This window comes from Cnephaeus nilssonii (assembly GCF_951640355.1).
Source record: "Cnephaeus nilssonii genome assembly, chromosome: 9".
Lineage (NCBI taxonomy): Eukaryota > Metazoa > Chordata > Mammalia > Chiroptera > Vespertilionidae > Cnephaeus > Cnephaeus nilssonii.
Genome location: NC_137080.1, coordinates 95,917,368 through 95,984,752, shown reverse-complemented (window position 1 = coordinate 95,984,752; position 67,385 = coordinate 95,917,368). Strand labels below are relative to the sequence as shown.

General features: G+C 57.2%; 4 protein-coding genes across 10 annotated transcripts; all 4 read right to left on the bottom strand.

Moving 5' to 3' along the window:
• Positions 1 to 12,900: 12,900 nt before the first annotated feature.
• On the bottom strand, positions 12,901 to 18,170 carry NEU1 (neuraminidase 1). The gene is made up of 6 exons (XM_079781550.1): positions 17,943 to 18,170; positions 17,362 to 17,554; positions 15,601 to 15,863; positions 14,911 to 15,093; positions 14,591 to 14,813; positions 12,901 to 14,504 (listed from the first exon to the last, which is right to left on the bottom strand). Exons 1-6 carry the CDS (start codon positions 18,102 to 18,104, stop codon positions 14,278 to 14,280), a joined length of 1,251 nt encoding a protein of 416 aa, XP_079637676.1. The 5' UTR covers positions 18,105 to 18,170; the 3' UTR covers positions 12,901 to 14,277.
• A 318-nt stretch (positions 18,171 to 18,488) lies between these two features.
• On the bottom strand, positions 18,489 to 30,807 carry SLC44A4 (solute carrier family 44 member 4). Of its 2 annotated transcripts, none has more exons than XM_079781450.1 (21): positions 30,709 to 30,807; positions 29,042 to 29,090; positions 28,714 to 28,787; positions 28,513 to 28,591; positions 27,793 to 27,892; positions 27,590 to 27,715; positions 27,315 to 27,375; positions 24,058 to 24,145; positions 23,899 to 23,982; positions 23,429 to 23,664; positions 23,251 to 23,350; positions 22,606 to 22,698; positions 22,239 to 22,341; positions 20,239 to 20,492; positions 20,064 to 20,158; positions 19,852 to 19,955; positions 19,676 to 19,749; positions 19,451 to 19,521; positions 19,270 to 19,364; positions 19,118 to 19,202; positions 18,489 to 18,727 (listed from the first exon to the last, which is right to left on the bottom strand). In XM_079781450.1, the coding sequence occupies exons 1-21, from the start codon at positions 30,728 to 30,730 to the stop codon at positions 18,606 to 18,608; spliced, it is 2,115 nt and encodes a 704-aa protein (XP_079637576.1). In that variant the 5' UTR covers positions 30,731 to 30,807; the 3' UTR covers positions 18,489 to 18,605. The 2 variants fall into 2 exon arrangements, with proteins under 2 accessions (XP_079637576.1, XP_079637575.1); XM_079781449.1 differs by having other exon boundaries at positions 18,490 to 18,727; positions 30,697 to 30,806.
• Positions 30,808 to 31,183: 376 nt separating this feature from the next.
• EHMT2 (euchromatic histone lysine methyltransferase 2) lies at positions 31,184 to 56,663 on the bottom strand (the record flags this gene model as incomplete). Of its 5 annotated transcripts, XM_079781342.1 has the most annotated exons (28): positions 31,184 to 31,668; positions 32,094 to 32,269; positions 32,388 to 32,466; positions 33,480 to 33,566; positions 33,653 to 33,768; positions 34,067 to 34,144; positions 34,355 to 34,499; positions 35,624 to 35,791; positions 35,866 to 36,020; positions 36,117 to 36,221; positions 37,356 to 37,457; positions 37,548 to 37,670; positions 37,761 to 37,867; positions 38,136 to 38,218; positions 38,318 to 38,500; positions 38,576 to 38,811; positions 38,884 to 39,027; positions 44,651 to 44,799; positions 45,025 to 45,126; positions 45,272 to 45,386; positions 45,466 to 45,585; positions 54,016 to 54,171; positions 54,309 to 54,349; positions 54,434 to 54,518; positions 55,230 to 55,480; positions 55,575 to 55,793; positions 55,887 to 55,953; positions 56,600 to 56,663. In XM_079781342.1, the coding sequence occupies 28 exons, from the start codon at positions 56,636 to 56,638 to the stop codon at positions 31,488 to 31,490; spliced, it is 3,612 nt and encodes a 1,203-aa protein (XP_079637468.1). In that variant the 3' UTR covers positions 31,184 to 31,487. The 5 variants fall into 5 exon arrangements, with proteins under 5 accessions (XP_079637468.1, XP_079637469.1, XP_079637466.1 ...); XM_079781343.1 differs by lacking the exon at positions 45,025 to 45,126; XM_079781340.1 differs by lacking the exon at positions 56,600 to 56,663 and having other exon boundaries at positions 55,887 to 56,529.
• Positions 56,664 to 57,699: 1,036 nt separating this feature from the next.
• ZBTB12 (zinc finger and BTB domain containing 12) lies at positions 57,700 to 61,254 on the bottom strand. Of its 2 annotated transcripts, none has more exons than XM_079781231.1 (2): positions 60,956 to 61,254; positions 57,700 to 60,457 (listed from the first exon to the last, which is right to left on the bottom strand). In XM_079781231.1, the coding sequence occupies exon 2, from the start codon at positions 60,434 to 60,436 to the stop codon at positions 59,057 to 59,059; it is 1,380 nt and encodes a 459-aa protein (XP_079637357.1). In that variant the 5' UTR covers positions 60,437 to 60,457; positions 60,956 to 61,254; the 3' UTR covers positions 57,700 to 59,056. The 2 variants fall into 2 exon arrangements, with proteins under 2 accessions (XP_079637357.1, XP_079637358.1); XM_079781232.1 differs by lacking the exon at positions 60,956 to 61,254 and adding an exon at positions 60,670 to 60,741.
• Positions 61,255 to 67,385: the final 6,131 nt, after the last annotated feature.

Below are 67,385 nucleotides of genomic sequence, written 5' to 3'. Positions count from 1 at the left end.
GGCAGCGCTAAGGAGCAGCGAGCCGAGTGGTAAGGAGCAGCGAGCCGAGTGGTAAGGAGCAGCGAGCAGGTGGGCGGTAAGGAGCCAGGGGTCCCGGACTGGGAGAGGGATTTCCAACTGTTGGCTTAGGTCCCTTCCCCTGGGGAACGGGCCTACGACAGCAGGCAGACATCCCCTGAGGGGTCCTGGACTGTGAGAGGGTGCAGGCAGGCTGAGGGACACGCCCCCCTCCCCTCCCCAGTGCACAAATTTCATGCATCGGACCTCTAGTAATAAATGAAAGAACTCACTCTGAAAATAAGCCCTATCATGTAAAGGTTGTAGGAAAATCCTTTGACCATCCTAGTTCTTTTTTTAAATCCTCACCTGAAGATATTTTTCCATCAAGAGAGTGGAAGACAGAGAGGAAGACAGAGAGTAATATTGATTTGAGAGAAACACATCAATTGGTTGCCTCCTGCACGTGCCCAGACATGAAAGCACACACAGTTGAGAAAAGCTCTGTGAATGTAAGGAATGTGGTAAAGCTTTCAGTTTTTCCAAGTTTCTTAGGAAGCATGGAAGAACACATACTGGGGAAAAACCTTATGAATGTAAGCAATGTGGGAAAACCTTCTGTTGTACCTCACATCTTCAAAGACATAAAAGAACTCATGATAGAAAGCAGCCTCATGAATAAGGAATGGGCTAAACCTTTTTGCCATCCCTTTTCTCTTAAATATCATGACATGCATACTGGAAAGAAACCCTATGAACGCAAGCCATGTGGGAAAGCCTTTATTCATCCCAGCTCCCTTCACATTCACAAAAACACTCATAGTGGAGAGAAACCATATCAATGCAAGGAATGTGGCGAAGCCTTCAAGTTCCAACTAGTTTTTTCAGACACGTGAAAACAAAATCTATCGATAAACTGTTAATGTAAAGAATCGCGAAGAGCCTTCGTCTATCTCTCAGCTGTGCCATCATGCATGATTATCCGTATTGGGGGTGGACCCTAGAAGTGTAAGAGGGTTAGAAAGCATCCATTTCTTCCCGTTTACTGTAAAGGATGGAAGAACCCACTGAAGAGAAGCCCCGCCATGTAAAGATGGTAGAGGAGCCTTTGGCCACCCTAGTTCTTCACAAAATCCTGAGGGACTCACACCCAAGGGTAAGCGTACGAACCTAAGGAATGTGGGAGAGCCTTTCTTGGACGTGAGCGCTGCACCTGCAGAAATAGTGCCTACATGTAGCGAAGGTGGGAAAGCCTTCAGCGTCCCTCTTCCTTGGAACGGGCATGAAAAAACTCCAGGTGGACAATTGTTTTGGATGTAAAAATGTAGGGAAACCTTCTTGTTGCCTCATATCCCTACAATACCATGTGAGGATGTACACTGTATAACTGACAATTAAAACAAACTTTAAAATCTTAACAAATACTTTCAAAGTAGCTTGAAAACTACACTTAAAAAATCCTATTAGTGTAACTTACTGGTACATGTAAGCCTGCTGCAAATTAAGTCATATACTCCCCAAAACTCACAGCATTAAAGAAGTTCTATAAACTTTTGTCGTATTTGTTCATTATCAGTACTCATTCTTTGTTTGTTAGTTTTTTAAAATCACTTTTTTGGAGTGAGGAAGGGCGAGAGAGAGGAGTACAAATATCCATGTGAGAGAGTCATGGATGGGTTGTCTTCCCATGTACCTGACCAGGGATCGAACCTGCTACCCAGGAATGTGCCCTGACAGGTATTGAATGAATAGACCCTGCACACACATGTATTCTTTTTTAATTTTTCAATTGCACTTGAAAGTCACTATTATTTTAATTAATAAGTATTTTCCATGTATTTGTATTTACACACAGTTCACTGTAGATTCCCATGAATTATTTGCATGTTTGGTTTTTGTGCTGCTTTTGGCTGGGAATTGTGCTATGCAGTTTACATTAAGAAGAGAGCATTCTCGTTTGTGTTTCTCAATCCTTGTCCTGCCAGCTAAGAATCTCCTCAAAACTGCCAGCCCCTGCTCTCCTTCCTCGATGTCGGCGGAAGCTTCACAGTTGTTCAGAATTCAGCAGTAAAGACCCAGCAAGGCTGTCTTTCCCGGCAGCCCGCGGCGTCCACCAGCCCACAAAGGCGCCGTCCTGGCTGAGCCTGCTTTCTGCAGGGTCCGCACTGCTCTCCAGCTTGCATTTGCATGAGCTCTCATTTGACTAGTAATCACCTTGTCCTGTTGGTGCTACTGACTGTGACTCAGTCCCGCCGTGCCAGCTGCGACGGCGCCGTGCCAAGGAGCCCCATGACAGTTGTTCTGTGCCACCCTGTGCCGGGAGGCTCTGAGCCAGTCCTTCCTGTGGGAATCGGCGCCTTCCTCATTCCAGGCAGACTCCGTGTCTGCTGTCACTCAGAGCTCAGCCTGATCGCTCAATGTTTTCGGTTATCTCTGGTTGTATGTGGTTAAAATTGTGTGCACCTTTTCTCTCTCATCAATGCTTCTGTACTTTTTAAAGAAATATTAACTGTTTGCCAAGCACTCTTATGCTAATAGCTTTTGCATTTTATTGTTTCCTAAGGATATATTGAAATATCCCATTGTAATTATGTATTTTCAGATCAACATGTAATCTTTTCCACTTAATCGTACAATCTGAGTCACAATTATCATGTGTGTGTAAATTCAGACATGTTTTCTCAGGGAAATTATATTGTTTATATTTATTTGGGGAAAAAATGGGAGAAGAGTATAAAGAATATCCATATACCCACCACCTAAATCCAACAATTGCCAAAAATGTCCATATTTGAAAATATGGCAGCCTTGGCTCAGTGGTTAGAGCGTCGACCTCGCACTGAAGGGTCTCAGGTTCTATGCCTGTTCAAAGGCACATACCTGGGTTACCTGTGCTGCAGGTTCGATCTCCGGCCTCAGTCGGGGTGCCTGCCAGAGGCAACCAATCAATGTGTCTCTCTCACATCTCTTTCTCTGTCTCTCTCTGTCTCTCTGTCTCTCTCTCTTTCTCTCTCTGCCTCCCCCCTCCCTTCCACTGTCTCTAAAAATCACTGGATCCAGAGACATAGAAGCATGGAACAGACTGTGGAATCTGAGGGAAGGTGGGGTGGGTGGGAAGAGATCAACCAAAGAACTTGTGTGCATCTATACATATAATCCGTGGGCACAGACAATAGGTGGTGAAGGCCTGGGGTGGGGATGGGGGTGGGCTAGAGGTGGTCAATGGGGGATAAGGGGGCACATGTAATACTTTCAACAATAAAGATTTAATTAAAAAAATAAAAATCGACCAGCTGGCATGGCTCGGTGGTTGAGTGTCCACTGAGCCAAACCAACTAGGGCATCTCTCTTTTTTAATTGAGAAAGTAGCATTAAAAATTTTGTTTTAGAGAGAGGAAGGGAGCGGAAGAGAGAGGAAGGGAGCGGAAGAGAGAGGAAGGGAGCGGAAGGGAGAGGAAGGGAGCAGAAGAGAGAGGAAGGGAGCGGAAGAGAGAGGAAGGGAGCGGAAGAGAGAGGAAGGGAGAGGAAGGGAGCACTGATGTGAAAGAGAAGCGTTGTCGGTTGCCTTATGTACTCACCCCACTGGGGATAGAACCTGCAGCCTGGGCCTGCGCCCTGACCAGGAATCAAACCCGAGACCTTTGGGTGTTTGGGACGGCGCTCCAACCAGCTGAGCCACACCTTCTCTCTCTCTCTCTTTTTTAAAAAAAATATATTTTATTGATTTTTTACAGAGAGGATGGGAAAGGGATACAGAGTCAGAAACGACCGGAATCGAACCTGGGACCTTTCAGTCCGCAGGTCGACGCTCTATCCACTAGCCAAACCGGTTTCGGCCACACCTTCTCTTGACACAGGCTGGGATACTTTGCTCTGGGCACCACCATCTTTGTGGCTCTGTGTTTGTCAAGTTAGTCAGCCTTCTCCATTTGTCTTTTCCTGCTATGTTATTTGCTGTGAAGTATGCAATAGCTACAAAGGTGTGTGTAATAACTGGGCGCAATGTGAAGAGTAAACTACATGTTCTCACCACTGAGCTAAAGACCTGGCACCACTAAACGCAGGGCCCGCAGATTGGAGGCCTCAGGAAATGTGACCTCTGGCCCCGTCCCTCAGGAGTGTGAACTTTTGTTCAGACACTTTTCTTCCTTTTCCTCCATCCAGAGCAAAGGCGCAGGCCATCTCAGCCCCTGGAGATGTGACCTTTTGCTATTTCATTTTCCAAGAGAGGGGGACTCCTGCGACCTGCAGTGTGCTGTGGTCAGCGAAGGACGCAGGAACAAATCTCACCACAAGTAACCTCACAGGTGATCCCACCAGGAATTCCTCACTGAGCAGGTCCTGGTGGGCGGCCACACCCAGGCCTGGAGCTTCTTTAGTAAAAGGCTGTCTTTGCCTTAAGCAAGCCTGCCCATCGTTTCTGTGCTTCTAGGTTAACACACCGTTGAAATGCATCTTTTCAGACCCTTCAAGAGAGCACAAAATTCTGTTAACTATTCTGTAATCCAGTCCCCATCCTGCTTTTAGCCCACCTTCACCTTCAGGTAATCTTCCTGATGCTTCCTCTTTAATTTCAAATGCATAAAGAAACTGCAGCCCTAGCCAGTTTGCTCAGTGGATAGAGCATCAGTCTGCACTGAAGGGTCCAGGTTTGATTCCTGTCAAGGGCACGTGCCTGGGTTGCAGGCTCCATCCCCAGTGTGGGGCGTGCAGGAGGCAGTTGATCAATGATTCTCTCTCATCATTAATGTTTCTATCTCTCCCTCTCCCTTCTTCTCTGAAATCAATAAAAATATATTTTTTAAAAAACCTGCAAAGGGGAGCATTTGGATCTTGCTTCCTGGCAATGCCATCAGTTTGGCTCAAATAAATTCTTCTAAGCCCAGCCAGTGTGGCTCAGCGGTTGAGAGTCGACCTATGAACCAGGAGGTCACGGTTCAATTCCCAGTCATGGCACATGCCCGGGTTGCAGGCTGGATCCCCAGTGTGGGGCGTGCAGGAGGCAGCCGGTCAATGGGTCTCTCTCACCATTGATGATTCTATCTCTCTCTCCCTCTCTGAAATCAATTAGAAAGGATTCACTATAGGTTTGGACATTCTTACATTGACATGACCCACCTGGACTTGTCTTTCCTTCTGTATTAAGCACCTACCATGTACCAGGTGTGGTGGAGACATTCAAGATGCCCAAGGAGCTTGGCCAGCGTCTACCTATAAACCAGGAGGTCATGATTCAATTCCCAGTCAGAGCACATGCCCGGGTTGCAGGCTCGATCCCCACTAGGGAGCATGCAGGAGGCAGCTGATCAATGATTCTCATCACTGATATTTCTATCTCTCTCTCTCTCAAATCAATAAAAACATTAATAAAAAAGATGCCTGCGTAATAGGTATGTTTGGTCCCTGCCAGCTATTATAGCTATTGTTTTATTTTATATTAGGGGCTCAGTGCACGAATTTGTGCACCTTGAAAGGAACTGTGGGCCGCGAGGCTGCGGTGGGCACAGGGGCGGGTCTCAGCCCATCCTCCGCGCCCCCACCCGGCACCTCCCGCCACGGCCCCTGGTCCCCTGTCTGCTGGCAGCCCCAGTCCTGCCGCTGCTCCCACGCGCTGATGGCACCAGCCCCGCTTGCACCCACTTATGGCAGGGAGCGATTGGGGCTGGCGACGACAGTGGGTGCAAGCGCCGGCGCTGGGCAGGACCGTGGCACATGGGAGCAAAGAATTTTCAGTAACCACCAGAGGCTCATCCCCAGGACAGCGGCTGGCGCCCTGTGCCCCGCTCACCATCCTGCCATGGCCAACACCTGCCATGTTCTGCGCGTGCTATGACGGGTTATTCGGTTGTTCCACTGTTCAGTCTATTTGTGTGTGTGTGTGTATATATATATAATTATTTTTTGTTAATCCTCACACGAGGATATATTTTTCCATGGATTTTTTAGAAAGAGTGAAAGAGAATGGGAAAGACAGAGAGAAACATCGATGTGAGAGAAACACATCAATTGGTTGCCTCCTGCATGAGCCCCAACCAGGGCCAGGTCAGGGAAGAGCCTGCAACCGAGGTACATGCCCTTGACTGGAATTGAACCCTTTCTGGTCCTCAGGATGACGCTCTATCCACTGAGCAAAACTGGCAAGGGCAGCTATTTTTTTTAAATTGAATTTATTGGGTTGATAGTTATTGGTTTGTTTAGACAGATTTCTTCTGTAAAAAGTTTTTAGTTTTTAAAAATTAATTTATTTTTTTGTTAATACTCACCTGAGGATGTTTTCCCATTGATTTTTAGAGAAAGTGGAAGGAAGGGGGAGAGACAGAGAGAGAGATACATCAATTGGTTGTCTCCCGCATGCCTGGGACCCACTGATCCAAACCAGCTAGGGCAAAAGTTTTTTATTTTATTTTTAATATGTTTTTATTGATTTCAGAGAGGAAGGAAGAGGGAAGAGAGATAGAAACATCAATGATGAGAGAGAATCATTGATCAGCTGCCTTCTGCATGCCCCATACTGGGGATCAAGCCTGCAACCCGGGCATGTGCCCTGACTGGGAATCGAACTGTGACCTCCTGGTTCATAGGTTGACCCTCAACCACTGAGCCACGCCAGCCAGGTGAAAGTTTTTTTAAAAAATATTTTATTGATTTTTTACAGAGAGGGAGAGGGATAGAGAGCTAGAAACATCGATGAGAGAGAAACATCGATCAGCTGCCTCCTGCACACCCCCTTTTGGGGATGTGCCTGCAACTGAGTTACATGCCTTTGACAGGAATTGAACCTGGGACCCTTCAGTCCGCAGGCCGACACTCTATCCACTGAGCCAAACCGGTTAGGGTGAAAGTTTTATTATTTTTTTAAATTCTGTTTTAAAATTTATTTTCATCATGTTTTCTTCATGGTCCAGATATTTTTAAATACAAAGAAAATTAACTTTTCGTGATATGTCAGGGACTGGCACTAAAACAAATTTCCGACTGCAAATGAGTTATAGAAATGAAATATCAAATGGAGATCGAGTTGTCAAAAAGAAAGCACTCGACACGGTAACGGCTCCCAGGGTTGTTTAGAGCGTGCACACACACACACACACACACACACACACACACACACACACGTCAGCTGGCGAACGCAGGGACCTCCCAGGGCAGATGCACAGGACGGGCAACCGTTTCTCTTCTGAGGTCTTTTCTTCGAATTTTGAAATCTTCTTCCGACATCGAGGCTGACTGTCTAAGAGAAAGGCTCCGCTGTTCTTCCCTTCTGCGCCCGCCCTCCTGCAGGCCCGGGGCCCTCCTGCAGGCCCGGGGGCCCTCCTGCAGGCCCGGGGCCCTCCTGCAGGCCCGGGGGCCCTCCTGCGGCCCGGGGCCCTCCTGCAGGCCCGGGGCCCTCCGAGGTGTCGCCTGTACGGTAACAGCGTGGCTTACTGCCAGGGCACAGTTAGGACAGGGTCACTCAGAGCTGGCAATTAAAGGGGGACGTTCAGCCCGCCAGCAGCTCAGTGGTTGAGCGTCGACCTATGAACCAGGAGGTCATGGGTCGATTCCCAGTCAGGCACATGCTGGGCTTTGCGGGCTCGATCCCCAGGGCGTGTGCAGGAGGCAGCCCAGGAATGATTCTCATCGCTGATGTTTCTCTCTCTCCTCCCCCTCTGAAATCAATAAAATACAAATAAAGGGGGACATGCAGCATTTGTATGCCTCTCCCGTACAAACCCTGCTCAGGGTAACCCCCAGCTGTGAAGAGGGGAAGCTGCCTCTTACTGAAGAATTCCAGCTAACAAATGAGAATGAAATCATAGAATTGGGAAATCAACATTTTTATTTTTTTAGCAGCTAAATGTTACAATTTATTCCATCTTCATGATTACAGATATTACAGGGCAGGGTGGGTAAACAACACAAATAAAGCAAATTCCTTTCTCCCCTAGCCAGATACAGTATTTTGGCATTTTCATGATATACAGGTTGACTTAATTCATTGACTTAGCTTGAAAGCTGGCCACAGCAGCAAATCTCTGCAATTTAGGATCTTCCTCCATAGCATACTCCAAGGATCTTAATGCCTGAACTACACTATGAACTCTGAAATGGTGTTCGCTCTCACATTCTTGAAGCTTTCACATCTTAATCTGAGATCTGACACCTCTTGTTAAGGCCGGGAACTGTTAAAAGCTTCCTCTTGGCTAACCCAGTCCACCATTGAGCAAGCTTAACAGTTAAGTTACTATAAAAAAGTAAAACTGCTCCCAATCATTGACTGAAACAGTCGTGCTGGGTCCCTTTTCAGAGCACTGGCTCCCCGCGGAGGAGCGGTCCTAACCAGCTGCTTCCTGAACAATGACCGCAAAACAGCGTCTCCAATGTCCTCGGAGGCGCAACTCAAGGGTCAGGCAACCATGATTATCCTGACAAGTTTGTCAGCCTTTAGATACAGGACATATAAAGCTGATCCCAGATGAAGTATCGCAACCATAATCCCAAGGAATCATTCCGTCCTGCAGGATGTCAGAGCAAGTGAGAAATCATCCCAACGTAAACAGTGGTGGTTCCAAGTGAGAGGAAAACATCTAGGAGGAAAGTAAGTCCTCATTAAAGTGATGGCTATCGTCACAGCCTTCACTGACAGAACCCAGAGGGCTCAAATTTCCTGATTTGAGGAGTCAATTTTCAAGGTGACTGTCAAGGTCAAGAACCTTCAGGCTTGTCTCTGCCATGGCCATGAACTCCAGTCCTCCAGTGGGATCTCCTTCTCCTTCATTGCTTTCTGAATGCACTGCTGGTAGCGCTTCAAGAGGTCCGTGCCCGGGTCCCGGCCCTGTCCCCCCAGGAACTTCTCGGCAAACCAGCTATTAAAATACTCGCGCCTCATGGGGTGCATCCCTTCTCCACGTGTTCATCTGGGAAATCAACATTTCACAGCCCTTCATGAAAGAACTGATTCAGGCAAAACTCATCTGTGGATGAAATTGTCAGCTGGCAGGGTGAGGGAGGATCCGCACAAGGCGGGCGGGCCGTGGCCAGGGGGCCCCAGCCTGCGCTCCTCTCCGCTCTGCTCACCGAGGCGGGCAGCACTTGCCTCCTCAGGGGGCGCCACATGAAACCACAGCACCTGCCAAGGAATCTTATCCCACAAACGGAATCTGAATCCAATCAAAACTTCAGGTGTGAAAGTGAAAATACAAGGGCTGGAGGAAGTTAAGTGGCACTCTGAGGAGGTAACCGACAAATGCAGAGTGGAGTGGTCCACGGGAGAATGCCTCCATGTCTGTGTAGACGGTAATAAACAAAAAAGAGGAAGAGGACTACTGTCCCTTAAACTTAGGAGACTCAACATGCCATGTGTACCCAGCCAGCATGGCTCAGTGGTTGAGTGTAGACCTATGAACCAGGATTCCCGGTCAGGGCACATGCCTGGGTTGCGGGCTCTATCCCGGTGCAGGAGGCAACCAATCAATGATTCTCTCTCATCACTGATGGTTCTATCTCTCTCACCTTCTCCCTCTCTGAAATCAATAAAAAATATATGTTAAAAAAATAAAAGGGATGCAGCCGGGCCGATGTAGCTCAGTGGTTGAGCATCAGCCTATGAACCAGGATTCCTGGTGAGGGCACATGCCCAGGTTGCAGGCTCAATCTCCAGTGGGGGAGTGCAGAAGGCAGCAGATCAATGATTCTCATCATTGATGTTTCTGGCTCCCTCTCCCTTCCTCTCTGAAATAAAAATATGTTTTTTATTTTTTTAAATTTAATAAATCTTCATTGTTCAGATTATTACAATTGTTTCTCCTTTTCTCCCTATAGCTCCCCTCCACCCGGTTCCCACCCCACCCTCTGCCCTTACCCCCCCACACTGTCCTCATCCATAGGTATATGCTTTTTGTCCAGTCTCTTCCCACACCCCACACCCCTTTTCCCCTGAGAATTGTCAGTCCACTCCCTTTCTATGCCCCTGATTCTATTATATTCACCAGTTTATTCTGTTCCTCAGATTTTTTTTAATTTAAATAAATCTTTATTGTTCAGATTATTACAATTGTTTCTCCTTTTTTCCCCCCAGATCTCCCCATCACCCGGTTCCCTCCCCCCATTGTCCTTATCCATAGGTGTATGATTTTTGTCCAGTCTCTTCCCATACCCCCCACACAGACACCCCTTTCCCCCTGAGAATTATCAATCCACTCCCATTCTATGCCTCTGATTCTATTATGTTCACCAGTTTATTCTGTTCCTCAGATTTTGAATTCACTTGATTTTTAGAATCACTTGTTGATAGGTATTTGTTGTTCATAATTTTTATCTTTACATTTTTCTTCTTTTTCCTCTTTTTAAAGAATACCTTTCAGCATTTCATATAATACTGGTTTGGTGGTGATGAACTCCTTTAGCTTTTACTTATCTGTGAAGCTCTTTATCTGCCCTTCAATTCTGAATGATAACTTTGCTGGGTAGAGTAGTCTTGGTTGTAGGTTCTTGCTATTCATCACTTTGAATATTTCTTGCCATTCCCGTCTGGCCTGCATAGTTTCTGTTGAGAAATCAGCTGACAGTCGTATGGGTGCTCCCTTGTAGGTAATTAACTGTTTTTTCTCTTGCTGCTTTTAAGATTCTCTCTTTGTCTTTTGCTCTTGGCATTTTAATTATGATGTGTCTTGGTGTGGTCCTCTTTGGATTCCTTTTGTTTGGGGTTCTGTGCGCTTCCTGGACTTGTAAATCTATTTCTTTCACCAGGTGGGGGAAGTTTTCTGTCATTATTTCTTCAAATAGGTTTTCAGTATCTTGCTCTCTCTCTTCTTCTGGCACCCCCATAATTCGGATGTTGGTATGCTTGAAGTTGTCCCAGAGACTTCTTACACTATCTTCAAATTTTTGGATTCTTTTTTCTTTTTGCTTTCCCGGTTGAGTGTTTTTTGCTTCTTTGTATTTCAAATCTTTGACTTGATTCTTGCATTCCTCTGGTCTGCTGTTGGGTCTCTGTATAATATTTTTTATTTCAGTCAGTGTATGTTTAATTTCTAGTTGGTCCTTTTTCATATCCTTGAAGGTCTTGTTAAGTTTATCAGCCTTTTCTAGGAAATTCTTGAAAAACCTTATAACCGTGGTTTTGAACTCTATATCCAGTACTTTGCTTTCCTCCATTTTTTCTTTTGTGATCTGTTTCTTTGTCTCCTCATTTTCGCTGCTTCCCTGAGTTGATAGGGTGGCTTTGTGTGCTAAGTGTCCTATATGGTCCAATGGGTCAGCCTCCCAGTTACCTGAGGTGGACACTCTTGGTGCACCCCTTTGTGGACTGTGTGTACAGCCTTGTTGTAGTTAAGTCTTGATTGTTGTTGGTGTCACTGGGAGGAATTGACCTCCAGGCCAATTGGCTGTGAGGACCCGCTGTGTCTATAATGGAAGAATTGCTGTGCTGGAGACACACTTATGGGGCAGGACTTGCTTCAGTGGGGCTTTGGTGCTCACTGAGTCTGCCTCTTGAATGTGTCACTTATGGTCGTGAGTAGTTGAAATCTGGTGTTGTTTCACACTGACCACTAGATACACTAGCTTCTGGATCTCCAATTGGGTGCAGGTCAGCTACTGTCTGAGGCCACCCAGCAGGAGCTACCGTGAGTACTACAGTTTTCTCCTCTTTGCTTGGGGCTTGGAGGTTTTGGAGCTGTCTGACCAGAGCTGCAGTTTGTTAGGTTAAGCTGCGATAGGGCAGGCCATTTATATGCAAAAGCCGCTGCGTGGAGCTTGAGTGGGTTTGTAGATTGTGCAGGGCGGGGTCTGAGGGAGTCACTAGGCTAGGGCGTGGCAAACAGCGATGGCTGCCAGTCAGCTGTCTCTGTGTCTCCGCGTTTCCAAGTCCCCGCGCCTCGCTCCCCAGTGCAGTAAACAATGATTGCTGGGCGCACCTCTGCAAGAAAGCCACCCTCACTTTCCGACCTGATGGCAGACAGTCCAGCTTCTCCCCGTAGGAGTTTGGGTCCCTGGCGTCTCCCCAGAAACTGGAGTTCAGTGTAATCGGGAGCTTGTCTCCCTTCAGGTTGAAAGAAGCAGCGTACCCAGACACCCGCCGCCAGCCCAATTCGCGCGCCTGCGTACCTCAGCTTTTCAGTGCTTGTGCGTGTCTCAATGCTCTTTTCTCTTTCCTTCTAGTTGTAGAACTTCCACTCAGCCAGCTTTCCTGTGGTTTTGGGTGATAAACATTTTGTCTTTTAGTTGTAGTTTTGAAATTGTTGTGTGAGGCAGCAGTTTAGGTATTTACCTATGTCGCCATCTTGGTTTCTCCCAAAAATGTTTTTTTAAAAAGAATGCGATACATGCCTAAGAATGAAGGGGTGAGCGTAATGAGGTCTGACATTTGCTTTAAGATACTTAGCAAAGGAAAGGAACAGAAAGGGATCAGAAGAAACAATGTGGCAATACCTTGGTAACTGTTGAAACGAGATGCTTGGTACATGGGGCTCATTAAGCTATGCACTTTTTTTTTTTAAATCCTCACCTGAGGATATTTTTCCATTGATTTTAGAGATAGTGGAAGAGAGAGGGAAAGACAGAAACATCAATGTGAGAGAAACACAGATTGGTTGCCTCTTGCACGTGCCTGAACAGGGCCCAGGTGTGGGAGGAGCCTGCAACCTGGGCATGTGCCCTTGCCCGGAATCGAACTCAGGACCCTTCAGTCCTCAGGCCGATGTTCTATCCACTGAGCCAAACCGGCTTGGGCTAAGCTATTCACTTTTGAGTTTGTGAAAATGTGTTCTAATAAAAAATTGAAGTATTACATTATTGAGCACAAATTCTGGATAAAATATAACAAAATTATACCATGTCTTCACACATTGCTATTTTCCCACCTCTTCCGTAAGGTAGGATAAATTAGCCTGACATTTGCTAGAGAAGCACTTGAAACAAACTTTATTTTTAAAATATATTTTTATTGATTTCAGAGAGGGAGAGCAATAGAAACATCAATGATGAGAATCACTGATGAGCTGCCTCCTGCACTCCCCTTACTGGAGGTCGAGCCTGCAACCCCACCATGTGTCCTGACTGGGAATCAAACTGTGACCTCCTGGTTCATAGGTCAATGTTCAACCACTGAGCCACGCTGGTCGGGAAAACACTTTTAACTGCAGATGAATGTGGCCCTCATCCCTTTATGTAAGAGTCATTCTTTCTTTTTTTTAAATTAATTTGAGAGGAAAGGAGAGAAACATAGATATGAGAAAAACATGGATCGGTTGCCTCCTGCACGCACCTGGACGAGGGATTGAACCCTCAACCTGGGTATGTGCCCTGACCAGGAATCAAACCCACCACCCTTCCGTGTCCGGGCCAACCAACTGAGCCACACCGGCTAGGGAGTGTGAGACGTTCTTTCCACGTGTCCGGGTGTTGTCCTTTCTTTCCATCGGGAGGAAAGCATGGCTTCCCACCACCTGCAGCCACCCGGGCTCTGTCCCCAGCATCTGCTAGGGAATGAAGATGCCGTTTCTCCCCATGTCCGTGTTTGCTCCGCCCGCTGGCCCGGGGCAGGCCTGCCCTCCGCACTGTGGGCCCGGCTCCCTGCCTCCCGGAGGACAGGGCCCTCGTCTTAGAAACACCAAACTTAGCGGGTTCAAGTCGCTCACGGGTGCCCTCCGACTGCGCGTTGCCCTGTGAGGGTCAATGTGCTCTCGGGCGAGAGGATGTGAAAGGGAAAGGAGTTGATTTTCCCAAGTCGCATGTTCTCAGGCAGCACCCCAGCGCCCTCCACAGGGCCCATTCCCAGCCACGGTGCCTGCGAGGGACAGACATGCAGACGGGCACGGACATCAGACTCCACACATTCGTTCTCCTTCGCTAAGACGGTGCGCTAAACATTTTGATGCACCAATAGTCGAGGTCGGTGGTGCGTCTCGTCCCTTCCCCTGAAAGCAAGCATCCTGCCCGCCAGGCGCTTCAGCAACCCTCTCAGTCACCGTCCTGAGAGGAAGCGCAGCCTCCTCAAGTCCCTGAGTTCACGTTTATTCAGCCCACAGGCCCAAGGAGGGACCGAGCCAGGCCCCGGGGCAGGAAGGGCAGGGCAGGGCCAGCCCAGCGCTACGGAAAGGAAGCACTTCCAGGTGGGGCAGGACTGCCTGTGTGCGAGATGCCTATCGGAGCGATTTCCCTGTCAAAGAAAACCTGATTTTGCAAAAGGCTAGAGTCTAAAGGAAGGTGGAACTGTCCTTTGGGCGCCCGGCGACCCTCCGCAGGCCATGGTCCTGAGGCCGCCGAGGCCAGGCCTTCTCGCCGCGGCAGGTGCGCAGCTCAGAGCGTCCCGTACACGCTGACTTTGGCCAGGGAGATGCTCTCTGTGCAGTAGTTGCGGCCTTTCTCATACAGGACGAAGAGCTGGGGGGCCTGGTCCGCCCCGCCCACACCGCCCTCCAGGGCTGCCAGCGATGAGTAGCCACTGGGCCCTGGCCAGAGCTGGACTGTCTCTTTCCTCCAGGAGGTGCCATTGCTGAAGCTCCAGCGCAGGGTCAAGTTCACTCCTGGGGAGAGCAGCAGAGTCAGGAAAGTAGGCTCTCTGCCCAGGCCTTCTCTAGACAACGGGCCCAGCCCCCACCCAGACACTCACGGGACTCCGGGTGGGCTGGGTTGGAGAAGAAGACAATGCCCGAGCTGGTGGCTACCGCTCCTGCGGCAACCACAGGGTCCACCAGCTCAGGGTCGAAGGTCACATCCCGGGGCCTCAGAGTATCACAGGCGTCGTAGCTGCGGAGGATGATTCGGCAGTGGCAGTGGTAGTTGTTCTGGTTCCGGGCGTTGATGACAACTGAGCCGTCCGGGAGCTCATAGGGCTGAGGAGAGAGAACAGGCTCAGGGAGACCCAGGGCGAGGGGCTGTGCCTGAGCCCAGGCTGGCGCCTGGGAGGGGGCGGAGCCACGGACTCCTGACCTGGCACTCGTCAGGGTTGAAGTCATTTTCCCGCTTGGGCTGGCCAAAGGGGATGCCGCTGACCCCACTGCCGTAGCGCCAGGAGGCGCCGTGGTCATCGCTGAGGAGGCAGAAGACCCCGTCCCGCTCCAGCGTCCCGTGGCCACACACGATGAGCCGCCCCTTCCGTGGCTCTCGCTGTTTCTGTGGGGAAGGGAGCTGCGTGTCACAGAGGGAGACCCGAGGGGGGCTCAGAGGCGGGAAGGGGAACCACCCGATCCTAAGTGTGGGGACACATGTGTCCCCCTTCAGTTCTGTCCTTGCTTGCTGGGGGTCCCCCGATGGATCTCATGCAGCCACCGCTGAATTACGCTCTTTTGCAGCATAAGCTCCTTTGGAACATCCCGGACCAGGGGCGGGCCCTGGGGGGTGGAGCTTGCTCTTTCCTTGGCGTGTCACTCACCACGCTGCGCCATGGCACAGACGTGTGTCTGCCCAAGGAAGGGGTGTTTTTTTCTAATTTGCAGCCTGTTGAGGACCACTGGGTGGGAAGTTCGTCTTCCCACTCCTCCCAGGATGTTCCTTTCTTCCAAGGGACCCCACCCAAGACAGAAACTGACTTCGCAGGCACTTCTCGGGGAAGGAGTCCATGTTGGGGCATCCCCCAGACTGTCCCCCAGACTCCCCCTCTACCCATCCCCGGACAGAGACCTGAATGCCAGAGCCCGGTCCAGGGGCAAACATCTCGGTGCCGATGTCCAGGGAGAGGTTCCGGGGTGGGCTCCAGGAGACCCCATCGTCCTTGCTCCACACCAACATGGTGGAGGCCACCTGGCAGCCGGCCTTGTGAGCACAGAGGCAGTAGAAAAGGAACACCACTCCCGTCTCCACATCGCTCACCACGGCCCCCAGGTTCAGCCCGTCAGGGGTCTCCCCGTCGTCCACGATGAATGCTGTAGGAGACCACGTGCTGCCTGAAGAAGAAAGAGACAATGGGACCACACGGAACTGAAGAGCTTCTGCACAGCAAGAAACCATTCCCAAGATGCAAAGGGCCCCCTGTGCGGAGGACACACCCACCGGCGAGACATCGGGTAAGGGCTGTTTTCCAAACGAGACTATGAGAACATGCTCACAGCCACTGATCATCGGGGAGATGTCAATCAAAACAACAATGCGGTACCACCTCACACCTGTCAGAATGGCTACCATCAACAAATCAACAAACGGCAAGTGCTGGCGAGGATGCGGAGAAAAGGGAACCCTCGTGCACTGCTGGTGGGAATGCAGACTGGTGCAGCCACCGTGGAGAACAGTATGGAGTTTCCTCAAAAAACTAAAAATGGAACTCCCATTTGACCCAGTGACCCCACTTCTAGGAATATGTCCTAAGAAACCCGAAACACCAATCAGAAAGGATCTATGCACCCCTATGTTCATAGTGGCACAATTTACAATAGCTAAGATCTGGGAACAGCCCACGTGCCCATCAGCAGATGAGTGGGTAAAAAGCTGTGGTACATTTATACCATGGAATACTATGCAGCTGTGAAAAAGAAGGATCTCTTACCCTGTGAGACAGCCTGGAGGGACCTGGGGAGTATCATGCTAAGTGAAAGAAGTCACTCAGAGAAAGACAAGTATCCCATGATCACACTCATGTGGAATCTAAGTAACAAAATAAACTGACGAACAAAATGGGCTCAGAGGGATGGAAGCATGGAACAGAGGGACAGATCTCAGAGGGAAGGGAGTGGGGGTGCGGGCAGAGAATAACCAAAGAACTTATATGCATGTATGCCAAATCCATGGATAGACAATAGTGTGGTGAAGACCTGGGAGGGTGGGAACTAGGTGGAGAGGGGCAATGGGGGGAAATGGGGGGCACCTGTAGTCCCCTCAACAGCACACATTTAACCATTAAGAAAATAAAACGAGAGCTGAAACCCAGGGAGCGCCGCGCAGGAGCCCGTCCCACCAGGCCCTGCAACGGCTCCTGCTCCAGCCGGACCGAGGCCTCACAGGGCCGGGCCCACAGACCCGCTCCCTGACCTCCTGGACCAGTGCTCTCCGCGCTCGCTCCCTCGGGCACACAGCCCTCCTGCCCTCAGACACTCCCGCCCGCCCCACGCTGCTCCGTTTGCCTCGCGTCGCCTTTAGCCTGCTTCTGTCCCCCCAGTAGAATGTAAGCCTGCCTGCCAGGCCGGGCTTTTGCTGATTTGTTCACAACTGTATTCACAGAACCTACCGCAGTGCCAGGCATACAGTCGGCGCTGGATACATGTTTGAAGGAATGTTCACCTCCGTGGCGATCCCCATTTCCAGATCACCTCCTCTCCCCAGCGCCCTCTCCCCGGGGCCTCGGCCGCCAGCCCCCCAAGCTGCCCCGTCCCCCGGGCCCTGGGCCGGGTCAGGCTGGACCGCGCCCCCGCCCCCCACCCAGCCCCGGCTCTGACCCAGGAAGATGTGTACCCTGGTCTGTGGACCTCCGCAGAGCGATGAACTTGGCCCCCTCGTCCGACGTGGACATCTTTCTGGCCTCGGCAAAGGCAAGGAGAGTGCCCCGCGGGGTGGCCGTGATGAGCGGGATGCGGAAGGTGTCCACAGCCCCGATCCGCCGCCCGCTCACCCACAGCAGCTGCTCCATGGTCACCAGCGGCTGGACCTGCGGGGGGGGGGGGGGGGGGCGCGGACACACGTGACTGGGGGTTAGGACGGCCGGGCAGCGGCTCAGAGTCGGGCTCCCCTGGGAGAGGCAGGTGTGGGGTCTCCAGTGGGCGCGGGTCCCAGAACAAGGACGGGGAACCCCGGGGAGAGGGTGGGGGGAAGCGGGGGCTCGGAGCGGGGAGGGGCTGCGAGGGGAGAAGAGGGGCCTCGAAAGGGGAAGGAGCGCGAATGCGGAGGACAAGGGCCCGAAGACGGCGGGGCTGTGAGCGGATGGAGGGGCGGGGCGGGCAGTCCGCGGAGAGGGGCTCAGCAGCCCGCGCGGGCGCCGCCGGGCGTGGGCCGCTTGCGGGGTCGGGGTCGGGGTGGGCGGTGCGAGGGCCGCTCACCAGCCTGAAGTCGTTCTCGTCCCCCGCCGCGGTCACTGCCGCGGACAACAGCAGCGGGAAGATCGCCGCAAATACCCGAACCCCACAGACTCCCCAGAACCCCGGCCTCCGCGGCCTCTCGGGGCCGCCCAGGAGCACCGAGCCGGGCCGCTCGGCTACCATTTCTCCCCGCGGCGGCCGCGCCCCTGGCCCCCAGGACTGAACCGGGCTGGAGTCAGTCAGCTGACCCTGGCCCTTTAAGCACTCCGGTGTCACCTCCCGCCCCGCCCCGCGCCCGCCGCTCGGCCGCGCTTCTGCGACTCTAATTGGCCCCAAACACTCGGACTCTTCACGTGACCCCTCAGCGCCTCTAAGCTAGCCCTCCTATTGGCCCGCTTTGAAGCGCCGCAGCTCGTGACCCGGGCGGGAATGAGGAAGGGCCGGGATGACTCCTCAGAGCCTTTTGATTGGTCGCAGCAGCCGGGGCGCGACCTGGGGGCGGGGCCTACTTTGAAGTGCGGGGCGGGGAGGAAAGGGTCCCATTGTCCAGGACGGAGTAAGGGCAGTACCAGACTTTTTGCGAAAACAAAATATGTATCCATCTTTAATAGCGTCTTTTACTACAAAATCAGGACCTGAGCGGGAGGGGAGGCTGGGAGGCTGCGCGCGCGGGGCGGCGCCGGCTCAGGGCTTCTTCCTCGTGCCGCCCGGGGGCGCGTCGTTCTTCTTGCCGAGAATCTGCAGGAGCGCCTTGGACATGAAGTAGGGCCGGGCCGGGGAGCCGTCGTTCCGCTCCAGGTCTTCCACTGCGCCGCAAGCGGGCCGTTAGCGGACGGGGCGGACGGCGGCCCGGCGGTGCGGGGCCGGGTTTGGAGCTCCAGGGGGGGTCGTGCAACTCCGTCCCCTCATTCACGTGGGATCATGATAGCACACCCCACCCCGTGGTCAGGTTCGCGGGGGCCGCACGCCCCCTGCGCGGCGCGGAGCCGCACGACCAGAGCCTGAGAGGTGCCCACAGCCGGGCGAGGGGATCCCGCTCCCCACAGCCCCGCGGGCAGCCCGCACTTCCCCGGCGTTTCCCGGGGACCACAGGAGGCCTCTCCCCTGGGGAGCTCCTTGGAGCAGCCCCCAGCTGGGCGCTCACTTCCCCTTCTCACCCAGCCTGTGCCCTGACGTTGGGTGCAGGTGCCACTCACGGAAGCAGAGGAAGAGCGTGTCCACACACATGCCAAAGACGCTGAAGAAGCCGCTGGCGATGACGTAGGCCCCCACGACGGAGATCTGCGGGACACAGCCTGTGAGGGCCTCTGGGGAGCCAGGGGGTGCGGCGGAGAGGGCAGTCACTCACCATGATGGGCAGCCAGTAATAGTTGAGGGGGCCGCTCTCAAAGTCTTTGCCCAGCCCCACGAGGCGACCGGTGAAGAAAAAGAAGGACAGGACCCCTGCGGGAGGTCAGCGTCACCCTGGGAGCCAGCTCTCCACTTCCCCGCACCCTGCCCGGTGCTGGCAGCTCGGGCCTGGTCCTTACCGACTCCTCCCACCACCAGCAGCTTCCCGAAGAGCAGCAGCAGGTCCGTGACCTTGTCCAGGACCACCACCCTGCACGGGGAGAGGCCCGGGCTGGACGGAACTGCCTCCATCACTTGCCGTGACAGAGGCAAATGGACATGGTTCCCACAGGGTGGAGGCCCTCTGAGCACAGCGCCCCCCGCAGGCCGCAGGCGGCGGGAGACCACGGGTGGGGCAGCCCGACCTGACAATGTTCCGCATGAGCAGCATGAAGGCGTCTCTGGCTGAGACACAGAAATTCTTCCCGTAGATGGCGATCTGGGTGAGATGGGAAGGTCAGAGTCACCAGTGAGCGCTCACCTGGGCCGGGCGGGGCCGGCCGGGGCCCTGGAGCAGGGCCTGCTCCTGCAATGGGCTCACCATGATGTATGCGTTGCGGTTCAGGAACTTGATAAACTTCTCCAGACACCAGAGGCAGCACTTGAAGCAGCACATGATGCAGCGGGCCATAGGGTTCTGGGCGCCTGGGGGCCAGGGACTTGGGTTTCAGAACCCGGGACACGGGTCCTGAGCCTCTCCCCAAGGACTCAGCTGCTCAGCTGGGCCTTCCCCAGCCCCTGACCTCGGCTCACCTCTCAGCTTGTGGTCAATGTACTCCAAGGTGACCCGCACTATCTGCACAAGGGTCAGGATGAGGGCCCCGAAGGCCAGCGACCCGGTGTGGTATCTGCCCAGGGATTAGGCAGTCAGAGGCAGCCCGGACCCCTGGGCCCCCCGGGCTCCCAACCCCTCCCTCCCCAGGCTTACCGCAGCGTGCGGATGAAGGCGGCGCTCAGGGGGAAGGTGGGGATATCCCGGGGCTTGTGGAAGGCCCAGTAGAAGGAGGCAAAGGCCCCAGCCAGGACACACTGGCCCAGAGCCAGGACCCAGTTGAGGGTCCAGAATAGCCCCAGGACCCCGTAGATTTGCAAGTTGAAGAGAGAACGTTGCACCAGGCCTGTGGACAAGTAGCCCTGGAAGACGCACATCAGCCCTGGGCACGAGGAGTTCGTGGGCTGAGCCTGGGGAGCACAGACAGGTCCATTCCCAGCCAGCGCCTGCCACTCCCGGAGTGGAAAGAAGCAAAGCCTCCCCGGCTGGGGAAGGGGCGCCTGCCGGGAGACTCACTGCCAGGTTCTAAGTGGGCTGGTCGCGCGTATTGCGTGAGCATCAATCTCCTTGTGGTGTGGGCCAGGCCTTAATGGTGTGTGGGGAGCCGTGGGGCCAAGGCCGGGCTCTGGAGAGCCTGGCCCTCGATCAGCTCTCCCCTCCCAGAGCAGCCTCTGCAACTCCAACCAAAATACTTTCCAGCAAAATTGAGGAGACTGGGTATCTGATGACATTAAGGAATTATTGTTAATTTTGTTGGGTTTGAAAATGGTTATAGTGGCTTTGCTTTTTAAAAGTCTTATCTGTTGCCCTAGCCAGTTTGGCTCAATGGATAGAGCATCGGCCCTCGGACTGAAGGGTCCCAGGTTTGATTCCGTCAAGGGCACATGCCCGAGTTGCAGGCTTGATCCCCAGTAGGGGGTGTGCAGGAGGCAGTCAATCAGTCATTCTCTCTCATCATCATTGATGTTTCTATCTTTCCCTGTCCATTCCTCCCTGAAATGAATAAAAAATACATTAAAAAAAAGTCCTTATCTGTTGAGATCCATCCTGATATGTTTACAAGTGAAATGGTATGATGTCCAAAATTTCCCTTAAACTCTAGAAAAAAAATTTGCACTTAGGGGGTGGGGGTGAGATAGATGAAATGAGAAAGTCAAAGGTGTGGAATCTGGGTATGGGAATTGTCTACTTAGCGTGTGTTTGAAAAATTTCCATAATAACAAGTGAAAAGCACAGAAATAAAAAAAAAAACACCCTTTCCAGCCACTGTGACGGCCTTGATAATTGCTGGGACTGAGTGCATGTCTGACATTTTATAACAAGAAGATGCACTTTCCCTTTGTGTGTACCTGCGGGCTGAGTCGGCCTCCACGGCTAGGTCCTGAGCAGGCTGAAGCCAGCCCAGGTCATCTGGGCTTTGCACACTCAGTGCCTGGCACACAGGGTCCTTCGCAAACGGAAGCCGGCCTCCCTCTCCTTTAGAGTGGGGGCCAATGCCTGTGGGCGGAGCCCGGTCCCGCTCAGAGCAGGTGGCCCCAGGAAAGCGTTGAGGACAGTCAATTCCCAGAGGTCCAGGCCACCCCCTGGGAACCTCAGGGGGAGCCTGGCAGCTTCCCTCCCAGACCCCGCAGGGCAGGGCAGGGCAGGGCAGGGCGGCTCACCTGCCTATTGCCTAGGCCCTAGGGCAGTGTGTTCCCAGGAGGAAGATAAAAAAACTAAACAAAAGCCATAGCTATCGGCGCTAATCAGGTGCTGGGCTTGGTGCTAAGCACTTGATGTGCCCGAAGTCACTGCATGGTCTGGCTCGCCCTGAGAGCAGGTATTATGAGGGTATTATGATTAGCTCCACTTTACAGAGGGGACTGGCTGGGGTTCATGGTCGGCAGAGGAATGTCCTGGGGAGGGCAGGGCCCTGGCACCCAGCTTCCTGAGGCCTGGCGCTGCCTCAGGCACAGCACACTGGGCCTCGGTGGCCCTCCCTGGCTCGGGCACGACTCCTGGCTCCAGAGTCCGCGGACTGGCTCCCTTTCGGGCTCCGCCGGGGCCTGTTGTGTGACCTTGAGTGAGCCTCTGTCCTCTCTAGTCCTCGGTTTCCACTGCACAAGGAGGCATTTGTCCCCTAAGGTGCCCCTCCACGTTCACCCCAAGCCCCTCACCATGGGGTCGCACGATGCATTCAGTGGCGCTGCCTCACAGCTGGGGAGGCTGGCGTTGGGTGCCCAGAAGACGTACTGAGGTTGTCCTGAGGTGGCCAGGTACCCAGAGGGACGTCAAGGAAAGCATGGCCACACGGGGTCTCTGCAGGCGCCCTCCACGGGGCCTTCCCAGCTGCTGGTGCCGATGCTCCCTGGCGAGGCCGGGCCTCTGCCTGGGCTCGCTCCTCCACTCTGTCCCCGGGCCGTGCTGGGCATGCCCAGAGGGACGGGCGCCTTCTCAGCACCAAGGGACTGAGTGGGCAAGTCCTGCCCTTCCTGCCCTCCGCCCCCACGTACACCGGAGGCTGGCTGTGTGGGCAAAGGATACAGAGCAGTCATGGCCCAGTAGGCAATGCAGACGAGCAGGAGGACAAAGGTGACCAGCGGGTAGAACACAGTGGACATCATCTGTCCCACAGCCCTGCCGGGAAGTGAGCACTGTCCACCAGCAGGCCTGCCCCGGCCCACTCCACCCCGGGGCTGGCACGCCTAGGAGCTCCCAGTGAACGGAATTCGATGAATGAGGCTCAGGGGGCCCTTAGGGGAAGTGAGAGTCTCAGAGAAGCCCCCCGGCAGCTTCAGGGAAAGTAAGGTAAGGGAGTCCTCACAGTGCTGTGTTGACCAACCTGGCAGGTGGGTCTTGGTTGGGAGCAAGCTGCTGCTTCCCCACCCTGCCTGGGTTCCCACCGTCCCACCCACCATCACCATGGCAACAGTGACTGCCAGGACTGCCCTTCTGGAGGGCCTGCTTCATGCCTGAGGCCTTGATGAGATACTTCATCCTCAGGGCACCCTACAAGGTAGGTATGCTCTCACCCCCACTTCACAGATGGGACAACGGAGGCTCAGAAAGGCTGTCACAGCAGCATTAACCACTGCACTACTCTGCCCTTCTCCTGCAGGCCCCGCACCTGCCCAGCCGCCCACCGGCCACACCCTGCCCCCGGCCCGCCTGTCTCGGGTAGGCCCTGACTTGCTGGCCTCCTTCAGGAGGGCGATGGCGATGCGGATCCGCTGCCGCAGGAAGATGAGCATGAGCAGCAGGAGGCCTTCCAGCACAGCCAGCACGATCACTGAGGGCGACAGGGCAGAGGGGCGGTCAGGCCAGGGCAGCCCTTGGCAGTTGGCATTGGGAGGGGCGGGGTACTCACGGGCCACCAGCCAGGTCTCCTGAACACTGCGGTAGGCGCTGAGGTTGGTGGTGAAGCCCAGCTGGGTGATGGAGGCACCCTGGTCCCGCAGCACCTGGTACTCCTTCCAGCAGTGGTAGATGCCATATGCCAGCACCCCCAGCACCCCTAGGATCAGGACCAGCACCAGGGGCCCGGCCACCAGGCGAAGAAGCAGGAGAAACAGCAGGCTCAGGACCAAAGCCACGCCGAGGGCACTGTAGGCAGGAGGAGGTAGGTGAGGGTCACCCCGGGCCCCCAAATGCCTTTCCTCACACCTCTACAGTCTTCAGATTAGACCTCCTTTCTATTATAATTCCTGTTGGCTTGGGGTCCATTCTGAGCTCTGGCTCCTCCTCCCTTGTCTACAAACTCAGTTTCAGACACTGGGCTGGAGGATGCGGATCAGGGAGGGAGAATGGAAGGAGAAAGCGGGCAATTTGGTGACTCACACAAGAATCCAGTACCAGGATTGGGCTAAGTCTTCAAAGATCTTAACGCTGATGTCACGGGCATTGAGGCTGTCCAGAAGACCACTAGGGAGAGACAGAGTCGGACGGGGCTGTGGTTGGAAGGGCAGAGGGCAGAGCTGTGGAGGCAGCGGTACCCACCTGATCCCCTGGTTGATGGAGGTGTTGCCAGAGATCCCTGGGAACTCGAACTGTGTACTATTGGGGTATGGAAAACAGCGCCCCAGAGCTGGAGGGAGAGAACAGCTACTGGGGGGTCGGGCACAGAGCTTTGCCTTGAAAGTCTCTGGCCGCACCTCAGCCACAGCCCTCAGGGGGGCAGGAGAGATGGTCTGCTCCCCTCTGAGAGCTGTTCTTGATTCCACAGCAAAAGGGAGCTCCGGCAGGGAGCCCAGGCCTCCCCGCCCGGGGCTGCCGCCCCACACCCTCCTTTGCTCTGGGCTGGCTCTTAGGAAACCTCCACTCCCTACCTTGCCGTCCACCAGCCCTCCTCTGCCTGGGTGCCAGGGAGCCATGCACAGCGTGGGCCTCGTCATCCCAGGGCCCGAGCCACTCTACTGCTCAGGCTCCTCCGCGGCTCGGCCCTGACCCTGCTCACCTCACAGCCAGGCTTCAGGCCTTCCGAGCCGGCGCTCTGGCTGCGCCCCTCTCCCTGTCAGGCTCCATCCTTGCCTCACCTTGCCTCCTGCAGGAGGCTTGTGCCTTCTCCTGGCACCAAGTACATGCCCACAGCATTTGTCGTCACCCTTACAATGTTGCCAGGTACACTTGGCATTGACATTCTCGAGAGAAAATAAGGCTCAGAGAGGTTGAGCAATTAGCCCAAGACCACACAGCTAGAAAGTGCTGGAACTTACGTCCAGATCTGACTTTGGAGCATTCATTTGAGGTACTTCCTATTATATTTATGGTGAGAACTGGGTATCTTTTCTCATGCAATAATGTAAATATTTTTTATTTAAAAAAATAACACTGACTGCCCCGGGTGGGGTAGCTTGGTTGGTTGAGCATCGTCCAGTATACTGAAAGGTCACTGGTTCGATTCCTGGTCAGCGCACATACCTGGGTTTTGTCTTTTTTTTTTTTTTTAAATATATTTTATTGATTTTTTACAGAGAGGAAGGGAGAGGGAGAGAGAGTTAGAAACATCGATGAGAGAGCAACATCAATCAGCAGCCTCCTGCACACCCCCTATTGGGGATGTGCCTGCAACCAAGGTGCATGCCCTTGACCGGAATCGAACCTGGGACCCTTGAGTCTGCAGGCCGACACTCTATCCAGTGAGCCAAACCGGTCAGGGCTGTTTTTTGTTTTTTTTTTAAATATATTTCTTTATTGATTTCAGAGAGGAAGGGAGAAGGAGAGAGAGAAACAGCCTATCTAAAAAAAGAGTAACATGCAAATTGACCATACCTCTGCTATACCTGCAAGCCACCCCAACCAGCCAATCAGGAGTGAGTATGCAAATTAACCCAACCAAGATGACTGCGGCCACTGAGCGAGCAGGAGGCTTGGGTTCCCCCAGCGATGGAGGAAGCCAAACTTCCTGGCCTGCCTTGGCCTCCGCTCAAGGCTACAAAGTTTCAATTATACAAGATAAATAAATCCCAACAAAATGGTTGCGGCCACTGAGGAGCAGGAGGCTTGGGTTCCCCCAGTGATGGAGGAAGCCAAGCTTTCCACCCACCCTGGCATGCCCTAGCCTCCGCTCAAGGCTACAAAGTTTCAATTATAGAAGATAAATAAATCTCAACAAAAATGGCTGCAGCCACAGAGCTGGAGAGAGCAGGAGGCTTGGGTTTCCCCAGCAATGGAGGAAGCCAAGCTCCTGCAGCCCTGGCCTCCGCTCCAGGCTACAAAGTTTCAATTGTAGAAGATAAATAAATCCCAGATACCAGGGCCTGCGCTTGGGTTGCTGGGGGGCGTGGCTGGCCTGCAAACCACCACAGGCCCCTCGCCCAGGCCACCTCATGCCCCAAGGGTACCCCCACCCTGATCTGGGACACCCTTCAGGGCAAACCAGATGGCCCCCACCAGTGCACCAGGCTTCTATACTATTGAATAAAAGAGTAATATGCAAATTGACCATCACTCCAACACACAAGATGGCTGCCCCCATGTGGACACAAGACAGCCGCCACAAGATGGCCAGCAGGGGAGGGACCAGGTCTGCAAGGGAGGGCAGTTGTGGGCGATCAGGCCAGCAGGAGAGAGCAGTTGGGAGGGACCAGGCCTGCAAGGGAGGGCAGTTGGGGGAGATCAAGCCTGCAGGGGAGGGAAGTTAGGGGTGACCAGGCCGGCAGAGGAGGGAAGTTGGGGGTGACTGGGCCTGCAGGGAAGGGCAGTTGTGGGGGGGGACCCAGGCCTGCAGGGGAGAGCAGTTGGGGGGTAGCAGGCCTGCAGGGGAGGGCAGTTAGGGGTGACCAGGCCTGCAGGGGAGGGCAGTTAGGGGTGACCAGGCTGGCAGGGGAGCAGTTAGGCATCAATCAGGCTGGCAGGGGAGTGGTTAAGGGGGTGATCAGGCTGGCAGGCAGAAGCGGTTAGGGGCAATCAGGAAGGCAGGCAGGCGAGCAGTTGGGAGCCAACAGACCTGGATTGTGAGAGGGATGTAGGGCCTAAACAGGCAGTCGGACATCCCTCGAGGGGTCCCAGATTGGAGAGGGTGCAGGCTGGGCTGAGGGACACACACCCCACCCGTGCACAAATTTCATGCACCAGGCCTCTAGTCAATGATGAGAGAGAATCATTGATCAGCTGCCTCCTGCACGCCCCCTATTGGGGATTGAGCCTGCAACCCAGGCATGTGCCCTTCACCGGAATCGAACCTGGGACCCTTCAGTCCACAGGCTGGTGCTCTATCCACTGAGCCAAGCCAGCTAGGGCCATACCTGGGTTTTGGGCTCGATCCCCAGTAGGGGTCATGCAGGAGGCGGCTGATGGATGTCTCTCACATTAATGTTTCTCTCTTTCTCCCTCCCCTTCCTCTCTCTCTCAAAGTCAATTAAAAAGTCATAAAAATAATTTGGTTGTTTAAAGAAAAATTTACTATTGGAAAGAAGAGCATACAGAATTAAAATTAGTCAACTGCCACCCGCCGCCAGCCATCTTCATCTGGAGCACTGGGTGAACTTCTGGTCTGTCTTCTATGCACGCACCTAAAAGTGCGTGGTGCATTCGCCACGCATAGCCTTCGTGGTTGCCACGCACTCTCTGAACCTCTCTGATTTCCCACCAGCACGCAGCTCCAGGGCAGCTGCACTTCCTGCCCAGCCACGCCCGCGCCGCAGGTGCAGGGCAACTGCGCTGTCCCGCTGTGTGACTTGGCTGCCCCTGGGCCTGGCTTCCTCATTTGAGCAATAAAGCACAGGCTACCTGACGCTGAGGAGGAGTGTGCTCACCTGGAGTGGAGGGGAGGAGGAAGCTGGGGCAGAGCTCTCGTTCCAGGCTTTGGAGTACTGGCTGGCGGGGGCGGGGAGGGGGGGACAGACACCAGTCACAGCAGGATGGAGTGACCTCCCCCGCCCTCCCCTCCCCCCGCGCTACCACCACAGTCACCTTCCCAATTATACAAGATAAATAAAGCACAGGGTGTGAGCCACCAGGAAGCTCACACCCTGCACCCCACCCATGTGGCCCCTCCTGATGACAGCGATGACGCTGGGGCAGCGCTCACCATATCCCAGGGCACCCCTGGCAGGCAGACAGTCCGGTGTGCAGCGTAGAAGACCTCCCCGACCGTCAGTGAGAGCTCACTCTGACTCACGACCCAGGGGGCCGCTGGACAGGAGGACACACACACCTGGGGCAGAGGGCGTGCTGTGGGGCTCTTTCCAGACCTGGGGGCGATCTGGGCAGAGGCAGGTCCCGGGCTCTGACCTGGGGCGTGGGGCATTGCAGGCCGTGCTCGGCGACTGTGATGATGTTGGTGGCCAGGATGCAGCTGAAGATGTTGAAGTACAGGAGATAGGGCTTCTCTCTGCAGGAGGGAGGACGGGCACGTGTCAGGGCCTGGCCAGGTGTAGGGGCAGGAGGGACGGCGGGCCTCGCCTCCAGGCTGCACGCCTAGCTCCTGGCCTCAGCCGGGGGTCTGAGAGCCCAAAGATCTCCAGTCATTCAGCGCCGCAGACGGCTCAGACAGCGCTGAGCTAACCCGCGCTCGCAAACGGTTAAAAGCATGAACTCTGGAGCCCGATCACCACCCAGCTTTATGACCTTGAGCAAGGCCCTCTATAGCTCACAGCCTCAGTCCGTCGTGGTAACTACCAGTGCCCGCCATGCGAACGCCATGTAAATGCCGGCGGTTTGGTTGTTGATGGGCCACTCCCTGCCTACAGGACCAACAGCACCCTGCTGCGGTCACCCCTGCGTCTCAGAGGGCGAAGTCGGAGCTCAGAGAGGCCGAGCACCTTGCAAGGCCACAAGCAGGACCCCGGCGGGGAGCCAATGGCCATCTCCAAAGTCTGAACCCTGTGCACCTGACCCCGGCTCTCCCTCCCTCACAAGCCAGCTGCCCAGCCTGGGGGAGGCTGCCGATGTGGCTGAGGGGCGCCCTGCCCATCCCCCCTCACCTCCCTCTGGCCCCGCTGGTGTACTCACTTGTTGGCCCCCATGCCGCAGTAGGCCCCGGTGGAGTTCCTGGGGTAGAGGACTTGCCGGGGGTCTCCATACACCCACGCTGGACACAGACACACAGAATCACCCGAGGGGCGTCAGGGATGTCGTGGGGAGCAGCCCTGGGGATCGTCTCTCCCTGGTCACTGCCCCGCCGCCGCCCGCTCCGCGCAGCCGGGAACTCACCCACGACGCCCAGCGCCGCGTAGCCCAGGAGGAAGAGGAGGAAGAGGACACAGCAGATGACGTCGGTGCAGCCCCTGCGGGAAGGGCCTGCTGAGCGCCGGCGCGGCCTCCGGCCTCCGTAGGAAGGCCTCTCTGGTGGGTGAGCTGCCTCCAGAGCCACCAGGAAGCTCACAGCTCCTGCTCCGCTGGTTTCCGAAGGGCACGGCCCCGAGCCGCGGCCCCTCCACCCCGGCAGCGCCCCCCTCTCCGGGCACAAGCTTCTTACCCATTTTTCAGCAAGTACACGGCCAGGGCGAGGCCCCCGCCCCCAGCGCCTCCCAGAGCTCACCTGCTCTTGATGGGGCCTCGGAAGGAAGGGTCGTGTTTGACGGGCTTCCCTGCGGGCAACGGGGAGCAGTGTGGAGAGCGAGGCACTCAGGGGACTCTCCCCATTTCCTGTCCCCACCAAGGGAAACGGACAGGGGCAGGCTGGCAGGAGGGGGATGGGGGGCGGAAAGGTAGGATCCAGGCCCGCCAGCAGGCCTGCTGCTCACGGTGAACCCCCAGGAGCGGGAGGGGCCTTTACGGGTCATTTCCAGGACAGTGACTTCCCCTCCTGCCTCCACCCTGGCCCACCTCTCCTTCGGCCCCCTCACCCCGGTGAGGTGGACTGTGTCCACCACTTCCAGTGGCCTCATGCTGCCATCCCGTCCCCCTCCTCTCCCAGGCGGGCAGATGGAGCCACAGGGAGGCCACAGCCCCTCTCCCTCTGCCCCAGGCTGTGGGGAAACTAGACCCACAAGCCTCAACTCCTGCAGGGCCTGGGGAGGGAGGCAGCTCCCTGCACACCCGCTCCCGAGGGGCCTGTCTCCCGGCCACCGCCAGTCGCCGGGCAAGCAATCCAAGCAGGTGACACCCGAGCTCGGCGGTTGAGATTGCGGCTGTCCTGTTCCTGGTCCTCCCTGAGCACACACAGGGAGGAAGTGGGGCAGCACCAGGGTCCCTGTGGGCACTGAGGGGGGCAGAGGGCCGGGCAGTGTGGGAAGAGGTGGGGTCCGTGCTCTGCAGACGCCTGGACTCTGTCCCTGCACGGCTCTCGGACATGAGATCAATGATTGACCCAAAGCTGCTCCAGGAAGTCCTCCTCTCCTTCCTGGCCCCCTTGAAACCCAGGCCTCCCCTCTGGGAGTCCCCTTCCCTCCAGAACAGGGGCCCAGATCCCCAAACCCGAGGGCCCTGTGCAGGCTGGCTCCCAGCCCCCACTGCTCACAGGGATCCGAGGCCGCCCTGTCCCTCTCCCTCCCCTCTCCCCATCCCTAACCCTCAGGTCCTGGGCCGGCTCCCAGACCACACTGCTCACAGATTCTGGACAGACACAGGCTTCTTGCTCCGTCTCCCCTCAGGCCTTACCCTTAGGCCTTACCCTTCACCCTTCACGGGGACCCCAGGAGGCCCCGCCTCTATTCTTCAAGGTACTACCAGTACAGATCCGGAGACAGGCTCAGCCCCCCATAAAGACCCTGAGCCCCAACTCCTCACTGGGGCCCCAGCACAACCCACTTCCCTGCCACTGCTCAGCGACCCTGTGGGAAGACCCCCAGCGCCCTCCCCTCAGCCCAGGGTCCGGGCTGAACCTCCTGGGGACCCAGCCTTCTGCTGGCGGGACCTCACCCGGCAGCTGCGGGCTCCACAGCACGCGCCCCAGCCCCTGCTCAGGACCACACCCTACCTCCTTCCACTCAGGCTCCCTTCCTCCCAGGGCCATGCCCTGAGGGACCAGCGTCTGGGCCTGAAACCCCTGGTCCCAGGGGCTAAATAAAGCCCAAAACCCCAGCTTCACTCCCCAAAGTTTCCTTAGCAACGGCCCGAGCCCCTGCACCCCATCCTCCTCCCAGGACCCTGGCTCTGCCTTCTTCCATGAGCTCCCCCAGCCTCTCCCCAGGTCAGCCCAAGTGGCCCGCCAGGTCTCCCTCCCTCACAGCCCTGGCCTCCCCCTAGCCTCACCGTAGGCCTCACCCCCAGCCGGCTTTCCCCCCATGGCTCAGTGTCTCCGGAGTGATTGGAGGAGCTGGAGTGATTGGGAGTCGGGAGACCTGGCAACTCACCTGCCGAGGCCCCGCCCTCCCACGTCACAGCCCCACCTCCGCCCGTGGTCCCTGACACACTCTAGTTCCTCCTCAAAGTGCAAAGGGAGGAGGGCGAGGCCAGAAGGCCCAGCCGGGGCCAGGGCTGTGACCTGAAGGACCTGGAATGCTCCAAGAATCCCTCTAACCCTGCAAACACCGCACGCACGTCCATGCCCTCCAGCCAAGCTGATCATTTGCCTTTTAGGCCTCCACGAGACCCTGCCCTCAGGTCCTCCCCTCCCCTCCCCGGGGCAGCTGTGCACACCAGTCCGGCAGCTTCCATCTGACTCTGCCCTTGGACCTACATTTCCTGTGTGCACTGTGCTTCCTCCACAGCACGCCCCCCGCCCCCCCAAACCCAAATGTTGTTACCAAACCCAACATTTATTGAGAACCAAGACACCAGCTGGCACAGAGGCCCATTTCAGTTCACAAACATCAGCTGAGGACGGGACGGGGCGGCCAGCCCTGAAGTCACTCCCAGGGAGGAACCAGCCCTGGGCGAGGGGCTGTCAGACCTCCAGGGCCTGGCTGGGGGCTCTGGCCGGAATGTGTGAAGGGCTCGCGGGAGAGATGGCAGTGCCCCAGCGTGGTGTGGATGTGAGCAGCGAGTGAGAGGCAGCTGCTGAGCTGGTGGCATGGGGGGCGGGGGTGGGGGATGGTCCGCTCTCAGGGGTTGGCAGGGGGCAGGGAGCCCAGCTCAGGCAGCAGCTCGGGGTGGGGGTCCAGGCGGGCCAGGCGGCTCTGCTCTAGGGCGATGGCCTCGGCCGAGTGCTTGCACTTCTCCGAGCCACACTGGCAGGTGAAGTATTTGCTTTTGATGTCCCAGAAGCGGTCGCCATAGTCAAACCTGTCAGAGGAGCACAGGGGGCTCGTGGGACCAGAGCTGACTGCCCAGGCCACGCCAGGGCCTCCGCGGACCCTCTCCCGAAGGCTGGCCCTCCGTGTGCTACGGACCCGAGCACCAGCCTGCCTGGGACTTGTCTGAACGCAGGCGCCTGGGCCCCACCCCACACTTAGCGAAGCCGAACTCTCGGTGAGCTCAGGCCTATTTAGCACGCCCTCCAGGGACACTGCTGGACGCCATGCTGAGCTCAGCTCCAGGGCATGCTTGCAACCTGGGAGCTCTCCTCAGCGCCGAGGCCCGGCCCGCCTCACCCCAGCTCCTCGCCCACCCCGGGCCGAGCCCGGCCTCACCCCAGCTCCTCGCCCACCCCGGGCCGAGCCCGGCCTCACCCCAGCTCCTCGCCCACCCCGGGCCGAGCCCAGCCTCACCCCAGCTCCTCCCCGGTGCGGATGTCCCGGGAACTGAAGAAGGCGATGCGTGGAAACCGCAGGTCTTGGTGCAGCATGAAGACCCGGACAGGGATGATGTTGGGGTCACACAGGTGGTTGATGAACCGGCTGATGTTGCCGTAGTAACGGGCATCGATGCAGTACACCTCTCCATCCTGAGGGGAGGGCGGCACTCTTCAGTGCCAGGCCGTGGCCCCCAATGCCCCCCTCAGCCCCCTGCCCCAGGTTCCCTGTGCGGACTGGGAGTAGGGGACAGCGGGACCTCCTGCCCACCTTGTTGTCTAAGTCGAAGAGATAAGAATCATCCTCTCTCACGTCAGCCTCGGCATCGGAGATCAGCTCCCCGACATACCTGTGGGCGGGGCGGGGCTTCTGAAGGTGGGCAGGGTGGCGGAGCCAGCCCAGCCGTGTCTCCTCACAACCCCACGGGCCCCCCTTCACTGTCAGACGCCCCGTCAGTGTCCGCGAACGTCACTGCTGCACAATGCTGGGACCTGCGTGGGACCCGAGGCCGCGTGGGCCAGAGGATGGGGCTTCATCTGGGAGGGAGGAGGTGGTGGCCCCTCGGGGCAGGATCAGGAGGACGCACATGGGGACACTGGCCTGTGAGGTCCCCACTGGAGAGCTGCAACAGGCAAGTGCGGGGTGGGGGGAGGTGAAGGGATGGACCCAGGGCTCTGGGTTTGGGGGTGAGCCTGTGGCAGCTGGCTTGGGTGGGACACTGTTCCGGTTTAGACACTGGGAGGTTTGTGGGCGTGGCTGATGGTAGGGGTGTCACGGCTGCAGGAGTGGATGATGCTGCAGGAGCGGAGGGGTGGAGGGGAGGAGGGTGGCACTGGGAGAATCTGCCAGGGACCGAGGCTAAGGCCCAGGGAGCAGGGTGGGTGCAGAGCGATGGTGGGGAAACTGAGGCACAGGAAGAATGGCTGCTTGCTTGAGGAGTTGAGAGATGATATGACAGAAAACAGGTGGTGGGTTCGATCCCTGGCCCTGGTCAGGGCGCATGCAGGAGGCAACCAATCAATGGGTCTCTCTCATATCAGTGTTTCTCTCTTTCTCCTCTTCCTCGCTCCCTCCCTTCCATTCTAAAAACCAATGGAAAAATATCTTCGGATGAACAACCACCACACAAACGAAAGGCAGGGAGAGGGCCGTGAGGCTGGGAAGTGGGGATGTGGGCAGTGGTGACGGGCAGCCCTGTGGTCTGGGCAGAGTGGGGCCGGCGGGGCGCGTGGCTGTGGGATGGGAGCAGAGCCGCTGGCTGAGATGGGATGGCGAGAAGAGGGGGACCTGTCAGGGAGGAGGCAGGGAGGGCAGAAGAGGCAGCAGTGGCCCTGGGCCCACCCCTCGGCCCTGCCCACTCACTCGCAGATGAAGGTTCCTTGGGGGATGGTGTGCAGGGCGCGGACCCCCCAGCCCATCTTGGCTGTTCGGTAGAGCTGCAGGCGAACCCTGGGGGTGGGAGAGAAAGTGATGCTGGGTGCATGGGAGACAGTGTGTGTGCGTGTGCGTGTGCGCATGCAGGGCCAGGGCCTCACTTGATGCCGCTCTGCACCACCCGGTTCTTGCAGTTCCTCCAGCAGGAGCAGGCCTGGTTACACTCGAAGATCAGCGGGGGCTCGATCTTGTTAAACTCCTGGAGCAGCCGCCCGTCCTGGGGAGGGCGAGAGGGCGGTGGTTTCTGTGTGGTCCCACCTCAGCTGCCCAGGTCCCCCGAGACCCCACAGAAAAATCCTCCCCTGGCCTCAACCCAGTCAGTAGACAGGGAGCCAGACTGGGGGACACCACATATGCTCTGAGGTCAGAGGACTGGACCCCAAGCCCCCGCCCCTTGATCTGCATGTGTCGGGCCAGGCCCCTCTGTCTTAGCAGCATCCCAGGAGTTCCAGGTCCGCCCTGCCCTCGGCCGGCTGCCCCGGGGTGGGAGGGGAGGGACAGGGCGAGGCGCGTACCTTGTCGTACCAGCAGCGAATGCTGAGCTGGCCGCACAGGCAGTTGGAGCTGGAGCAGTCGTCCACACAGGTGCAGTGCTGCGGGGAGGCGGGGTGAGCTCGGCCGGAATCCGCCCTGCGCCCAGCTCCCGGGCGCCTGCCCCACTGCCGCCCCTTCTCTAGGGCTCAGTTTTAGAATCCAGATGCTGCTGGAGGTTTGTCCCGGGGCTACCCTGAGCCTGAGACCCGTGTGAGTCCTGGCGAGAGGACGTCTCCAGGGGACGGCGCCCAGGAGCTCCCGGCCCTCACCTGCAGGTGGGTGATGTTGCGGTCAATGTTCATGGTGGAAGTCTCGCAGTTCTCCGAGATGTACTTGTAATCCTCGGGGCACGGCTCCCCGTCCACACCGTTGACGCAGGGAATGGGCACGTTCTCATAGCCCCGAGCCACGTCCCTGGCAAAGGGAGAGGAGGTGAGGGCTCCCTGGGTGCCAGGGGAGGGCTGGGTGGTCCCTGGGGCGGGGCGAGGGCATGGGGAGTGAAGCTGCCAGATAAAATGCAGGGCGTCCAGTTAAATTCAGATTTTAGATAAACAAGAAATAATTGCCTGGTATAGGTATGTCCCAAATGCTGCATGGGACACTTTTACATTAAAAAAAAGTTATCAACTGTTCATCTGATATTCAGATTGAACTGGCTATCCTCTATTTTTATTTGCTCTATTTGGCAGTCCTAGCAGGGAGACCCGAAGGTGGTCCTTGGGATTCTATGGGCCCTGGGGAGGGCTAGGGTGCAGGGGGCCTGGGGAGGGCTAGGGTGCAGGGGGCACGGGGAGGGCTAGGGTGCAGGGGGCCCGGGGAGGGCTAGGGTGCAGGGGGCCCGGGGAGGGCTAGGGTGCAGGGGGCCCGGGGAGGGCTAGGGTGCAGGGGGCCCGGGGAGGGCTAGGGTGCAGGGGGCCCGGGGAGGGCTAGGGTGCAGGGGCCCGGGGAGGGCTAGGGTGCAGGGGGCACGGGGAGGGCTAGGGTGCAGGGGGCACGGGGAGGGCTAGGGTGCAGGGGGCCCGGGGAGGGCTAGGGTGCAGGGGGCCCTGGGGAGGGCTAGGGTGCAGGGGCCCTGGGGAGGGCTAGGGTGCAGGGGGCACGGGGAGGGCTAGGGTGCAGGGGGCACGGGGAGGGCTAGGGTGCAGGGGGCACGGGGAGGGCTAGGGTGCAGGGGGCACAGGGAGGGCTAGGGTGCAGGGGCCCTGGGGAGGGCTAGGGTGCAGGGGGCCCGGGGAGGGCTAGGGTGCAAGGCGCCCGGGGAAGGCTAGGGTGCAGGGGGCCCGGGGAGGGCTAGGGTGCAGGGGCCCTGTGGAGGGCTAGGGTGCAGGGGGCCCGGGGAGGGCTAGGGTGCAGGGGGCCCGGGGAAGGCTAGGGGGCAGGGGCCCTGTGGAGGGCTAGGGTGCAGGGGGCCCGGGGAGGGCTAGGGTGCAGGGGGCCCGGGGAGGGCTAGGGTGCAGGGGGCCCGGGGAGGGCTAGGGTGCAGGGGGCCCGGGGAGGGCTAGGGTGCGGGGCCGTTCGGGGATGGAGCCCGCACTCACCGGCAGATGATCTTCTCGGTGCGGATGGCCCGGTTGCCCACGCCGAGCCGCAGCTTGCGGTTGAGCTGGAGCGCGAACCACACGTCCGAGCGCTCGGGAGTCAGGTCCCACGCAGTGTCTCCCTCCTTGTTGCGCAGCTCAGGGTTCGCTCCACGCGACAGGAACAGCCTGGGAGGGAGAGGACGCCGTAGGGAGGGGCTTCCGGAGGTGGGGGGGTCTGGGGGGTGGCAGGCGGGGCTCACAGCACACAGTCGTGGTAGCTCTCCCGGGCTGCGATGTGCAGGGGCGTGTCCCCATGGTAGTTGACGGCGTGGAGGTCGCAGCGGGCGTTCAGGAGGACCTCGGCGATGGCGGCACTGCCGGTGAAGGAGGCCCAGTGCAGGCAGATGTTTTCCTCCTGGGGAGCCCGGCAGTGAGGCCTTGAACCCCACCTCACTTTGGTCAGGCTCTGGGCCAGCCCCAACTCCCCACCAACAGCCAAACCCCTGCTCACGTTGTCTGTGAGGGTGACGTCGGCGCCGCGCGTCAGCAGCATGCGGATCACCTCGATGTGCTTGTGCTCCGCGGCCCAGATGATGGGCGTCCACCCCCCGCTGTCCTGTGGGTGCGAGGGAGAAGGGGGAGGGCTGGGGGCAGGCCCAGCAGCCAGCTCTGCTCACCAAAGCAGCACATGGCCAAGAGCACGCGCCCGGGAGCCCGGGAGCCCGGGAGCCCAGTCCCCAGCCCCTGCGCCTGCTTCCTCTGATACCAAACTGGAGTGTCTGTTGCTCACGGCCACAGCGCACTGCTTTCCTTTCTCTCTTTGTTAGTCCTCAGCAGAGGCTATTTTTCCATTGATTTTTAGAGGGGAAGGGAGAGGGAGAGGGAGAGACAGAAAGAAACATCGATGTGAGAGACACACATCGATTGTCTGCTCCCCCCCCCCCCCCCCGCCCCCATGCGCTCCGACCAGGGCTGGGGATCGAACACGGGACCCTTCAGTCTGTAGGCCGACGCTCTAACCACTAAGCCCAACCATCCAGAGCAGTACTTTTTTTCTTTTTTTTAAAATTTGTATTTCCTAGGTCTGCTGACTCTGAAGTCCTAGATGCAGGAACCAGCAGCGACGGCCGCCCCGTGGTACAGACTGCAGTGTGCCGATGCCCGGGGGCCAGGACGCGCTCAGAGGCTGCTGGGCCACGCCAGAGGCCACGGGAGCCAACTCCAGGGGCTCCTTCCGACAAAGGATGAATCGAGAAGATAAGAGAGTGAAACATGTCTACCATGGGAAAAACTAAGAGTTCATAAAGAATCGCACTGAGCTCTAGCTGGTTTGGCTCAGTGGGTAAAGCATCGGCCTGTGGACTGAAAGGTCCCAGGTTTGATTCCGGTCAAAGGCACGTGCCCAGGTTGCGGGCTCGATCCCCAGTGGGGGGCGTGCAGGAGGCAGCTGATCAATGATTCTCTCTCATCATTGATGTTTCTATCTCTCTCTCCCTCTCCCCTTCCTCTCTGATTAAAAAATAATAAAAAATTTTTAAAAAATCGCACTGACACCTCAGAGATTAAGGCAGCAACTCAGTACTCAGTGATAAAGGGAAGAAGCAAGAAAGAGAAATGCAAATGAGGGAGAAAGGTGGGGACAGCTGGAGCAACATGGGTTGTAGGGAGGGGTCAGAGGTGAGCGAGGTGGAAAGGGGCTGCAGGCTAAGGCTGAGCCTGGGGCCCCGGGGCTGGGCGCCGGGCCTCTGACCTGGGCGTTGACGTCCACCTGCCCTGTGCTGAGCAGCAGGCTGACCATCTCCAAGTTCCCGATCTTAGCTGCGTGGTGGAGGCAGGTGGAGCCGTCCTCCTCCTGGGGAGACGGGCAGGTGAGTCCTCGGCGGCCCCTCTTACCCGCCCGCCCGCCCGCCTGGCCCGCCCGCCCGCCCGGCCCGCGGCGCACCTTGCTGTAGACACACCCGCCGCGCTGCACCATGTAGCGGGCCACCTCCAGGTGGTTGTTCACCACGGCCTCCATCAGCGGCGTCCGCTGCTGCTTGTCCACGGCGTTGATGTTGGCTCCAGCCTGCAAGGAGGGGCATGTGGCTGGCACAGGGCGGGCGGGCAGGGGTCCGAGGCCTGGGGGGAGGGGAGGCGCGGGGGCGGCCGTGCTGACCTGCAGCAGCACGTGGCAGATCTCCACGGAGCCCTTCTGGGCGGCCGCGTGCAGTGGTGTACGCTTGCTCTGCTGGTCGCTCTGGAAGTTGGGGTCCAGGTTGTCCACTGTGGGGAGAGGCCGCCATAGGGGAGAAGGGGGGACACGTGGTGAGCGAGCGCGGGGCGGCGCCTGCCCCAGGAAGGCTTCTAGGGCACGTGTCAGAGCAGGGAGCCAGGCACCAGCTCGGCCCCAGTCGAAGCGGCCCTTCCCCCGTGCTGCCGGCCTGAGGCACCTCGGCGAGGACGCAGGCTTCCCCGCACCCCTGCCAGCCTGGTGCTGGGCGCAGTGGAGCTTTGCTCCCTGGGGGGGGGGGGGGGGTGCGCACATACTCACACAGCATCAGGACCACCTTCTGCAGCTCGCCCTGCTTCACGGACAGGTACAACTGCCGCGGGTGGAAGCGGAGCTTCTTCCGCCTGCCAAGGGGGGCTCAGACTCCAGCAGCGGCCTCACCACCGACGGCCCCCCAGCCCCCCCAGCCCCCCCAGCCCGTGCGGACAGCAGCGCCCACTCACCGCTCCGACTCCTGGATGACCAGGGCCTTTTCCAGGGCCTCCCGGCCTGGCCCAGGTGGCAGCCCCACGGCCGAGAGGCAGCCCCCACTGGGCAGGGGCAGGGAGGGCCCCGAGCTGTCGATGGTGTCAGCCACGGGGTCGCAGGGTGTACGCCGGGGCTCCCCCTGCCCGCGCATCCGGGCGCTGTGGGAGCAGGGGCTGATGTCACAGGGGCGACGGGGAGCGACAGGGAACAGACGGGGGAGGGGAGGCCAGTACCTGGGCTGGGAGGTGTCCGCTCTCCCAGGGGCATCCTGGGCCAGGGGCGGGGGCGCGGGGGCTGCAGTGCCAGCTGGTGGGGTCACCCCGTCCCCGCGGGGGATGGTCACCTCCTGAGCCTCGGATGCATCCTCCCCACAGTGGGGACAGAAGACCATGCCGTTCATCTGGGACACACAGGCCTTGTGGAAGCGATGGGCCACACGGAAGTCGGGGTGGCACTCCAGGAAGGTGCCCTGGGGCAGGGAAACAGCGGGTGAGGCCATGGAGCCCCGGGGGCGCTGCCCGCCCGCCCCACGCCCACTCACCACCGTGCAGAAGTAGCCGCAGCCCGGGCAGCAGTGGTGCTTGACCATGCGGGCCCGGTGCGCCTCGCAGAGCACCATCAGGGCCACGCGGCTCGAGGGCCTCATGGTCTCCCGCTTGAGGATGGCGGCGTTGCAGCCCGACAGCTGTGGGCAGGGAGGGTGGGCGAGAAGAGGTGAGGCTGGGTTCCTATAGCCTTTCTCCACCCTCCTTCCTCCTTCCTCCGCCCACCTCTCCGCCCTCCCCTCCGCCCTCCACCCTCCCCTCCGCCCACCTCTCCGCCCACCTCTCCGCCCACCTCTCCGCCCTCCGCCCACCTCTCCGCCCACCTCTCCGCCCACCTCTCTGCCCTCCGCCCACCTCTCCGCCCTCCTCTCCGCCCACCTCACTGCCCTCCGCCCACCTCTCCGCCCTCCTCTCCGCCCACCTCTCCGCCCTCCGCCCTCCTCTCCGCCCTCCTCTCCGCCCACCTCTCTGCCCTCCGCCCACCTCTCCGCCCACCTCTCCGCCCTCCTCTCCGCCCACCTCTCCGCCCTCCTCTCCGCCCTCCTCTCCGCCCACCTCTCTGCCCACCTCTCCGCCCTCCGCCCTCCTCTCCGCCCTCCTCTCCGCCCACCTCTCCGCCCTCCTCTCCGCCCTCCTCTCCGCCCTCCTCTCCGCCCACCTCTCCGCCCTCCTCTCCGCCCTCCCTCTCCGCCCACCTCTCTGCCCTCCGCCACCTCTCCGCCCACCTCTCCGCCCTCCTCTCCGCCCACCTCTCCGCCCTCCTCTCCGCCCTCCTCTCCGCCCACCTCTCCGCCCTCCTCTCCGCCCTCCTCTCCGCCCTCCTCTCCGCCCTCCTCTCCGCCCTCCTCTCCGCCCTCCTCTCCGCCCTCCTCTCCGCCCTCCTCTCCGCCCTCCCGCCCTCCTCTCCGCCCTCCTCTCCGCCCTCCTCTCCCGCCCTCCTCTCCGCCCACCTCTCCGCCCTCCGCCCTCCTCTCGCCCTCCTCTCCGCCCTCCTCTCCGCCCTCCTCTCCGCCCTCCTCTCCGCCCTCCTCTCCGCCCTCCTCTCCGCCCTCCGCCCTCCTCTCCGCCCTCCTCTCCGCCCTCCTCTCCGCCCTCCTCTCCGCCCTCCTCTCCGCCCTCCGCCTCCTCTCCGCCCTCCTCTCCGCCCTCCTCTCCGCCCTCCTCTCCGCCCTCCTCTCCGCCCTCCTCTCCGCCCTCCTCTCCGCCCTCCTCTCCGCCCTCCTCTCCGCCCTCCTCTCCGCCCTCCGCCCTCCGCCCTCCTCTCCGCCCTCCTCTCCGCCCTCCTCTCCGCCCTCCGCCCTCCTCTCCGCCCTCCTCTCCGCCCTCCTCTCCGCCCACCTCTCCGCCCTCCTCTCCGCCCTCCGCCCTCCTCTCCGCCCTCCTCTCCGCCCTCCTCTCCGCCCTCCTCTCCGCCCTCCTCTCCGCCCTCCGCCCTCCTCTCCGCCCTACGCCCTCCTCTCCGCCCTCCGCCCTCCGCCCTCCTCTCCGCCCTCCTCTCCGCCACCTCTCCGCCCTCCTCTCCGCTCCTCCGCCCTCCCCTCTCCGCCCTCCTCTCCGCCCTCCTCTCCGCCCTCCTCTCCGCCCACCTCTCCGCCCTCCGCCCTCCTCTCCGCCTCCTCTCCGCCCACCTCTCCGCCCTCCTCTCCGCCCTCCGCCCTCCTCTCCGCCCTCCTCTCCGCCCTCCTCTCCGCCCTCCTCTCCGCCCTCCGCCCTCCGCCCTCCTCTCCGCCCTCCTCTCCGCCCACCTCTCCGCCCTCCTCTCCGCCCTCCGCCCTCCTCTCCGCCCTCCTCTCCGCCCACCTCTCCGCCCTCCTCTCCGCCCTCCGCCCTCCTCTCCGCCCTCCTCTCACGCCCTCCGCCTCCTCCTCCGCCCACCTCTCCGCCCTCCTCTCCGCCCTCCTCTCCGCCCTCCGCCCTCCTCTCCGCCCACCTCTCTGCCCACCTCTCCGCCCTCCGCCCTCCTCTCCGCCCTCCTCTCGCCCACCTCTCCGCCCTCCTCTCCGCCCTCCTCTCCGCCCTCCTCTCCGCCCACCTCTCCGCCCTCCTCTCCGCCCTCCTCTCCGCCCACCTCTCTGCCCTCCGCCCACCTCTCCGCCCACCTCTCCGCCCTCCTCTCCGCCCTCCTCTCCGCCCTCCTCTCCGCCCTCCTCTCCGCCCTCCTCTCCGCCCTCCTCTCCGTCCACCTCTCCGCCCTCCTCTCCGTCCACCTCTCCGCCCTCCTCTCCGCCCTCCTCTCGCCCTCCTCTCCGCCCTCCTCTCCGCCCACCTCTCCGCCCTCCTCTCCGCCCTCCTCTCCGCCCTCCTCTCCGCCCTCCTCTCCGCCCTCCTCTCCGCCCTCCGCCTCCGCCCACCTCTCCGCCCTCCTCTCCGCCCTCCTCTCCGCCCTCCGCCCTCCTCTCCGCCCTCCGCCCTCCTCTCCGCCCTCCGCCCTCCGCCCTCCTCTCCGCCTCCTCTCCGCCCTCCTCTCCGCCCTCCTCTCCGCCCACCTCTCCGCCCTCCTCTCCGCCCTCCGCCCTCCTCTCCGCCCTCCTCTCCGCCCTCCTCTCCGTCCACCCTCCCTCCGCCCTCCTCTCCGCCCACCTCTCCGCCCTCCGCCCACCTCTCCGCCCTCCTCTCCGCCCTCCTCTCCGCCCTCCGCCCTCCACCCTCCTCTCCGTCCACCTCTCCGCCCTCCTCTCCGTCCACCTCTCCGCCCTCCTCTCCGCCCTCCTCTCCGCCCTCCTCTCCGCCCTCCTCTCCGCCCACCTCTCCGCCCTCCGCCCTCCTCTCCGCCCACCTCTCCGCCCTCCGCCCTCCTCTCCGCCCACCTCTCCGCCCTCCTCTCCGCCCTCCGCCCTCCACCCTCCTCTCCGTCCACCTCTCCGCCCTCCTCTCCGCCCACCTCTCCGCCCTCCGCCCACCTCTCCGCCCTCCTCTCCGCCCTCCTCTCCGCCCTCCGCCCTCCACCCTCCTCTCCGTCCACCTCTCCGCCCTCCTCTCCGCCCTCCTCTCCGCCCACCTCTCCGCCCTCCGCCCACCTCTCCGCCCTCCTCTCCGCCCTCCGCCCTCCACCCTCCTCTCCGCCCTCCTCTCCGCCCTCCGCCCACCTCTCCGCCCTCCGCCCACCTCTCCGCCCTCCTCTCCGCCCTCCGCCCTCCACCCTCCTCTCCGCCCTCCTCTCCGCCCTCCGCCCTCCTCTCCGCCCTCCGCCCTCCTCTCCGCCCTCCTCTCCGCCCTCCGCCCACCTCTCCGCCCTCCTCTCCGCCCTCCGCCCACCTCTCCGCCCTCCGCCCTCCTCTCCGCCCTCCTCTCCGCCCTCCGCCCACCTCTCCGCCCTCCTCTCCGCCCTCCGCCCTCCTCTCCGCCCTCCGCCCACCTCTCCGCCCTCCGCCCACCTCTCCGCCCTCCTCTCCGCCCTCCGCCCTCCACCCTCCTCTCCGCCCTCCTCTCCGCCCTCCGCCCTCCTCTCCGCCCTCCGCCCTCCTCTCCGCCCTCCTCTCCGCCCTCCGCCCACCTCTCCGCCCTCCTCTCCGCCCTCCGCCCTCCTCTCCGCCCTCCGCCCACCTCTCCGCCCTCCTCTCCGCCCTCCTCTCCGCCCTCCGCCCTCCTCTCCGCCCTCCGCCCTCCTCTCCGCCCACCTCTCCGCCCTCCTCTCCGCCCTCCTCTCCGCCCTCCTCTCCGCCCTCCTCTCCGCCCACCTCTCCGCCCTCCTCTCCGCCCTCCTCTCCGCCCTCCTCTCCGCCCTCCTCTCCGCCCTCCTCTCCGCCCTCCTCTCCGCCCTCCTCTCCGCCCTCCTCTCCGCCCACCTCTCCGCCCTCCTCTCCGCCCTCCTCTCCGCCCTCCTCTCCGCCCACCTCTCTGCCCTCCGCCCTCCTCTCCGCCCTCCGCCCTCCTCTCCGCCCTCCGCCCTCCTCTCCGCCCTCCGCCCTCCTCTCCGCCCTCCGCCCACCTCTCCGCCCTCCGCCCACCTCTCCGCCCTCCTCTCCGCCCACCTCTCCGCCCACCTCTCCGCCCTCCTCTCCGCCCACCTCTCCGCCCTCCTCTCCGCCCTCCTCTCCGCCCACCTCTCCGCCCACCTCTCCGCCCTCCTCTCCGCCCACCTCTCCGCCCTCCTCTCCGCCCACCTCTCCGCCCTCCTCTCCGCCCTCCTCTCCGCCCTCCTCTCCGCCCTCCTCTCCGCCCACCTCTCCGCCCACCTCTCCGCCCTCCTCTCCGCCCACCTCTCCGCCCTCCTCTCCGCCCACCTCTCCGCCCTCCTCTCCGCCCTCCTCTCCGCCCTCCTCTCCGCCCTCCTCTCCGCCCACCTCTCCGCCCACCTCTCCGCCCTCCTCTCCGCCCACCTCTCCGCCCTCCTCTCCGCCCACCTCTCCGCCCTCCTCTCCGCCCACCTCTCCGCCCACCTCTCCGCCCTCCTCTCCGCCCTCCTCTCCGCCCTCCTCTCCGCCCACCTCTCCGCCCTCCTCTCCGCCCACCTCTCCGCCCTCCTCTCCGCCCACCTCTCCGCCCACCTCTCCGCCCTCCTCTCCGCCCTCCTCTCCGCCCACCTCTCCGCCCACCTCTCCGCCCTCCTCTCCGCCCACCTCTCCGCCCTCCTCTCCGCCCACCTCTCCGCCCTCCTCTCCGCCCTCCTCTCCGCCCACCTCTCCGCCCACCTCTCCGCCCTCCTCTCCGCCCTCCTCTCCGCCCTCCTCTCCGCCCTCCTCTCCGCCCACCTCTCCGCCCTCCTCTCCGCCCACCTCTCCGCCCTCCTCTCCGCCCTCCTCTCCGCCCTCCTCTCCGCCCTCCTCTCCGCCCTCCTCTCCGCCCTCCTCTCCGCCCACCTCTCCGCCCACCTCTCCGCCCACCTCTCCGCCCACCTCTCCGCCCTCCTCTCCGCCCACCTCTCCGCCCTCCTCTCCGCCCACCTCTCCGCCCTCCTCTCCGCCCTCCTCTCCGCCCACCTCTCCGCCCACCTCTCCGCCCTCCTCTCCGCCCTCCTCTCCGCCCTCCTCTCCGCCCTCCTCTCCGCCCACCTCTCCGCCCTCCTCTCCGCCCACCTCTCCGCCCTCCTCTCCGCCCTCCTCTCCGCCCTCCTCTCCGCCCTCCTCTCCGCCCTCCTCTCCGCCCTCCTCTCCGCCCACCTCTCCGCCCACCTCTCCGCCCTCCTCTCCGCCCTCCGCCCTCCTCTCCGCCCACCTCTCCGCCCACCTCTCCGCCCACCTCTCCGCCCTCCTCTCCGCCCTCCTCTCCGCCCACCTCTCCGCCCACCTCTCCGCCCTCCTCTCCGCCCTCCGCCCTCCTCTCCGCCCTCCTCTCCGCCCACCTCTCCGCCCACCTCTCCGCCCTCCGCCCTCCTCTCCGCCCACCTCTCCGCCCTCCGCCCACCTCTCCGCCCTCCGCCCACCTCTCCGCCCTCCTCTCCGCCCTCCTCTCCGCCCACCTCTCCGCCCTCCGCCCTCCTCTCCGCCCACCTCTCCGCCCTCCGCCCTCCTCTCCGCCCACCTCTCCGCCCTCCGCCCACCTCTCCGCCCTCCGCCCTCCTCTCCGCCCTCCTCTCCGCCCACCTCTCCGCCCTCCGCCCTCCCCTCCGCCCTCCGCCCTCCCCTCCGCCCTCCTCTCCGCCCTCCTCTCCGCCCACCTCTCCGCCCTCCGCCCTCCCCTCCGCCCTCCGCCCTCCCCTCCGCCCTCCTCTCCGCCCTCCTCTCCGCCCTCCTCTCCGCCCTCCTCTCCGCCCTCCGCCCACCTCTCCGCCCTCCGCCCTCCTCTCCGCCCTCCTCTCTGCCCTCCGCCCTCCTCTCCGCCCACCTCTCCGTCCACGCTCTCCGTGGCCATGCACTTGTGCCCCGCTCTTTCGCTGATGCGGTCAATCTTGGGCGCCTCCATGCGGCAGCTACACAGCGGCAGCTCCTCCAGCCCGCGCTCCGTCTCCAGTGAAGATGTATCATTGGACACCCCTTGGACAGAGGAGAAAGGGAGCTGAGGGAGGCCCTGCCCCTCACCCACCGGGACCCCTGGCGGGGCCATGTGCCCCCCACCCTGCCTGCCTTCCCCTCCATGCTCCAGAACCCCCAAAGCCTGGCCATGAACACCCTGGCTCCAGTGGGGTCCCCCTCCTCCCCTTTCCCTCCAGTCCTGACGGTGCCCCCTAGCAGCTCCCTATCCCAGCAATTGGCAATTACCAGCGTGGTTGGGGGAGAGGGTCCCCTCGCTGGGCAGCTCCAGGGACCCCAGAGGGACCTCCATGTACTCACTGGGGCCTGAGGAGCCCACACCATTCACTCCTGACACAGAGACAGAGAGAGTGAGAGTGCGAGCTCACAGGCGCCTAGATGTGTGGGTACATGCGTGAGCGTGTGCTCGTGCACGCTCTCTGGGGCCGGGAGGGGGGCTGACGGAGGGCACCCCAAAGCAGAGGAGCCTCCTCACCTCGTGGCTCCTTGGCCCGTGGAGGCTCCCGCTTCCGCCGTTTCCGGGAGGGCTTCACCCAGGGGCTGTCCTTCCGCCATTTCTTCTTGGCTTTTCTCCGGCCGCTGGAGCCACTCTGGGAGGAGGGAGCGTTAGCGGCCCGGCCCCGGCCTCCGGGACACGCGGGCCTCGGCCCCACAGCCTCCAGCTCTCACCTTGTCAGACTGATTGCCAGACTCCTCGTCTTCCTCTTCCTCCTCCTCCTCCTCTTCCTCCTCCTCCTCCTCTTCCTCCTCCTCCTCACTCAGTTGTTCAGCCAGAGCTTCAACCTCAGACTGGACCAGGGCAAAGTGGGGCTGAGGAAACAGTGACCCCTGGGCCACACTCTCCCGTGGGGGGACATGGGAGAGGCGGAGCAGGTCATACCCAGCCACCGCCACCACCCAGGATGGCTCTCTCCTGGGGCGGGGCTTGCAGGGAAGGAGTTAAAGAGCCGAATAAAGAGAAAGGATGTAGAATGTCACACAGCAACAAAAAGCAAGGTGCAGTGTTAGGTGCAACAACACGTGTGAATCTTGGCAAGACAATATTAAGTGAAACAAAAACAACAACAAATTAAAAATGGCGGCAGAGTAGGAGGATGCAGCCCGGACATGCTCCCAGGAACAAGCTGGAATTAGAACTGAAATACGGAAAGGATTCCTGAATAGATTCCTGAATAATCAACGGAAAACTCGCAGGTGAGAACCCTGATACCCAAGGACTGAAAGTGGAGACCACAGAGACTGGTAGGAGGGGTGGAGGCGGGAAAGGGCTGGCTGGGCTCCCACAGACGGCAACCGAAGTCCCGGAGAGATATCTCAGCTGTGGGGGTGCCACTGAGAACTCTGGGATCTAATCCCGAAGCTGAGCCCCCCAGCAGAGAGCACCAAACTGAGGAGGGTACCCACATAACATCTGGCTGTGAAAAGCAGTGGGGTGCTGTCTGCCAGGGAGTGGCCTCTTAAAGGGCCAATGCACAAAATTCCCTGTGGAGCCACCCACCTTGTGCCCTGGCAGAGGGAGGGTGAAGTGGACTGGAACTGTGAGAGCAGAACCCAGGACTGGGGACTCGGGGGATAGAGCTCAGAAGGCAGACACCCCAAGTTTCCTGGGCTGAGTCATTCCCTCACACAGGAGAGGACATCTTTCCCACATAGACATCTGCCTTGCCTGGGGGAAGACAGTCGACACACCCTATTGGAAAACACCTTGCCCTGAGGCCACTTAAGAGACTGAAAATGACAATTAACCTCCAGGCAGAAGCAACCACCCCACCCTGTTGAAAAAACTCTCCCCACACCTATGGACGATTGCCTGGGGGCAATTCAAGTCAGAATCCTATTAGTCCATAGACAGAGGTGGTCTCTGGAGGCTTTGAGTCTTTGCCTGATCCAAATAGTCAGAAACAGCCTTTAACACTGTCCTGCACTAGAGATTGAGAGGTGTAGAGGATCTACCTAATACATAGCACAAACCCAAAAAGGCAGCCAAAATGAGGAAACAAAGAAACAACCCCCAAATGAAAGAACTAGGGAAGTCTCCAGAAGAAGATAAATGAAGTAGAGATAAAAAAACTTATCTGAAACAGATTTCAGAGTAATGATGTTAAAAATGCTCAACAGTATGAAAAAAAAATAGTAAGTATGAAAAAAGAACACTATAAGATAAAGAATGACATAACACAAATAAAGAACACATTGGAAGGAATACACAGCAGATTAGGGGAAGCTGAGGATCAAATCAGTGAATTAGAAGACAAAGTTGAAAATATCACTCAATTAGAGAACCAAAAAGAAAAAACAATTAAAAAACAGGAGGACAGCTTAAGGGAGCTGTGGGACAATGTGAAACATAACAATATTAGAATATCAGGTGTGCCAGAAGAGGCAGAAAGGGAGAATGGAACATAGAAGGTGTTTGAAGAAATAATGGCAGAAAACTTCCCTAACCTAGTAAAGGAGAAAGTCACACAAGTTCAGAAGGCTCAGAGAACCCCAAACAAGAACCCAAACAGACCCACACCCAGACACATCATAATTGAAATACCAAAAATTAAAGACAAAGAGAATTTTAAAGGCAGCAAGAGAAAAGAAAAATGTTACCTACAAAGAAGTTCCCATAAGGCTGACACCTGATTTCTCATCAGAAACTCTATAGGCCAGAAGGGAATGGCATGGAGTAATCAAGGTAAAGGAAAGCAAGGATCTGAGACCAAGATTACGATATCCAGCAGGTCTATCACTCAAAATAGTAAAATACAGAGCTTTGCTGACAAAAAAAGGCTAAAGGAGTTCATCACCACCAAGCCAGCATTACAAGAAATGCTAAAGGGACTGCCGTAAGGGATGGCTGCGAAGAAGAAACAGAGAGAGAAACCTAGCCATACAGAATTAAAATGGCAATAAGTAATTACCTATCAATATTAACCCTAAATGTAAATGGATTAAATGCTCCAATCAAAAGGTGTAGGGTAGGATACAAAAACATGACCCAACTATATGCTGTCTACAAGAGACCCACCTCAAAACAAAAGACACACACAGGATCAGAGTGAAGGGATGGAAAAAATTTTTTCCATGCAAACGGAAAAGAAAACAAAGCTGGAGTAGTAATTCTCCATATCTGACAAAATAGAGATCAAAAGGAAGGCCAACACAAGAGACAACAAAGGTCACTAAATAATACTAAAGGGACCAATCCAACAAGAGGATGTAACCCTGGTAAACATATATGCACCCAATATAAGAGAACCTAAATATATTAAAAAAACTTCTAGAGGACTTTAACAGAGAGATAGACAACAATACAGTCATAGTAGGGGACTTTTAACACCCCAATGACTTCACTGGATAGATCTTCCAGACAAAAACTTAACAAAGAAACAGAGACTCTAAAGGACACACTGGATCAGATGGATTTAATTGACATTTATAGAATATTTCATCCCAAAGCTGCAGAATACACATTCTTCTCAAGTGCACATGGATAATTCACAAAGATAGACCACATGTTAGGACACAAAACAAGTTGCTACAAGTTCAAGAAGATTGAAATCATATCAAGCATCTTCACAGATCACAGTGGAATGAAATTAGAAATCAACTACAGTAAAAACACCCCAAAACATTCAAACACATGGAGGCTAAATAGCATGTTATTAAACAATGAATGGGTTACCAACAAGATCAAGAAAGAAATCGAAAACTTCCTGGAAACAAATGAAAATGAACACACAACAACCCAAAATCTCTGGGACACAGCAAAAGCAGTCCTGAGAGGGAAGTTCATAGCACTACAGGTCTACCTCAAAAAGTAAGAAAAATCAGCAATAAACTATTTAACCCTACAACTTAAGAACTAGAAAGAGAACAACAAGAAAAGTCCAGAGTAAGTATAAAGAAGGAAATAATAAAGATTAGAGCAGAAATAAATGACATAGAGACTTAAAAAACAAAACACACACAAAAATCAATGAAACCAAGAGCTGGTTCTTTGAAAGGATAAACAAAACTGATAAACCATTAGCCAGACTCATCAAGAAACAAAGAGAGAGGACCCAAATAAATAAAATGCTCAACAGTATGAAAAAAAAATAGAAACGAAAGTGGAGAAGTAACCACGGACACCACAGATATACAAAGGATTGTAAGAAAATCCTATGAATGACTATATGCCAACAAGCTGGACAATGTGGATGAAATGGACAAATTCCTAGTAAAATGCAATATCCCAAAACTGAATCGGGAAGGATAAAAAAACCTGAATAGGCCAATAACAACCAATGAAATAGAAGCAGTAATCAAAAACTCCCACCAAACAAAAGCCCAGGTCCAGATGGCTTCACAGGGGAATTTTCCCAAACATTCCAAGAAGAACTAACACCTATTCTCCTCAAACTATTTCAGAAAATCCAAGAGAAAGGAACACTTCCATCCCTCTGGCAGCCCGGGAGCCCTCAGGGGATGTCCGACTGACGGCTTAGGCCTACTTCCCAAGCCCACTGCCCATGGGGAGTGGACCTAAGCTGCAGTTGGACATCCTTAGCGCTGCCGAGGAGGCGGGAGAAGCTCCTGCCACTGCCCCTGTGCAGCTGACAGCCTGGCTTGTGGCTGAGCTGAGCTCCCCCTGTGGGAGCTTACTGACCAGCAGGGGGCAGCTCCTGTGTTGAGCACCTGCCCCCTGGTGGTCAGCGCACATCATAGCGACAGGTCGTTCCGCCTTAGGGTCAATTTGCATATTACCCTTTTATTATATAGGCTTTTTTTAACACCCATTTTGATAAAAACTCTCAACATGATAAAGGCCATATATGACAAACTTATAGCCAACATCATACTCAATGGGCAAAAACTAAAACCATTTCCCTAAAAACAGGAACAAGACAGGGATGCCCACTATCACCACTCCTGTTCGATATAGTACTGGAAGTGCTAGCCATAGTGATCAGACAAGAAGAAGAAATAAGAGGCATCCAAACTGGAAAAGAAGAAGTAAAATTGTCATTATTTGCAGATAACATGATATTGTACATCGAAAACCCCAAATACTCCATAAAAAAACTACTAGACTTAATAAATGAATTCGGTAATGTAGCAGGATACAAAATTAACGCCCAGAAATCTATGGCTTTTTTATACACCAATAATGAACTCACAGAAAGAGAAACTAAAAAAAAAAAAAAAAAAAAAAAAAAAATTTACCATTGCACCAAAAAAATTATACCTAGGAATAAACTTAACTAAGGAGGTAAAAGACCTGTACTTGGAAAACTACAGGACGTTGAAAAAAGAGATAGAGGAAGACATAAAAAATGGAAGAATACATCGTGTTCATGGATTGGTAGAATCAACATCATTAAAATGTCCATACTACCCAAAGTAATCTATAGATTTAATGCAATCCCCTTCATGATACCAACAGAATATTTCACAAACCTAGAAACAAACTCTCCAAAAATTCATCTGGAATAAAAAAAAAAAAAGACCCCAAATAGCTGCAGCAATCCTGAGAAAGAACAAAGTAGGAGGGATGACAATACCAGATTTCAAGCTGTATTACAAAGCCACGGCTCTCAAAACTGCCTGGTACTGGCACAAGAACAGACATATAGACCAATGGAACCAAACAGAGAACCCAGAAATCCACCCAAGCCATTATGCTCAATTACCATTTGACAAAGGAGACAAGAGCATACAATGGAGTCAAGATAATCTCTTCAATAAACGGTGTTGGGAAAATTGGACAGATATATGCAAAAAAATGAAACTAGACCGCCAACTTACACCATACACAGAAATAAACTCAAAATGGATACAGGACTTAAACATAAGACAGGAAGCCATCAAAATCTTAGAAGAATCCATAGGCAGCAAAATAGCAGATACAGCTCCTAGGGCAATGGAAACTAAAGAGAAAATAAACAAATGGGACTACAGCAAAATTAAAAGCTTCTGCACAGCAAAGGAAACCATCAACAAAACAACAAGAGAGCCCACTTCCACTCCCTCTAAATATCAATGGAAAAAACATCCTCAGGTGAGGATTAACAAAAAAACAAAGACAACCTACTGAATGGAAGAAGATATTTGCCAATGATACATCTGATAAGGGGTCAATATCCAAAATCTATAAAAAAATAACTGAACATCAAAAAAAACAAAAACAAAAAATCCCCAAACAATCCAATTAAAAAATGGGTAAAGGACCTGAATAGACACTTATCCAAAGAGGACATACAGATGGCCAAGAGACACATGAAAAAATGCTCAGCATCACTAACCAGCAGGGAAATGCAAATTAAGATCACAGTGCGATATGACCTCACACTTGATAGAATGGCTGCCATCAATAAATCAACAAGTGCTGGTGAGGATGTGGGGAAAAGGAACCTTCACGGACTGTTTTGGGGAATGCAAATTGGTGAAGCCACTGTGGAAAACAGTATGAAGCTTCCTCAAAAATTAAAAATAGAACTACCATATGACCCGGCAATTCCATTTCTGGGTATTTATCCAATGAAACCCAAAACACGAATTCCAATACATATATGTACCCCTATGTTCACTGGAACGTTATTTAGAACTAGAGGCCTGGTGCACGAATTTGTGCATGGGTGGGGTCTGGCTGGTCCGCCCAATAGGGCTGGGCTGGGGGTTGGGGGAGAAGGGGATGCGGGAGGTTGGTGGGCCAGCCCCGCCCCCTGGTCGAACTCTGGTAGAACTCTCGGTCGAGGGGACAATTTGCATATTACCCCTTTATTATTTAGAATAGGCAAGATATGGAAGCAACCTAAGTGTCCACCAATAGAAGAAGACGTGGTACATATATACAATGGAATACCACTCAGCTGTAAAGAGTGAAATCTTGCCATCTACAGCATGGATGGACCTAGAGGGTATTATGCTGAGGAAAATAAGTTGGAGAAAGACAAATGCCATGATTTCACTAAAAAACAAAATAAATGAAGCAGAAACAAACTCAAAGATACAGAGAACATTTTGATGGTTGCCAGATGGGAGGGGGGTTTGGGGGGTGCTGGGTGAAAAAGGGGAAGGGATTAAGAAGTACAAGTTGCGTCCTTGCTGGTTTGGCTCAGTGGATAGAGCATCGACCTGCAGACTGAAGGGTCCTAGGTTCGATTCCGGTCAAGGGCATGTACCTCGGCTGCAGGCTCCTCCCCAGCCTGGGAGGCGACCAATCAATGTGTTTCTCTTACATCAATATTTCTCTCTGTTTTTCCCTCTCTCTCCTCACTCTCTCTAAAAATCAATGGAAAAATATCCTCAGGTGAGGATTAAAAAGAAGAAAAAGAAGTACCAATTACCAGTTATAAAAAGTCATGAGGGTGTAAAATACAGCACAGGGAATCTAGTCAATAATATTGTAATAACTATGTATGGTGTGAGATGTGTAATAGACTTATTGGGGTGATCACTATGTAAGGTATATAAATGTTTAATCACTATGTTGCATACCCAAAACCAATATATTGTATGTCTACGGTTATTGAAAAATAAAATTAGTTTAAAAAATGAGCTGTGTTGCAACAGCAAAGATGGACCTAAAGGGTATTATCCTAAGTGAAATAAGTCAGAGAAATACCACAGGATTTCACCTGTATGTGGAATCTAAAGAACAATATAAACAAAACAGAAACAGACAGATACAGAAAACTGATGGCTGCCAGAGGGGAGGTGTGGGGGGTGGGTGGGGGTGAGGGCCTGGGTGAAAAGCTGAAGGGATGGAGAAGTACAGATCTGTAGTTACAAAACAGTCATGGGGTGGGGGTGGGGGGCGGAGAGGGGGCTGCCCTGGCCAGTGCGCTCAGAGGTTAGAGTGCCCGACCACCGAAGGGTCTTGGGTTCAATCCCCGGCCCCAGTTGGGCACATGAGGGAAGCGACCAATCGATGTGTCTCTCTCACATTGACGTTTCTCTCTCTCTCCCTCTCACTGTCTCTAAAAATCAATGGGAAAATATCCTCGGGTGAGGATTAACAACAATAACAGAGAGTCTCAAGGATGTAATCTAGTCAACAATATTGTGATGACTGAGTCCGGTGCCAGGCGGGAACTGGAAGTATCAGGGAGGCACTCTTTGTAAAGTATATGACTGTCTAACCGCTACTAATACTGACCCTGACCAGCGTGACTCAGGTGGCTGGGTGTCGGGGCCGGTGACAGGGGGCGTTCAGGAGGCAGCCCATATTGATGTTTCTCTCTCACATTCCCTTTCCCGTCCTCTCTCTAAAATTCAATAAAAACAAACAAAAACCCTAAATAATGTTGAATGTAAAAAAATTAATTAAAAAAAGAAAAAAGTCAGCTATATATTGATGGTTACATGGGGCTCACTCTTTCTTCTTTCTTCATTTTTTAATCCTAACCTGAGGATATTTTTCCATTGATTTTTAGAGAGAGTGGAAGAGAGAGGGAAAGACAGAGAAATATCGATGTGAGAGAAACAGCGATTGGTTGCCTCCTGCATGTGCCCCGACCATGGCCTGGGGGAGCCTACATGCCCTTGACCGGAATCGAACCCGGGACCCTTCAGTCCGAAGCTCTATCCACTGAGACAAACTGGTGAGGGCCACTCTTGTATTCTTTTATGTATACAGTTGGTTCTTGAACAACACTGGAATTAGGGGTGCAGTAAAAAAAAAATCTATGTATAACTTTGATTCCCCCCAAAATTAACTAATAGCCTACTGTTGAACAGAAGCCTTGCCAGTAACATAAACAGCTGGTTAACACATATTTTGTATGTTATATGTAATACATACTGTATTCTTACGATCAAGTCTGCTGGAAAAGATAAGTCATAAGGAAAAGAAAATACATTTATGGTATTTATTGGGGAAAAAATCTGTGTATAAGAGGACCCATGAAGGTCAAACCTGTGTTGTTCAAGAACCATCTGTGTTTGAAAGTTTCCATGATAAAACATTAAATAAAAAGCAAAACAGGTAAGATAAGAATGATAGTCACAGGCAAACGTAGGAGATAAACCAAACCAAGAGCAAAGGAATAAACACCCAAACAAACAACAAATAAATCATAAAATGGAAGGTGGTCACTGAGGGAGGGGTCGGGTGGGCTGGGGTGCAGCACACAGGGCAGTAAGTTATAGAGCACGGGGCAACGCATTAGTGGGTGCTAAAAAGGAAAGAGTGAAAAAGGGGGGGCAGGACTGACTGAAGTGAGCCCTGGACGCGGCGGCCCTCACCTTGCTGTCCGAGTCCACGCGCTCGTCCACAGAGTAGGAGTCATAGTAGAGGCTGAAGTCGTCCCCCACCACCGTCTCCCACTCCTCCAGGGACCCCGCATTCGCCTTCTCCAGGGCCATCTCTCCTGAGCCCCGGGCAGACCCCAACTCCTCCAACTAGAAAAAGATGAGAGCGATTGAAGCTGCTGGCACCCCCACCAGCCCACTTCCCCAGGCTGGGACACAGCCCTCGTTTGGGGCTCCCCTGCAGCAGCCCCCCGCAGGAGAGGCCTGTGCCCGCCCGCCCTGCTCACCAGGCCGCCTCCAGAGTTCAGCTTCCTCCTTTTGGCCACATCTGGAAGGAGAGAAGACAGGAGCCAGGCTTGCATTCTGAACTCTCAGCACAGGCCTCAAGCTGCAGGTGGGCGGGGGGACTGACCTGAGGCCACCTTCCCCAGGGGGTGCACGTCGTCACTCATGCGGAAATGCTGTACTTCGGGGGGCCGCTTCTCGGGGACTGGGGGCTGGGGACCGAGACGGAGCACACTTAGGGTCAGGAGCGGCTATGGTTTGGCCTGGACTAGTCTGGAGCCCCAAGTGGGGGTGGGGTGGTAAGCCACACCCTCAAAAATGCCATCCACAGCTGCGGGAACCAGACGGGGCTCTGAGGAGAACTGCTGTCTCCCGAGCACATCCCACACCCAACCCTCACTTGTTTCTTCGAGTGTGCAGCGGGCCGCTTCCCATTTTACAGATGAGAAAACAAAGGCTAAGGCCTCGACCAAAGCTACTCTAACCACACGCAGAACTGAATGCTACCAACACCCCGAAAAACGCTGCCATAGGCTTGAGCGATTCCGGGGCCTGTCATTCCCGAGGCCATCAGGAGCACAGGCTTTAAAATGGAGCAGGGGCAGTGTCTCTGGGAGGAAATTGCCGGGGGCTTGCTCTGAGCTGAAAAGACAGAGGGGCTGAAGTTTCCTTACACCATCACTGTCTTAAGAGGAACCAGGGCATTAACCACAGACAGAAGTCTTGAACAGTTGTCTCTCCTACTCGGCCCAGGACTGTAAACTGCGGGGGACCTGTCTGTTCACACACAAGTCCCAGCCCAGAATGTGACACAAAACAGCCGGGGCAAAGGCGTGGAGCTGCGACCCCATCCGAAGCCCTGAGGGGACACAGAAAGCCCTCCAGAGGCTGAGCTCTGCACCCCACAGCCCTCCCCGCCTCACCTGTCCATTTCCCGGCTTGGACATGGTTTTCCGGGCTCGGTGGACCTTGGGCTGCCCCTCCGGGCTGGTTGTAGCTGGAGGGGGTTCAGGCCCTGCTGCTGCCCCCTGGGCCCCAGGCATACTCAGCAGCCTCATCGCCAAACTCTGGACCGAGGGGGGTGACTTCCCCGCCCCCGTCATTGACATCTTGGCGCGGCTGGGACAGGCACCCCCTTTGCTGGGGGAAGAGGGGAATGACTTGGTGGCATGGCCTGGAAAACAGCAGGCAGGTAAGCAAGGCAAGATCAGAGGGAAGGCCGAGTCAGGGGATGCCCCACCTCACCCCCAGCCTCCACCGCCTCTCACCCAGCAGGAGGCGCCCCCCTTGGAGGTCCCCATCGCCCTCAAGATTCTCAGGTTCATCCCCAATGAGTGGTGTGGCTCCTACAGGGGTGTCGGCCCCCTCGTCGCCAACAGTCACGGTGACAGAGGCTGGGGATGAGGGGCCAGCAGGCTCCAGGGAGTCGGGGTTGGCCTTGGGCAGGGTCTCCTCACTACGAGGGGTGTCCCCAAAAGAGCCATGAACTGTAAGGGAAGAGAGAAAGTTCAGGGCTACGGGCCAGGGGGCCTGTGCCTGGGGAGGTAATGGTCCGGCGGGGCCGTTTCGGCTTCACTCACCTCGCTCCATGGCTCCTCTGGGCTCCTTGTCCAGCACCAGAGCCCCCATCTCAGCAGGGCCCTCCCCCTGAGAGGCGACACAAGGGATAGGAGGGCTGGTCAGCCCGGTAGGAAGTTGGGGGGCCCAAGACGCCTGGGCCCTGGGAAGAGAGAGCAGGCTCCGGGGCCTACCTCTCCCTCTGTGGGCGCCCCCCCTCCCGCGGCCCCGGCTGCTCGGAGGGGCCGCACGGCCCCGGCCCCGGGCCCGCATCAGCCCCCGGCCTCTCGGCAGACCCCGCATCTCCGGGACGGAGAGGAGAGGAGGGGGAGGGGGCGGGGCCGGTGCGCGGAGGCCCCGCCCCCTCCTCCCGGCGGCACGCGCCGCTCCCCCTTTGTCCCCCAGGCCGCGGGGACCCCGGGCACCAACCCCTCCAGCGCCCGCTGCCCCCCAGCCCGGCGGACGGCCTCTCGCGCCCCTCGCGCGCGCTCCTGGGGCGCCGGGGCCAGCCGCCCACTCGGGGACGGCCAAAGGCTGCACGCGCGCCCCCGTGCCCACTCCCCCCACCTCCCACCCCCTGGTCCCCTCATCCGCCCCCGATGCTGGCCCTCCGGACGGCTGTAAGTCCCGCCCGGGCCCCCCGGCCCCGTTGCACCCCCGGAGCATTGCACGGGCGCGCGCTTCCCCCGGGCGCGCGCGCGGGCATGCACCCGCCTCTCCCCCTCCCCTTCCGCACCTCGGCGGCCGCCGCTGCAGCTCCCGCCGCCGCCGCCATCGCCGCTGCGCTGGGGCCCAGCCGGCGCGGCCGCCCCGGGTCACGTGGGCCGGGAGGGCGGGCCGGGAAGGGCCTTAAAGGAGCCACCGCGCGCTTTCTGGCCATTTTCCCCGGAGAGCGGCCTCGGCGGAGGCTGCGGGCAGAGGCCTGTGGTTCCTGCTTTCGGCTCCGCGGCGCTGGGGCGGGGAACCACGCGGGCGCGCGGGTCCAGGGGTGGCCTCCCTCAGGTTTTGGGTACAAGCGGAGCGCCGGCCTCCGGACCGTGGCTGTATGTCCAGCCTGGCCCGCGGTGCTGCTCCCACGTGTAGGTGCTTTCCAGTGTTGGGTCTGCAGATAGCAGGTTGGGCCTCCGTTCGGGCCTGGCTTCTCTAGAGCACGAAGGGGCGATGGGGACTCGCAGTCCCGCCCCGAGCAGGCGGGCGCCTTCCCCTCCCCCAGGCGCCGCGCCTTTGCCTTTGGTTCCCCTGAGCTCCAGGGGCCCTTCGGAGGCTGTGTAACCTGTTTCCTGCGCCTTCGCAGCCCGGCTGGCTCACGCCACCTCTGTAACTTTCTAAATAAACTTCCTTATAATTTGAAAAGAAGGGGGCTATGGGGCGCACAGACTCGGCTGGTTCTAGCAGGCTGCTTCATGTCCCCTTTGGCGGGGGAGAGGTGTCTCTTCCGTTTATACCAGACATCTCACCCCAACACATGCCCTAGGAATCTCCATAAGCCCCCCAGGGCCCCAGAGTCACTACTGTCCGCTGACACTCAAGTAAGTAACCTTTTTTGCCAAACACTTCACAAGCATAGCCAGGCACTCCGTGCGTCCCAGCCCAGCAGAAAGTGGAGTATGAATATTAGGCCAAGATGGACAACCTCGATAGAACTAGTTAGGGTACCGTCCCTTTAGGTCAGGGGTCCTCAAAGTTTTTAAACAGGGGTCCAGTTCACTGTCCCTCAGACCGTTGGAGGGCCGGACTATAGTTTAAAAAAAAAACTATGAACAAATTCCTATGCACACTGCACATATCTTATTTTGAAGTAAAAAACCAAAACGGCAAAAACACCCGCATGTGGCCGTAGTTTGCGGACGCCTGCTTTAGGTATTACATCTGGTCGAAGTTGGGAAACTGATTTCACAAACAGTATTTGACACAGACAGGTGGTTGGGATGTAGGCCAATTCAAGGCTTTCTGGGAACTGTAGTTGTTTTTTGGTTAGGAGCTATTCCAGTAGGGCTTTCTGGGAATTGTAGTTTCCGGAGACCTACACTTCCCACCTGGTGGTTTTTAGCTTTCCTTTCCCCAGACCAAACACAGGCTCCTGCTTGCAACTTCGGTGGGCACAGCGATCACACCTGCAGCCCACCCCGGCCTCGGTACCAAACGCCCGCGGAGCAGGTCACGGCTACCACCACGGCCAGTCACAGGGCACCCGTGCTCCAGGTGCCTGGCAGGTGTGGAGGGTTAACTGGAAGGGCCCGGCCAGAGAGCCCACTGGTGACACTCGCCTTCCCTGTCAGCCTGCGTCGGGCCTGGGACCTGCATGAGTTGTGACCTCTGGGTATTGAGCACACAAGAGGCTGCTTAGGGCGGGAGAGTCATTTACAAGCAGTTGCCAGACAGAGCATAAAGAAAAAAAAAAAGATTTTTTTTTTTATTTTGTGGAAAACAAAAGCAAAAAAAAAAAACCTAAAACCCCAAACTCCAGAAAAAAATCAATACGTGTTTTTTAAAAAATACTGTATAAGTCTCTACTCCTCTCCCTCCCCCTAAACAGCTCTTCTTGTGTCCTTTCATCTAAGTGCCCTCTCCCCACCCCCTGATTCCCGTTCTTGCTATTGTACCCCACTTCCCGATACTACCCAGGATGCTCTCCCCATTTCTCTTACCTGCCACCTTGTTCTTCCTAGAATTTTGGTGAGCCCTGTACCCACAGTCCCATTCCCCAGCATGCAAGACCTGTCCCCCTTCCTTTTCTGGGGTTCAATCATCCTTCCCCCTACCAGTCCCTCTCCCAAGAATCTATTCTAAGCAGGAGCATGTACGGAATCCCTGCCAAATCCCCTCCCGTTCCCACCCACCCCACCTCAAGAAATGGCAGACCTCTCGCTGGGCAGCTTGGCCAGGAAAAACACATTTCCAGTCCCTCTGCCTCCTCATTCCGGAGGGCCCGTTCCCTCCCTCCACAGACCCATGCACCTCGAAGAGAAGTCCGTCTCTCTGGGGTCCCGTACTCCCTGGGCCTTCTCAAAGAACAACCCTCTCCCTCTCCCCGCTTTTCTTCTGGAGGCAGGCTCTTCTGTCCATGGGATCGCGGGCCCCTCCCTCAGGATGTGTGTGTCTGCTCAGGCTCCCCACCATCACTGCGTGTCCTCGACCCCCAATTCTCCTGGGCCAGGGGACCCCTTCCCACCGACCCGGAGCCGGGCCAGCGCTAGCGGATGAGGACGTTGATCTCCGCCACGCTGGCCTCCAGCACGTTCTCGGCCGTGGTCTTGCCGTGCTGCTCCTTGAGGTGCCGCCGAATGGCAGGCTTGTGAGCAAAGCGCACGTCGCAGTAGGAGCAGCGGTAGGGCCTGGCTCCGGAGTGCAGGTTGAGGTGGTCGTGCAGCGTGGACTTCTGCGTGAAGCACTTGCCGCAGATGCCACAGGAGTGCGACTTGACGCCGCGGTGCACGTTCATGTGGCGGTTGAGGTTGCTGCTGTGGTTGAACTGCTTGCCGCAGCGCGGGCACATGAAGATGAAGTGCTGCGCCCGCATGTGGAAGACCAGCTTCTCCACGCCCTGGAACACCTCCGGGCACTTGGTGCACTTGATGTTCTTCAGGGAGCTGCCACTGGAGAAGCCCCCGGGCAGGGGCCCCCGGCTGCCCCCCGACCCGAGGCTGCCCCCCGCCCCCCGGGCAGCCATGGCCACTGCTGCCGCCTCCACCAGGCCAGAGGTGGCCCCCACGCTGGCCCGGCCTCCAGGGATCAACAGCAGGCCCTCCCCTTCCGCATCCTCGGACAGGCTGTAGCAAGCTTTCACCACGCCCTGCGGTGGGGCCATGGTGCTGGGGGGCACGCTGCTCTGGGCCAGCTCCCCCAGGTGGCTGCCCACGGCGCCTCCGATGCCCAGACCTCCTCCCAGGCCTCCGGGAGGTTTGAGGCGGTGTGCCACCTCCAGGGCAGACTCCACCTTGACGATGCAGATGTCGGACACATCCTCATCCTCATCCTCATCCTCTTCCTCAGCCTTCAGCTCCAGATCCTCATCCAGCGGGAACTCGAGCTTCACAGGCCGAAGGAGGGGAGGGGGCAGAGGGGGTGGGGGTGGGGGCTTGGGGGCTGGCTTTGGGGTCCTGGCAGGAGGGAGGAGGGATTTGGTGGCACTGACACTGCTCACAAGGCTGGCATCGCTGACCCCATCCTCTTTGAGGCCTATTTTGGGCTCGATAAACTGACTGAGGGCATTCCGGCATTTCTCCACCACATGCTCCATCTGCAGGTAGGAGGCGGCCGTCAGGTAGTTGACGATGTCCCTGACGGCGAATTCCAGGGCGCCCGTGTAGCAGGAGAGCAGCAGGTCGGCCACGATGCGTGCGCTGTGCATGAGCGAGACCTGCAGCTCGGAGCTGGGGTTCAGCAGGAACTGGTCCCGCAGGAAAGGGGAGCAGGCGGCCAGGATGACCTTGTGACCTCGGAACTTGAGGCTGTCGGCCACAATGGTCACGTCGCAGAACCGCTCCTCTGCGCGGAGCTGGTTCATGTTCCGCAGTGTAGCAGCCTCGTGGCCCGGCAGCTGGAAGCGCAGGACTTCCACCCCAGAGGCCATTGTGGCGGGGGGTGGGCAACCCTGGTTGGGAAGGAAACCGGTCAGAGACAAAGGTCTCTGGCTCTCCCCAGACACGGCTCCAGGCCCCTCGTCCCCATCTCGCCCGGCCCCCCGGCATCACATCTCCCAGTCTTCAGTCCTCAGTTTCCCCAGCCCCGGGGTGGGGGTGGGGGCGCTGTCCCTCCCCGGAGAGGGAGGCGTGGTTCCCGGGGGCGGGGCAGCGGCGTCCATACCCCCAGTCCAACCGCCCGCGAGGATGGGGCGAGCCCGAGCGCCCACGGGAACAGGAGTGGAGGCCTGAGGCTCTGGGCTCCGGGGTGCCCGGGTTGCAGGATCTTCTCACCCCGCCCCCTTTACTCGCTGCCTCCTTCCTCCGCCCCCACTTTGCACGTTTGCACGCGCCTTTCACGTCCTTCCCCCCCACCGCCTGCACGCATGGTGCACGCCCCCCCACCCCCCGCTCAGAGCTCCGTGGCACGCCCCGCCAGCCCCAAGACCCTGAGTGCACGCGCCTCTCACCTGGCCCTGGTCCGCGTGCTGTTTTTTTGCCCCCCTACTTCCCCCACCCCCCCGGGGCCGCCGGCGCCCCCACACTTGGGCCGGGCCCGGGCAGCGCGCAGGCGCGGGGGTGCACGGGGCGCGCGCGCGGGGCTGGCTCCGCGTGGGCGTCAGGAGGGAGGGGCGGGGGCGGCTCGTGCCGAGTGTTCCAGGCTCCGCGCGCGGCGGCCGCGGCGAGAACTCTGGGAGGAGGAAGAGGGGAGGGAATTAAAGGAGCAGGAGTTCCCCCCTTTCCGACCCCGCTTTCAGCACCAGCCCCCCCACACGGTTAAAGGGCCGGAGGGCCTGGCCTCCCCTTTGGCCGGTATTATTTGTCCGCCAGAGCGGAAATACGCTCCACCCCCCTCGTCCCCGCTCCCCCTCCTCGGTGCCTCCGGGCGCGAAGGCCGGTCTGCGCGTGCGTGCCCACTGCCGCCACGGCCCCGCCGCCGCCCCGCCCCGCCCCGCCGCCCGCCAGGCGCCCTCCAGTGCGCGTCCCCGCCCGCCGCGCCCCCGTCCCGGGGCTGGTCTCCCGCGGGCGGCGCAGCCACCTGCTGCCCGGGCGGTACCGCTCGGGCCCAGCCGTGCCCAGCGGCGAGTTAGAGCCACGGCCCCAGGCCGCCCTCTCTGAGCGCTGGTCCCTGTGGCCACGCGCTCGTCCCCTGCTGATGGGTGGGCGCACTTCCAGATTCCCCCAACTCCTCTGAAGCTGGTACCCACCCCGCCCTGCAGGCCCGACCACCCAGTGCCCTCAGCGTTCCCCCATCCCATGTGTAAAATCCACCATCCTCCCTCCTCTCCATTTGAAAAAAATATATATTTTTATTGATTTCAGAAAGGGAGGGAGAGAGAGAAACACCAACGATGAGAGAGAATCATTGATCGGCTGCCTCCCGCACACGCCCTCCACTGGGGATGGAGCTGGCAGCCGGGCATGTGCCTTGACCAGGAACCTTCCCGGGACCCTTCCGTCTGCAGGTCCGCGCTCTATCCACTGAGCCAAACGGGCTAAGGCTCCCCATTCTTATAGCTGAGCCCAGGCAATGGCCCTCCAGCCTTCCCCTTGAACTGGGGATGCCCTCCCCCATCCATTGCACCCTACTACACAAGTAGCCCTAGAATGTCTACTTCTAATTATGTGGTTACTTACGTTAGTAAGATTCCACTGTCTTTCATCTTCCCAATTGCAGCCGTACACCAAATTGACACGGTCAGAGCTTCACCGTCCTAAACAAGACCTCCCCTAACTCTCCACCGCTGCCTTCCCTTTCTCTGTCACTCCCACACCAGGCATCCCAGCCACAGCTTTTATTTTATTTTATTTTTATTTTTTTAATATATATTTTATTGATTTTTTTACAGAGAGGAAGGGAGAGGGATAGAGAGTTAGAAACATCGATGAGAGAGAAACATCAATCAGCCGCCTCCTGCACACCTCCTACTGAGGATGTGCCCGCAACCAAGGTACATGCCCTTGACTGGAATCGAACCTGGGACCCTTCAGTCCGCAGGCCGATGCTCTATCCACTGAGCCAAACCGGCCAGGGCCCAGCCACAGCTTTTAGTAGCACCTGGAAGAATGGCCCTCCCCAGCTCTCATACCCACACTTCCCCACCCATCCAAGTCCAGGTGCGAAGCCCCTGTCTCCTGCCAATTGGATTTACTACGTATTCCAGGATACTATAGCATTTTCCTTACATGTCAATTAAAATATTTTTTATTGATTTCAGAGAGGAAGAGAGAAGGAGACAGAGGGAGAGAAACATCAATGATGGGAGAAAAACCATTGATCAGTTGCCTCTGGCACGCCCCCTATTGGAGATGGAGCTAGCAACCCAGGCATGTGTGCTGACTGGGAATCTAACTGTGAATGCTCAACCACTGAGCCACACCAGCCAGGCCTTACATATCAATTTTGATGAAACTGCTTGATATGTAATGCGTTTACAATCTGGTCTCCCCAAGTAAACACCCTGATTGCCAGAATTAGTCATGGATTATGTTTTGCAAATAAAAGTCATGCAATAAATGATTGACTGTTGAAGTCATTCCTCTCCAGCTCAGCCAGCAGCCACCCACAAAAAGTTTGTTCCTCACTTAAACTGAACTCCCGAACCCAAGGGACGCAGCAGTGTTTAGCTGGTGCCTTGATTCTGCGCCTTTCCCTTTTAAATTCTCTGACTTGTATGCCTCCACCCAGTTCTCTCTATTCTAAAAAGCCCTCTGTAGAAATCTCTGTAGTCAGGCAGTGTGGATTGGAGAAGAGCTGTGGCTTTTGTGTGAAACACACAGGCTCAGAGTCACATTTGACTGCTTACTCCGAGAGGGCCCTTGGGAAGTTACTTAGTTCTCAGAATCTTTATCTTTGAACTGGAGACCCCGATTCCTTACAGGGCTAAGGTGAGGTTTAAGTAAGCCTGGCACGCGGGTAAGTGCTGAGTCAGTGATAGGTCCCTTCTCATTTGCCTAACTGGGAGACTACAAATTTTTCAAAAGAACTTTAACTAAAAATGATGTTTTCCTATTTCATCCCTTCTTTTTCTCACTGACAACCTTCTCAAAGACTAGTTCAGCCCTGGCCGGTGTGGCTTAGCTGGTTGGGCGTCATCCCATGCACCAAAAGGTTGCTGGTTTGATTCCTGGTCAGAGCGCATGCCCGGTCGTGGGCTCCATCCCCAGGAGGGGGTGTGCAGGAGGCAGCTGATTGATGTTCCATTCACATCAATGTTTCTCTCTCTCTCTCTCTCTCTCTCTCTCTCTCTCTCTCTCTCTCTCTCCTTCTCCCCCTCTAAAAAATAAATTTAAAATCTTTTTTAAAAAGAGAAGAATAATTCACAGTCCAGTGAGAGCAGAAATATGAAAACCTGTCAAGATAAGAATTTAAGTTTGTAAGGTTTTGTATCCTGTCCCTTCTGGCTACTTCTCTCTCCTGGGAGTGTGAAGGGGGCAGGCGGCCCAATCTCAGCTTAGAGCGTAAGACAGGTGATCCTCGGGGGCGGGTGGAGTTGAGTCTTCAGTGCGCAGCCCACCTTGTCACAGTTTTATATGGAAACAAGTAGAAGCCCGATGCACAAAGATTCGTGCAGAATGGGCCTTCCTTCCCCTGGCTGCTGGCACTGCCTTTGCTCTGGCCAGAGCTGCCTTTTCGCCTTCCCACACTGCCCAGAGGCCCGGAGCAGCAGTGGTGGAGAGTTAAGTGTCCCGCTCAGCCCCAGCCGCTAGGGGTCTGTGTATGCAAATTAACCCACCATCTTTGTTGGGTTAATTTGCATACACACTCCTGATTGGCTGGTGGGCGTTGCGAAGGTATGGTCAATTAGCATGCTACTCTTTCATTAGGTAGATTTATTAGGTAGATAGTGCAGAAGGCAGTCTTTTCTGGTATAGGCGTGGGGAGATGTGGCTTTCCCATGGAGGGGTATCCAGATTCCTGATCCTTGGTCCCCAACTTCTGCCAGTGTGAGATGAGGGGCCTGGTGAGCCTACGACAGCTCATTCTGGAAGGATGTGTGTATTGTTATGTGTATCGGGGAGAAGTGGTCAAGGGTAGCGGCTCAAGGCTCAAAGCACCACTCTGGGTTACTGAGGGGCCAAGCGGTCGGGAAGGCTGGCAATCCTGTGGCAGGCCAGGCAGCTTGGCAGTGGGTTTCCCGCTGCACTTGCGCGGAGCCCAGGCGGGAGGAACTGTTCTCCGAGCACCCAGTGTGGAAGGAGCCGAGAAGTCAGCACGGGCTTTTTCATCTGTGGGCTGGAAAACTTTCCTGTGTTACAGCAAAACCCCCCTCCTCCCCTTCTCCTTGGACTCACACTCAGCTCTGCCTCAGGAGGGGCCCTGGTGGAAGGGCAGCGTGTTGGGCCGGGCTGACGGCTCGCAGCCCAGGAAGAAACCGCCTGAAACAACGGGCCACACCACCCCCAGCCACTCGCAAACCTCCTTTCCCGAGTGCCATCGCTCCGGCCACGGACTCCGCTCCCGGAGCATCCCTCCGTGCGGCGCCCTTCCTCCTTCACACATTCTCCCGGCTCAGCCCCTGACTACTCCGCCCTCCTTCCCACTCCTCTGCGTCCGCACGCTCTCCCCACCCTGCTCACCCGAGGTCTGGGACGTGATGAGATGCTCCTAGCTCCTTGGCCGTCCCAGGAACAGGCCCTTGAGGCTAGATGCCCGTCCCGCCATCCCGGAGTCCTGCCCTGCGGCTCCCTGCCTCTCCTTGTGGCCAGGAACAACTGACCCAGGCCTGGGAACCTGGGGACCTGCGTTCCTGGCTCAGGCCTGCAAATGACCTAATCCACACCCCAATTTTCCTTTCTGCCAGGCTCCCCTCTCCTCCCCCCACGCCCCCTGTCCGGCCAGTACACCAGTCAGGATGCGGCACATCGGCTGCTCTGGGTGCTGCCTTGGGCACCTGGAGGAGCCGCGCTTCCTTCCAGCCTTGCCCACTGTCCTGCGTCCCCTCCCCCACTCCCAACCCCTCTCTCTGAAGACAGCCTGTTTCTTGCCCGAGGCTCTGTGAGTCCCTCTCTTACCCCTGAACATACCTTCCTTTGCTCATCCTGTTTCCCTTGCCGTAACTTCAGAGCCTGTCGAAGCCAATCCTCCTTCTGACACTCCACTCCTAATCTTGCCTCAGCTCCCGCCTTCCTGAGTTTCACTCTGACTCCCTGTGCTAGAACCTAGACACATCTTTGCTATGTTAAGAAAAAGAACTGCCCTCGCCGGTTTGGCTCAGTGGCTAGAGCGTGGGCCTGTGGACTTAAGCGTCCCGGGTTCGATTCCGGTCAAGGACACATGCCTGGGTTATAGGCTCGATCCCCAGTGGGAGGCGTGCAGGAGGCAGCCAGTCAACGATTCTCTCTCGTCATTGAGGTTTCTAGCTCTCTCTTCCTCTCCCTTCCTCTCTGAAATCAATAAAAATATATTTTAAAAAACAACACAAAAAACCTTCTTCAACCCAGTCCTTCTCCAGCTGCTGCCACAGCTTACTCCTCCTTCTCGGCACAGCCAGCACTGCGAGTGTTTGTCCGTTTTCACTGTCTCTACGGCACTCTCCCTAAAGGTATTTGCTGTGAATACATTAAACACTCAGAAGAGGTCTGAAATGAGGAATGAAACAGGACACCTGGGCCCTCACCGCAGCTTAAGAAAGAAATGCCCAGCACCCTCGCCTCCGCTCAGCGGCCTCTCCGGGAATACCTGCTTCCTGGTGGTTCCACTGTCTCTGCGTCTTGTAGGGCAAGCATGTCAAACTCGTGGCCCGCGGGCCGCATCCGGCCCACAGCGAGTATTTTTTCGGCCCAGCCAATATGACGGTATGTAAGAAATGTTTTAATAAAATTTTCATGACTTAATTTTTACAATATCCTGTATACATAATTATTAATAACAAACTACAACATTCACTAATGACTGATTACCATCACCGTGTTGCATTCATTTCCCTTACGGGCCTTACGCGCAGGCGCACCATTTCTCTCCACTAATACCAGCAGCGAATATTTTAGCAGCCATCACCATGTCATTAGTCTTGTACTGACTTGTTGGGTGTGTGCAACAGGAAATATTTCGCTTTTGGAGAACAAGAAAAATAGGCTTATTTGCGTTACGCTTGTTAATTTATGCAGTTATTCAGTGTCTGGTAAGTTAATCTTCAAGAAAAAAATTAATCTTTATTAAAATGTTCTATTATTTTATGTTAACGATGACTCACTTATTTCAGCCCTTTGTATTCAGCATGTCTCTATCGAAATAAACCTACGTTTCTATGAAAATTGAAGCTTTTGTTTTTTTGCAGCCCACGTAGACTCACACCTTGTTTATTTGGCCCGTGTGAGCCTGTGAGTGTGACATGCGTGTTGTAGGTATTCCTAAACAGCGTACTGTTGAGCTTTGCCTGTTCCATCTTCACATGAATGGAATCACACTCTGCACTTTTTCTCGTGCTGGCTTTTAAACTCAGCATTATGACTTTGTTAACTTGAATCGTTAAATTCATTCATTTACTTTCTGTCTGCTTGCTCACACAATATTTATTTATTTATTTACTTTTATATGTTTTTATTTATTTTTAGAGAGAGAGGAAGGGAGAGGAATAGAGAGATAGAAACATCAATGATGAGAGAGAGACATTATCTATCGGCTGCCTCCTGCACCCTCCCCCGCCCCCCCGCCCCCACTGGAGATGGAGCCTGAAACCCAGGCTTGTGTGCTGACCAGGAACCTAACTGGTGACCTCTTGGTTCCTGGGTCAACGCTCAACCACTGAGCCACACCAGCCGGGCCCACCACAATTTATGAGTCGCTGCCCTGTGGACGGACATTTGTTCTGTTGAACAGGTGGCCATCACCAAGCTGCTGGACTCCCCTTTCCTCTTCTCTGGGTACCACCTGTAAGCTTGCCCAGGGCAGCGTCT

Bases quoted from the DNA above. Each gene is read 5' to 3' on its own strand.
- NEU1 (XM_079781550.1), bottom strand. From the start codon at position 18,104: ATGGTAGCCGAGCGGCCCGGCTCGGTGCTCCTGGGCGGCCCCGAGAGG. The intron at 15,094-15,600 runs GTCTCTGTCCGG...CCTTCCCCACAG, and splicing joins GACCGGGCTCTGGCATTCAG to AAACAGCGAGAGCCACGGAA. The intron at 14,814-14,910 runs GTCAGGAGTCCG...CTCTCTCCTCAG, and splicing joins TCAACCCTGACGAGTGCCAG to CCCTATGAGCTCCCGGACGG.
- SLC44A4 (XM_079781449.1), bottom strand. From the start codon at position 30,730: ATGGGGGGAAAGCCGGCTGGGGGTGAGGCCTACG. The intron at 28,788-29,041 runs GTGAGCTCTGGG...CCCTTCCCGCAG, and splicing joins CGAGGCCCCATCAAGAGCAG to GGGCTGCACCGACGTCATCT. The intron at 19,956-20,063 runs GTGAGCCGAGGT...CCTGGCCCCCAG, and splicing joins CATTGACCACAAGCTGAGAG to GCGCCCAGAACCCTATGGCC.
- ZBTB12 (XM_079781231.1), bottom strand. From the start codon at position 60,436: ATGGCCTCTGGGGTGGAAGTCCTGCGCTTCCAGCTGCCGGGCCACGAG.